The 72,089-nt window shown below is 35.3% G+C and overlaps 2 protein-coding genes and 1 long non-coding RNA gene across 3 annotated transcripts; 2 read left to right on the plus strand and 1 right to left on the minus strand.

Moving 5' to 3' along the window:
• The first annotated feature begins 30,660 nt into the window (after positions 1 to 30,660).
• Positions 30,661 to 32,857, plus strand: LOC114302630 (zinc finger (C2H2 type) family protein). The gene is made up of 4 exons (XM_028247684.2): positions 30,661 to 30,876; positions 31,015 to 31,123; positions 31,268 to 31,330; positions 32,569 to 32,857. The coding sequence occupies exons 1-4, from the start codon at positions 30,792 to 30,794 to the stop codon at positions 32,669 to 32,671; spliced, it is 360 nt and encodes a 119-aa protein (XP_028103485.1). The 5' UTR covers positions 30,661 to 30,791; the 3' UTR covers positions 32,672 to 32,857.
• A 653-nt stretch (positions 32,858 to 33,510) lies between these two features.
• On the plus strand, positions 33,511 to 35,809 carry LOC145801167 (uncharacterized). The gene is made up of 2 exons (XR_014342192.1): positions 33,511 to 35,289; positions 35,461 to 35,809. It is a non-coding gene; the product is annotated as an uncharacterized LOC145801167 (long non-coding RNA).
• Positions 35,810 to 41,699: 5,890 nt separating this feature from the next.
• LOC114302629 (ABC transporter B family member 1) lies at positions 41,700 to 49,017 on the minus strand. The gene is made up of 10 exons (XM_028247682.2): positions 47,998 to 49,017; positions 47,822 to 47,876; positions 47,539 to 47,714; positions 47,236 to 47,436; positions 46,860 to 47,119; positions 46,336 to 46,652; positions 46,004 to 46,227; positions 44,782 to 45,155; positions 43,704 to 44,418; positions 41,700 to 43,217 (listed from the first exon to the last, which is right to left on the minus strand). Exons 1-10 carry the CDS (start codon positions 48,469 to 48,471, stop codon positions 41,931 to 41,933), a joined length of 4,083 nt encoding a protein of 1,360 aa, XP_028103483.1. The 5' UTR covers positions 48,472 to 49,017; the 3' UTR covers positions 41,700 to 41,930.
• Between the last annotated feature and the right edge of the window lie 23,072 nt (positions 49,018 to 72,089).

Genomic DNA, 72,089 nt, shown 5'->3' on the forward strand with positions numbered 1-72,089 from the left:
ATACATCAGACGGCCTTGGGCCCAATTCATTCATGTCAAACTGGCCTTTGGCTTTTTCAAACGTTCATATCAGACTAGGCTTTTGGCCTTATCAAACTTTCGTATCAGACTGACCTTTCGGCCCTTCCAAACTTGTCATATCAAACTGGCATTTAAGCCTTTCAAACTTGTCATATCAAACTGGCATTTAAGCCTTTCAGACTTTCATTTCAAACTAGCATTTAAGCCTTTCAGACTTGTCATATCAAACTGGCATTTAAGCCTTTCAGACTTTCATTTCAAACTGGCATTTAAACCTTTCAGACTTGTCATATCAAACTGGCATTTAAGCCTTGTAGACTTTCATTTCAAACTGGCATTTAAGCCTTTCAGGCTTTCATTTCAAACTGGCATTTAAGCCTTTCAAACTTGTCATATCAAACTTTGCCCACCATTCAACATTAATGAACTTTACAGAACTTACGTAGAAGTAAGCAATTAGACAATAACATATTTCAGATATTACTCACAGTGATCGGCATGTGGATTTGCCCTGGAGCTTGACCCTACACATCACATAACACATATGGGTCACAATTAATTTAATCAGTTCTTTAATTCACATTTTTCTCTTTAGGCTTCATTCTTATCTCTTTAATTCAATTACAATGCTCAAAGTATGCCTAAAAGTGATTAGAAGTGAAAGAGGACAGAAAACGAAACACAGAACGCGTAAACAAAATTTCAGAAAACAGGGTCCCCGCTCGAGCGTGGACTTCCCCACTCGAGCGGACCCTTAAGGCCTGCAAAAGTACTGGTTGCATCAAAAATACGCTCGAGCGTTAATTAGGGCGCTCGAGAGGAAGGCCTGTCTACAAAAGCTCCCCGCTCGAGCGTGAAATATCTCGCTCGAGCGGACACCAAGTCTGTAAAAAGTACTGGGAGCACGTATTCCCCGCTCGAGCGGCACTTCCCCCGCTCGAGCGAACGTAAAAAATTCTGGGTTTTTCAGAACACTCTCTTGAGTTCAAACTTGACATTTCAACCACTTTTCTTGCACATTATGGCTCCAATTTCACATACACTTGTACTAACATGGTACCAATACTAAAATACATTAACATGGAGCTCAATTTCATGAATCAAACATATGCATGGCTCACTTTCCACCAAACTCATTATCAATATAACAATTTCATGCATTCAAAGCTTCTACTCCCATGGATTGTACATGCATGTGACACATAACCTTCATTCTCATCCCATATGATGGAAAGGTGGACAAATACATGGATTTCAACCAATTGCAACATGAGTCATGTAGTTCAAGCTCAAATATACAAATTCCAAACAATTACATACATGCAAGCATATATAGTCTTCCAATTCAACAAAACTAACTCAAAACATGCTCTTGACCATTAATTAACTTTGAACACGCAAGATTACACATTAAACTCATGAATTCAAGAATCAATGCTTACCTAGAGGTTCAATTCCTCCAATCTATGGTGAATTCTAGAGTTGGCCTCCAAAATCAAGCTTCAATGATCAAACTCTCAATTTCTTTCACTCTCTCTCTCTCTCTCTCTTAGCCGACCCTCTCTCCTTCTTTGGTCCAAAAATCAGCCAAAATGCACTAAAGGAAGGAATTTGAGGGTGTAATGCCCTTACAACATAACTCACTAATGTTAATATAATAATAATAAAGTAATTGGGCACTAATTCATCAATTTAATCGATTTAATCTGGTCCGGATCAATTTTTCAATTAAACTTCACCGTAGGCTCTAAAAATTATGCCAATCACAATGGCGTAATCGATTCCGGGTTCTGTGGCCAATAAGGCCTTTAATTTAATTTCCAAAGCAGATAATCAAACAGATATTCCTACGATGAACAGATAGAAATTCAAAATCACATATTTTCACATAATAGCACACAAAATCGTACTAAACACATAATCATACTCATATTAAGGACCAATTAGCATACTACAGAACATGGGTATCACAAGTACTCTGTTTTTCAATTCGCCCATCACACATATGCCTATGTGGCATAGACAATCCATTTTTGACCGCCCTTAAGACTTGGACGCTATAGATTGATCACCCAATGATAAATTTATACACTGTATAAATGCTTGATTTCCTAAGCAAGAAGCCTCAGTTTTGAGTCTTAGAAACTTACAAACCTTACACCACTTTTGGACCAAAACAGTAATTTTCCAAGCCTAACCACTCAGAGGCCTGCAGGCCAACTAGTGGCCGGCTGGCCAGAAATTACCGACCGGCTGTCCCCTTAGTGGCCGGCCGGCCAGTTGTTCTGGTAGAACAAATATCTTGCTACCAATTGTGCCAGCTGTTCCCACAGGTGCATGCTACACCAACTGTCTCTATACAAATATTTTTGAGATAACAACATATTTTTCTATATATACTTGACTACCCCTCTTGAAATTATGTTAGAAACATTTGTGAAGTGCAAAATTCTTGGAAATATTTCTCTCCCTACCTTGCAACCTATATACACTCTATCCATACTCCCTAAACCAAATTTTTAGGGCTTCTTGCTGAGGTTATTAAGCTTGAATTTCAGCACATGAGGGTGACAAATTGTTGGTTTGTGAATCAAAGTGTTACTCCTCTTCAACAGGTATAACTTCTAGCTTCTTTACACTACTTCTTTCCTATCTATTCTTGTTGTTTTTGGACTGTTTTTCCATTGTGTTTATGGGCTGAAACTTGAGGCTTGAAGCTATCAAAGGTAAAGGGGTTAATCACCCTTCTTTGAACCTTATTTTCCAAGTTTTTGCCCTTGTGCTTCCCATATTTTTTTCAACTTGTAACCACTAATTTTCAGATGTTTTTAGAGGCTGGAAATATTGTTTTGAGGTCCCAAAAAATGGAGGGGTTAGCCACCCCTCCTTATTCTTGTTTACTTGCTTTATTTCTTCATTATTTTAGCTAACTTTTTCTGGCTTTTCCATGTTAATTCCAGTACTATTTTTAGCTATTTTTAGGATTGTTTTAAGTTGTTTATTTGGTTTATGCTTTGTATAGTAGGCTTGTAGTGTAGTGATCCTCATAGGTTTGGTGGTTTAGGCCTTAGATGCCAACCTATTTGAGTTGATAGCATTTATTTTATACTTTTCATACCTATGTTCACACTGCATTCTCCCTCTTTTCTTGGTTTTTTATTTATTTGAGAGTTGTTTCAAGCAAGTGTTGTTTAAACTTGAGAGAGAGACCCTTCCATGCTTGATGGTTTAATCTCTTCAGAGGTTCATTATCAAGGCATTACATCTCTTTCATGCCAAAAACAACTTCTTGTTTGACACTTCTTTCCATTAGTGGACTTAATTCTTATTCTCGGACTAAAACGACTAAGAATGGAAAGGTAATTAAAAGAGACAATAAAATTGGATTAACAGAGGTAACAAGATAATAAAATTGAGTTTGGGTTTAATCGGACGTTAATTGAACCCCATTGAGTCTTGAACCATCACATACTCTTTGATGATGATAATGGTTCAAGATTCAAGGTCAACCACTTTCCTTGATCAATTCCATGATAGGGATGAGGTTTTGTAAGTCTTTTATTATCATTTATTAAAGTTTTTTCCCTTGATTCATAGATCATCACGTAATGAGTTTACATAGATTGATGGTTTATGGATCAAGACTACCCCTCCTTCGATCTGTTTGATGATAACAAGAGGCAAGGTGGACAAACATTCCTTGAAAATACTCTGTTTCTTTTCTGTTGCAGTAGGGGAGAACCCAAAAACTAGTGGCCGGCCAGCTACCTCACTATAAGGTCATCTACTTCTTCTGGCTGGCTGGCCACTTGATTTTAGACCAGCAGTGCTATTTTCATGGAGGTCCATTTATTTGGACCCTCTCACGTGAGGGCAATATTGTAATATGTGTTTATGTCTTCTAACCCCCATTTCTTTCTTCCTTTTATTTGCTTGCTTATGATGGATAGCATATAGCATCATGTTTTACTTCATATTTTCCATTATTGCATCCATTCGTCTTGCATGCATAAGGGTTTGGTTCATCATGCTAATCAATGTCAATTTCAAATTCCTACTTGAATACGTGCTTTGTCACATGCCTTGAATTAAATTGACTCACACGCCATGCTAGTAGCCGAGCCTATTAGTTGCATTTTATATGTGTTTCATATCTTGCATATTAGAGCATGCATTTTTCTAACTATTTTATTTGTTTTAGCTTACCTCGGTAGAGTACTAGGTGAGCACTTATTACTTTAGGATATTGCACGTGTTAGTGTTGCCATTGCAAGCATGATTACCATGAGGCTAAGTGCTTAATTGATACTCCTATTTGAATACTTGTGGATGAAGGTTAATTGCTTAAATTGGGATATTTTGATTAATGTATATATGAGTCCATTTTTCCAAGTGGCACATATTCAAGCAATTTTCAAACAAACATAAAATCAAAGTGTTCCCACTTTTGCAAATTAGTCTATACTTGTGTGCATCACCTAGTAAAGAGAGCCAAATAATCGGAACAAGAGCATATAAATATAAATAAAACTCACATCATGATCAGTAGAGGTCGATCTTTGATCGAGTGAGTGCGGTGGTCAATTCATGACCTTCTCATCTCATACCTAAGTTCCCGAGCCAAGACACTTTGGTGATGATGGAAAAGTGGCCTATGGCACGAGTCTCGGGTTTCCTAGATTTCCCAAAAATATTTAGGTGGCAACTTTGAAAATTGGCAAAGCAGTTCGTTTTTGACATTTTTGATTCAAAATTGATTTTTCAAAAGATTTTCTGGTTTTGGACTCATTTGTGTTTATCTATTTCACATTACACTTGTGAAATCATATTAAGAACCACAAGAGTCTGAACTGTAGGGCTAATCGTATCCCAAAGGAGCATGAAAAACAAGCTATAGTTTCTTGCGACTCTAGTGGGGAAATTAGAGAACTTGACTTGAATTTCATGATCTGAAATTTTATCTACACTTTTTTTTTGTCTTTTTTTTTTATTATTTGCATTGGCACTTTAAGTCACTGTGTTTTTTTCTGCTATTCCTAGATAGCTTGCAGGAGACTTGCCTAAAAAGCTTGCCAAAAGACTAGCCAGTCGTGGGCTCTGCCATGTTGGAAACACAACCCTTGGATCTGGACTATCGATGTACCACTTGATCCTCCTTTCATTTCTCAGTGTTAGGTAATCTTGTTGAGTTACCCCTTTTGACCATTTGGCCTAGCTGCATATAATAAAGCCATAGTGACTATTCCAAACTAAGACAGGATGCTCACTCATATGCAGGATTGCGTGAAACTACTTACTTGATGTAGTGAAACCCTAGTTCATAACAAAACTAGGACAGGGTAGCCTTCTCTCCCCTCATAGGGGTTTTTTGTCTCTCTTTTAATTAGTATGTTCTTTATAGCGAAACTGTATAGGAATGTTCATATCAGTGGCAAAGTTGGATCTTTTTCGAGGCAGAATTCAATGCGAAGTACAGTCCTACAACTTTGATCATGTCTGTGTTGATAATATCTTAGTTGAGGTGCTGTGCGGTTTCTAATTACTGTTCTCTTTCGTTATTTCTTTTGCTAGGTAGTTTAAACCATAGCTTCAGAGGTTCTGATATCCCTTAAATACTTTGGACCTGCAGGGTTGGAGATTTGGTTCGGGGATAGCCCGTGTTTGCCTCACTATCACTGGTTACAAGGCGAATAAGGATCAGACAAAGTTCACCAATGCCGTTCTTATAACAATCACCTCTCAACTCACCTATATTCAGTCTTGTTCAAGGACAGTCATCTACTTCCAGTCCGGCTCAAGAACAGTCACCTATTCCAATGGCACAGTATCCCCCAACAAATATGGAAGAATTAATACTTCATCTACAACAAACAGTTGAGACACTACAACATGATGCGACTCATCAGGTCGAGGTCATAACTAGACTACAGCAACAGCAACCGCAGCCGACCACGGCCTCTGCATCACATGTACCCACCGCGGCTATCCTTGTGCCTTTTCCCAGTCCCGGTAGAACCTGTCCCAGCACAAGCTTCTAGAGCCCCGATTTATCAAACCGAGGCACCGTTCGAATTCGGGGCTAATCCAACCATGCTCAAAGTCAATAAACTAGAGAAGTTGTTCAAAAAAGCACAAGGGGTCAGCTCCATTCCAGATATAGAGGATGGATACACTAAATCGGCGGTTGTATTACCAAAGCGGTTTAAGATGTCACACATTGATCGCTTTAATGGTTCTGGGGACCCGATAGTTCATTTATGGCTGTTTTTGATATCTTACGGCTGATGGGTTTGACTAGATTGAAAAACTTATCTCTCTTTGGTTGCACTATATCGGGTATAGTGGTCATTTGGTATGCCAAGTTAGAAGATTCTATAAAGCAGAACTGGAAGGAATTAGCCGAGTCCTTCATTGCTTAGTACTTTTACAACATGTAAATTAAGGTCACAACTCATGATCTTGAGACGACTCGTCAAGAGCCAAAGGAAGGTTTCACCAAATTTGTGACAAGATGGAGGGCCAAAGCATCCATGATGACTATTCAGCCTTCGAAGAAAGATTAGATCAGAATGGTTGTCCGGAACCTGTATGGCAAGCTGCTGTAGAAAATGATTGTTCTCCCCTTATTTACATTCAAAGAGCTTCATGAGATGGGGGTTCAAATTGAGGATGCCATGAAGTAAGGGATTATTACTAATGATAAAGAGCCGGCTAAGAGGCCATTTGTTCGCAGTTTCAATGCTGCCAGCGGTAGCACAGTTGCGAGGCCATTGAACGTAAGTGTTGTCGCCACAACTAAAATTGCTGACCCCTTCGCCAACATAGGCCCACAAACATCATCCAACCCTACCCGACCTCAGGGTAGAACTATTAACCAACTATACATGACCCTATCTAAAGCCATGCAAGTGCTGATCAAGAAAAGACACCTAAAACCCTTAGAACCTCGCCCACTTCATGACCTTCTTCTACCCAAGCATAACCCCACAAAATACTGTGCTTTTCACCAGCAACACAGTCATGAAACTAACCAGTACTTCCACTTGTGTCATGAGATTCAAGATCTCATTGACAAACAAGGTCATAGCTCCACCCCAGAAACCAAATGTAACCACCAACCCGCTCCCAGCTCATAATCAAGTCCCCTACCTCGAAACCTTCACCTTATCCATACACTGTCCATCTCTTATGACCCCAGCATATATATTACCCCCTCTCACCTACCAAAACCGATGTTGTTCATTCTTGAGGGCATAGACTTGTGCGTGATGGACACATCTAGCCTAGAAACTGAGCCTCACAGGTCAGTGGTGATAACACCTGCAATGGAAGGGATGTCGACCCCGGAGAGAGGTACTAGTCTGTCGTCGGAGTGTCCCGGGGACTTATTTGAAAGGGCATATGTCCCGAGTTGTTATATCGTGCCAACCATTCAAACCATTCCTGAAGTGATGTTACCAACCTCAGTAGGCATTAATGTGGTTAGGGAGGATCGCCTAAGCCAAGGGTTAGATGACCTTGCAAATCTTGAAGAAGATCTAGACAACCTGTAGTTCTTTAACGAACAGGATCTGTAACGATCCTGAATTTTTCCCTCCGCTCGAGTGGGGGAGTTGACGCTTGAGCGGACTTGAGAGGTTTCCAGCATTTTTGCAGACAGCTTGAAATTCTGAGAGTTGTGAATCTCCGCTCGAGCGTGGGAGTGGTCGCTTGAGAGGACGGCTTTGTTGGTTTATGTGCGCGACGCTCGAGCGTGGGAAGCGACGCTTGAGCATGGAAAGTGAGATTGCCCTTAACATTTCTATTAGTGTATTTGAAACCTCATTATTTTATTTTGGGGTATTGATTAAGGTGGTAACATGATGGTAAAGTAAGATTGGACCAGAAACTTTAATTCGAATAGTTTGCCTACGATCAGCCATCACTCTTTTATCCTTTTCTTTTTCCACACTTTGAATTTGGGTGTGAAGCTAGAACCATTGGAAAGCTTGTTTTTGGGGCTTCAATTTGGACACAAGAACGACCTAAAACGGAGTTCGAATGAGAGAGTTATACCTGTTTGAAGTTTTGGAATATGTGTTGGAAGCAGGTATGCTTGAGCGTGAAAAGCGACGCTCGAGCAGACAGCGCGAATTCAACAAGTTTAAAATCTCATTTCTAGATCATTCTTTGCATTTTCCATTTCCTTCCTCCTTCCTCCCACCTAAGGTCCGAAAACCCTAGGTTTTTATCCCAAATACTCTTCATTCTTCTAAGTTTTGGGCAAAATCCTTTACAAGAAAGTGAAGAGGCTTGAAGATCAACATTTTCTACCAATTGGAATTTCAGATTTGTGAAGGAATCTTATCAAAACTCCGCTCCTTTGATTGATTCTTGAGGTAGGGGTCCTAGTTCTTCTTCAATACTTTCATAAATAGATTAGATTTGTGATATTTTGATTATATAAATGCAAAATCTTCTTTTTTGAGCATATAGTGAACATCATGAGATTTAGGGGTTTAGGGTTTGAGGTGTTGGGGTTTCAATGGTTGGGTTAATATGGTGGATTATGAACCTTAGGTGTATAATCAAGAGGGAAATTGAAATTAAAAGTAGTGGTTTAAGAAGTTTGAATTTTTGTTGAAAATCTTAATTTTTCTTGAAAACCCTAGGTTGATTCATGATGATAATTAATGATTTTGCCCAAATTGAAAGTAGAATCATGGAATTGAGGTATTGAATTATATATATTCAAATTTAATTGGATTTCGGAAGTGTTTGAAAATTATGTTAAAAATTAGCGAATGAACCTTTGTTATGGGCATTGTAAATCATGCTATAATATGAAATGTTTTGGGGGAAGAAGATGTGTTAATGATATGGATGACATAAACATGGTTATGGAATGTTAAAATAGGATTCGAGAATTTATCTTGAACTATGTTGAATTGTAAATAGTATTGTTGAATTAAGTTGTGTTGACTTATGTTGAATTAAGTTGTGTTGAATCATGTTGAATTGAATTGTGTTGAACTATGATGGATTGTGTTTGAATCATGTTGAATTGTGTTGAGTTGAGTTGTGTTGGGTGTGTTGAGTTTGAGTTGAATTGTGTTGGGTTGTGTTGAGTTTGAGTCGAGTTGTGTTGGGTGGTGTTGAGTTGGTACCCGCGCGGGGAGTTGAAAAATGTTTTGGGTGCCCACATCCCGCCGTATAGTAGCCGGAAAATGTGGGAGATGGTTTTAAAAAATTGAAGAAAAAGGTTTTAGGGGGCCTACGTCCCACCGTATAGTAATCGGCAAATGTGGGGGTGGTTGAATTAAAGGTGCCCAATTGCCCTATCTAAGCTTATCGCTGGACGAATGTGGGAAAATGTTTTTGGGTGTCCACATAGTCCCGTCGTATAGTAGCCGGCGAAAGTGAAAAATGATTTTTGGGTGTCCGCACAGTCCTGTCGTATTGTAGCCGGTAAAAGTGGAAAAATGGATGGTTTTCGAAAATGTTTTGGATGTCCACATCCCGCCGTATAGTAGCCGACAAATGTGGGGGATGGTTTTAAAAAGTTGAAAAACGGTTTTTAGAAAAAAAGTATGGTTTTTGGAAGAAAATGGTTTGTTGAGAAAATGGTTTTTGGGAGTTCACTTCCTGCCATATAGTAGCCGGCGAAAGGTGGAAATTGTTATGAATTGGGTGCCCGCTATCCCGCCGTAGTTAGTCAGCAAAAGGTGGATTGTGTTGATATATGTGTTAAGTTGATGATGCTATTTGTGACTTGTGATGAATCTGTGAAATTGTAAATTGATGTGTATAGTGACACAAAGAGGAAATGTATATAGACATTATTTGTAATGTATGGAACCCAAAAATGAGTAAGCGGATTATGGATTGGTGATGGTGAATATAATGAATTAGTTGTGACAATAAAGGTAAATTGTGAGTGTTGTTCTGTAAATAAACAAGAGATTAAATTGAAAGGGGTTTATTAATCTTGTGTCATCTTGAAATGAAATTTTAGAGTGTAATTAACGGTGTAAATTGAGTATAGGAGAACCGTTAATAAATTAAAAAGGGAACCTGAACTTGAAGTGATGGAGTCTAATTAAATAAAATGAGAAGGAAAGAAGAATGAAAGAAAAAGAGGAATATTAAATATGGGAAATTAAATGAGAAATATTTTGGTATGAGTTAATAAATATAACAGAAATGTTTTGTAGCTCGAAACATATTCCCCATGAATGGCCCGAATTTCTAAAACGACGTTGTTTTCATTTTGATTTTATTTATTATTATTTTTTTCCTTTTTTCCTTTCCACTCGTGATCGTCGACGCCATGAGATGTCCGAGAGGAACAACCGCGATCTGAGCCGAGATCGAGGTGATAGAGAGAGGTTCTTTGCGGTACCAGAAGAATTGATTGAGGAATGAGAGGATGACGCAGGCTAGGGTTCTGAGAGTCCACATATAGAAGGTTACTACCGGCAAGGTCTGGTCGTCGGCGACCGGAACAGTCAGAGCTACCTACTCGATCGGAGAGTTCTCTTCCCCGTACGGTTCATGAGGTGATGTTTCAGAAGTGGAGGCATCAACTTGGTCTTCTTCTTCCTTATGAACTACACATTCAAGCAAAGAAGGTATGTACCGTTAGTTTACAAAACAACCATTGAGAAATTTCAGAGAATGAAGAAGTGAAGAAGATAAGTTCTTACTTAGTGGAGTTGAGATTTCCTAGGAAGATGTCATCTCTTCTTGATTCTCTCTCTCTCTGAGATTTCCCTTCCACTTCTTTCTCTTTTTCAAATTCGGGTGATTCGGGGGGCTTATTTTTGAGCTACGTAGCGGTTCTGTAAATATAAAATGATGTGGTTCCTCAAACATAAATGTTTTAAAAAGGACTTATGGTTTTCTAATGAAAAGGAATAGTTTTGATGGTTGAAGGTTTTCCTTAAATGTTCAAATAAATTTTGAGAAAAAGACACTCTATGTATGGTATTTTGAAATTATAAAATGTCACCCTACTATATGGTATCACATTGCATGCATGATCATTTCTATCTATGTGTTGGCTATTGATTTAGAACTATGAGATTCCTACTGGGCATTAGTGCTCACCCCGTGGTTGTTTTATCTTTTTATAGGAAGAAATTTTGGATTCATAAGTCGAAGAGTTACGAAGTTCATAAGTTTGTTTGTGTAATCTCATTGTGGATGTAAAGAAAGTAATTGTTGTATATAGATATTTGTGTTTATTTATTTGTAGCTTCTCAGTAGAAGATTGACCTGTATCATTGTTATTGTTGTACTCATTTGAGAGAAAAGGGAGCATGTATCATTGTATTTCTATTACTCAAAGGTAATGGATGTTTGTAATAAATTAAAAAAAAATGGACTTAATTTAAAGGCTTTGGTAATGTTTCCGAGTAATTAAAAATTGGGGCGTAACAGGATCAAGGCAATGTACAGATCAGGCGGTTTAACCTGAATGGATCAACTGATAATGCCGGATGGTTGAGTGATAAGTCAGACAAGGAGGAAGAAATTGGGATTAAACCAAAGGGAAAGGAAGTAGAGGTAGCTATAGTAGCCGGGAAGGCTGACGAAAAAGGAAAGCTGCTAGAGGGCACATGTGCGGGAAAACCAACCCAAGAAGTGGGTGTTGTGAAAACTACAGATACCGAATAAGAAGCTGCTGTAACATGCCCGAGGGGTACCCGTGCGCTTTAAACAGTTTGGACCCTCGATCACTTTGATATAGTCTCACAAGTGTAATATAAAACATAGACGAGAGTTCACATTTGGCAAATTTTAGAAAATCCATTTTATTGCAAAAAATATTTTTTCAGAAATGGACTGTGTCATCAGATCTCAGAGTCGTCACCTAATATTTTGGGAAATTAGGAAACCTATGACTCGTGCCAAGGCCACTGTTCGTCATAACCAAAGTTGTCTTGGTTCGGAACCTTAGGTATGAGAGGAGAATGCCATTAATTGAGCACCCCCACTCCCCCGATCAAAAGATCGGCCTTTACTAAACTATGATATGACTTTATTTACTTTATATGTTTATATTTTGATTATTTAATAAACCCTAAAAATTACTATGTGAAGCATACAAGTATAGACTATGTCATTTATTTTGGAATAATTTGATTTCATGTATTTTGAAAGAGTTTTGAAGATGTACAACTCAAAGAAATTGAGTCTACAGTCATGAAAACCAACATCATTCCAAATTAAGCGACACAACCTTCATCCACTAGCATTCACAGAGTTATATCACATAAGCAAATAACCTCATGGTAGAATGTTAAACATAGTAAGAAAAAAAACACACAAATGGGATACTAAAGCATAAAAACTTTCATGTTTGATGTCCCGCAAACAAGCTACAAAACAAAGTAAAACATGCATGATTTTATATACAAAATCCTAATACAATTCACTCATGAGATACAACTAAAGAGATACAACTAAAGATTCGGCTTCTAAAATATGACATGTGAATCATCTCAAGAACATGAGGTAACGCACATAATCACATATGAATTGATTAAATCCACAAATGCAAAATTAGCCGAATCAAGATACATGAAACATGGATGCAAAGGAAGGATATACTAAAAAAATAAAAATAAACATGATGCATATCCACAAATAAGGAAACCAAGTAAAAGAGCGGGACAGAAAGAAGTAGGGCGAGAAATTATTACAACACTTTGAATAAATTATTACAGACTAAATGAAAGAGTGAGGAGGAAATATTACAATAAAATAAAACAAAACCTCACAAAACACTCAAAATAAAAATAAACAAAATAAAAGCTTCATGTTCCTTGGAATCGTCGACGAAAATTGGTCAACATTGGGAGATTATGCCATCTTGTCCGAAAGAAGCTAACCGACCGGCCAAATAGACTGGCAAGCCAACCAGGCTGAGCAAAACCTGTCTTGTTGCGATACCAAGAAAAGGAACAAACAAGAAATATATAGGTGGCTTAACTAACCACTACCGGTTAATTTACAGCACAACTAATATGAAACACAAGCAAGCAAATAAGCAAAATAATAATTATAAGCTAAACAAACCACTTGGATTACAACAACACACTATGAAATATAAAGTATTGGATTATTACAAAACACTATGAAATAAGAAGTAAGAAAATAAATATGAGATAAACAAACCACTTGGATTATAACAAAACACTATGAAATATAAGAAGCAAGAAAATAAATACGAGATAGAAAATAAAAGAAAATGAAATACTATAAATTCACCTTCCAAAAAAAGATTGAACATCTTGATTTCCAAACTTCCTCTTGATCATCCTTAAGTTTAGGAAGTGTGTTCTCAATCCTCAATTCAAAACTAGAATGGAACTCTGGGTATGTATGGTGGAAAAATGACTACCTCTCTTATTTTTTTTTCTCACTTTCAACAACACTCACTCTTTCCTTTGATCAATCACTACTGAAATTCATTTGGAGGAGTTTTGGGGGTAGGAAATAAGGAATTTCTGTTTGTATGGAAGATATGGGGTGTATATGGAAGATATGAGTGTTTTTGGCTCAAAAACTAAATTTTTCTCTCTTTTCACCTTTTTCTCACTATTTTCTCTTCAATTTCGTGGTCCTCCCTCTCTTTTACAATATGATCATTCTATATAGGCAATGAGGGAGAGTGAAGGTGGAAGGTGGAAGAAAAGGTGGGAGACAAGAATATGATATAGGAAAACAAATTTTCAAGGTGGTTGCATAGGATACTCCTTTATAGATGCAAACAAAACCTCTTTTTGATAATGAGGAATGATTAGGTATGTATTTGATGATATATGGGTCGACCAACGGGGTAGGTGTAACAACCCTCACTTCAACTTAGTTATACTTGCATACATTTATGTATGATCTTGTTTTGTTATGTGCATTTGCAAATCCTGTCTTGTTTTGCTTGAGTGTTGCTGCATGCTTTGTTCTTGCCTGGTGTGTTACCGAGGTCATCTTAAGCCTAGACACCTTGGAACCTTTCCACACTTAGAACTATCTTGGAACTACTTCTGTTGACCTTCATCTTCACCCTGGCATATTGGCCGAGATGTCACCATCTAGGCCGAGGTGCGCGTCACCTAGGCCGAGATGTTATTATCTAGGCGTTCTAGATCCTTGATCCTTGCACTTAGTGATTTTGTTCCTGGAATGGTATGACCTAGACCGAGGTGTAGCACATCTAGGCCAAGGTGTGGCACAGCTTAGTCAAGTGTTGTCCTTCCTAGCCGAGGTCATTGTCACCTTAGTTGCCGAAGCTTTGTCCTTAGCCGATCTCATCACTTGCCGGAGTGCCTTGCCGGGTAGCTTGTTAGATGCGCTTTGTCTTACACATGTCTTGTCAATCTATCACCTTTTTTAGGAGAACCAACCAGCCGTTGCCACATGTCCGAGCTGAGTGTTAAGTCAGCCGGCAGAGGGAGAAACCTATCATTTGTTATATCCTTGTTTTTGAAGAGGAGAGAGAAGCTCTAGGAGAGGAAGAGGGGATTTCCAAGCTCGACCCCTAGAGATCGAACCGTTAGATCCATGTTCTAAGGTTAGATTCTTGATCTGCTCATGTTGTTTTTTATGTTCATGTTATTGCATTGCATGATTGAATATGATTTGTAAGCCATGCATTGCTTTGAAGTTTGGTTTTAGAAAGAGAAAATAGTATTCATGTATTCTTCAAGAAAAGTCACGATTTGATCCGAAAGTTTGTATCAAGATGCATGTTTTCCTGTTTGTTTTCATATGATCTTCAAGTATGGGTACCCAGGTCCATGTTTTCGAACTCATAACATGAAAATCCCAGATTTTGTAATAAAGAAGTTATGATTTTAGCATTCATGTTCTTCATGCTCTTCACGGGTGGAAACCCAGATCTCCAGACCTCACTTCCCTAAGTGTAGTCGCCGAGATCACTCTTACCAAGACCTCACACTTAGGCCAAGCATCGTACCTACCTTGGCCTACCTTGCATGATCACTTACACCTTTAGTTTGTCTTGTGCGCACCTCGGCATGCAGCCGCACGCCGAAGCCTAGGTAGCCACACCTCGGCCAGGAGGTGTGGAACCTCGGCAAAGACCTGGTTGGTACCCAGCATGTCTTCTTGACATGTAAAACAGTGTTTTGACTTCCAGCATGTTTTCCCGAGATCATTTGCATGCATGTAAGACTTGTTTTGAGAAGTATGTTCAGTATACTTTGCTATGTGTTTGTAGGACTTGGACCTTTGCCTTGATCCCGACGTCCGAAGAACTAAGTGAGTGGTATTTTTAATAAAGTTATGTTATAAAGATTTGATAAAGCTTTGTTTCATTTTGATAAAAGCATTTAATCAAGCATGAATGATTACCCTTATTTTTATGTATCAAGTAAGTTTTGTTTTGATGACATTCTCGGAAAGTCCTTAGTGCCAGGGGACTATAATGCAACTGCACATCTTGTTTTGAAAGTCCTTAGTGCCAGGGAACTATAATGCAACTGCACATCTTGTTTTGAAAATCCTTAGTGCCAGGGGACTATAATGCAACTGCACATCTTGTTTTGAAAGTCTTTAGTGTCAGGGGACTATAATGCAACTGCACCATTGTTTGAGATATCTCCCTTACTTTGTTTTGTTTTGCCACTAACGGTTTACCGCGTGGGTCTTGTAAGTTCAGAATATCATCCCTTGTATTATGTAGATGCTATTAACATCCAAAGTAAGTAAGTAAGTAAGTTTTGTAAGATCAAGTTGATGAACTAGATTCGTCCCACGTTTTGTACAAGCTATGATATGTATGTTTTGAAAAGACCTCGGTTATCATTCATTAAAACCTTTATTACTTATACCATTCACTGAGTATCCAAGCTCACCCTCCTTATGTATATATGTAGGTAACAAGTAAGAAGTCGGCTACGCCGAGATGTGTGTTTTGTATGTATGTTGTGTCGGCAGTGAGGATGCCGGCAATCTGGAAGATTATGTTTCTTGATTAGTAGTTCAAGTGTTTTTTTTTTGTATATGTCGGCTTGAGAAGCCTTTTATCAAGATGTAATATGTATTTTTGTACTTCATTTTATTTGTATTCAAGTTGTAAAGCTATGTAAAGCTGTATGCCACTCCATTTGACTTATGCACAGCTCTTATGGACTAACTAGATTTGTATATATTGCTTCCGCACTTGTGAGCCCCATATATTTATACTCTGATTGTGTGTAAATTTTGAAAGTTGGCCTTCGGTAATCTAGGATTACTGGCTATCACGGCACCATTCTACTAGGGGCGGTTTGGGGTCGTGACAGTAGGAGAGTGTCCCACACACAAGAAAAAAAATACAAAAAATACACCTTCTTTGCCTACTGGTTTGAAATGGTCAAATATTATTTGAGGGGAAATATAGCATAAGGCAAAACTTTGGTAGAGTGGTTAAGGTGTTGAGTGTGGAGTCTTAGGTTGGGGGTTCTCAAACCCCTTCACCATCATTCCTTAAATTCATTTTTTTAGGTAAAGACAAGTCAGCGCCACATCATCAGCAAAGACCAATCCAGTCATGCCATGTCAGCAAGGCCGCCACATCAGCGTCATAGTCAGCATTGATAGAATATTCTGCATATGGATGGAATATTCCTTGACTTAACAAAATATTTCCTCACATAACAGATTATTCCCTGAGTTTTGAAAATTACAATTTGGCCCAGAAGTTTCAAATAATTGTGTTGTAACTCAGATTTCAGGAGAATTTTTCAGTGAGGCTCCCGGAAGTGCAGCGAAGGTTGATCTCAACTAAACGAACCATTCTGGACACAACCGTGAGGTCAGAATATTCCCTTGGAAAGGTAATTTTTGGTTGTTTAGGGTTGAAAACAGGGCTCAAATTCTAAGTTTTCTTATTGAGGATTCTGTGAGAAACACCTTTTTATTTTGTCATCATAGGGTAATCAAAAAAAAGTGCCCAACTCTTAGGGCCGGTCAAAATGGGGTGTCTACAGCTGCGCTGAGGTAGTTTGAGAGATAAAGAATTGAAGGCTGCTAGAAAATCGCAACAGTGTGTCGCCTTGAGGGGGACACTTGTACTGTAAAGATGATTCGAGTGGAGCCAGACAACTGTTTGTCGGTAACTGATGGCGAGTGGTGGGACAATAACGATCTGCATCTGGCCCATACTGATGAAGACTGGGGAGACTGCATCCCAAATAATACATGGTATTTTGAGGAGATAGATCATCTCACTAGAAATGGGTGGGTATTTTAAGCCTCCACACTTGGATCAAGTAGAGCCATCAGGAAAAGACCGAGAGGTTGGGAAAGAAAATGAGAAGCGGTTAGAAGATGAGCTAGTTTTGAAGCAGCTCAAGAAAATCCAAGCCGATATCTCTATCTGGGGACTTCTTATGGCTTCACGGGTGCACCGACAGGCAGTATTGTCGGCAATGGACAAGGCTAAATTGTCCATTGATACTACGCCCGAGCAACTTGTGGGCTTGGTCTTTCCAAGTGGTGCCAAGCTAATGCTCACTTTCTTTGACAAGGAGCTGCCGCCAGAAGGGTCGGCTTACAACAAGCCATTATACATATCCATGGAATGCAGAGAGAAGTGGGTGTCAATGTTGTTAGTAGACACCGGTTCTGCCATTAATTTCTGTCATTCCCACACCGCCTGTGTGATAGGCCTTAAACCGGTAGACTTTATCCCTACGGCCCAGGTGATACGGGCATGAGACAACACGAGCAGAGAAGTCATGGGGACAGTGAAACTGAGAGTCCAAGTGGGCCAATCCAAGCAAGAGATCGAGTTCCACTTATTGGATGTGCCAGCTACCTTTAACCTGTTGTTAGAGAGGCTTTGGTTACATCACTTGAAAGTTGTCTCTTCCACCTTCCATCAGATATTGAAGTATCCTCATGAGGGAGGAGTAGCAACCGTTTTTAAGAACTCGTCTATACATCCCCTGCTAGAGGTAACTACACCATTGTTAGAGATCAATCATGGTGATAAGGATGTATTCCTCTTGGGATTCACTATGGCAAAAGCTTGAGTAATGCAGACAATATTAGCAGCAGATGAAGGCATGCACGTCAGTGCCCAGTCCATCTACTTCATGAACAAACTGTGGCATATTCCGAAAATGAGGCTCGGAAGAAACGGGTGGAAAGGTGTTACAGCACTAGCTGAGGTGCCACACAACCCGCATGCTTTTAGATTGGGCTAGGTGCCCACAAAAGAGGATTGGAGAAGAAAGGGGGAAGAAATAAGAGACAGAGCCAAAGCCAAGAGAGCTAGGAAGCACTATGAGCTTGTCCACAAGCCAATCCAGGAAACTCTGAATGGGCGTTTCGTTAAAGAGTAAGAGGATTTCCCCTTTTGTGGCTTTCCCAAGCCTTGGGCAAATTCTTCGAAGAAGCAAGTCCCTGGGTTTGAGATTTTATTTAATCATTAGCTGTAAGACAGTGATGAATAAAAGGGCTAAACCAAGCATCAATGCCAGCCGAAGCAAAGAAGATGATTCAGACAACAGCAAGGCTGAAGTAAGGGCAGCACTGGTCGATCTCCTGATAGATCCTGCGACCGACCTGGAGAACTTGGGGGATAACTTTACTATTTCTGTGATTAGGGAGGAACCGGGCGTGGACCCAACCAGTGGTAGTTTGGATGCATCGAGAGCACCGTGTCTTACTTGGCAACTGGAGGAAGGCTTTCTTTCCAGTTCAGAATTGAGTGATGAGCCAGAATCTGATTCCACTGAGTCTGTGGAGTCAGAATCAGATTCAAGTCAGTCCAAGGAGTCTGAGTCTGGCATTCCCGGGGGTGATAAGCCAGATGCCAAGGTCTTGTTGAGGTCCTCTTTTTCTTTCTCTTTTGAGTCTGTTGTAACCAAAGAACTAGAACTTATGAATGAAAACACTGCAGATTCTGTGTACTTCTCTGTGCCGCTGCTTTATTATATTGACCAATATTTTCAGAATTTTAATGAAAACGAAGAGGAAGAAATTCCTCTGGCTTTGAAAAACTTGATTAATCGAGAGGAGAAGAGGCATGCTAAACCCAGTATTGATGAAATCATTGCCATTAATGTGGGTACTGAGAAGGATCCACGCTTGGTCCAGATCGGGTCCACGTTATCTTTGGAAGAACGCCAGTGTTTAATCATTTTATTAAAAAATTTCAAAGATATTTTCACGTGGTCTTACGAAGGCATGTCTGGGATCGACCCTAAGATTGTACAGTATCGGATCCCTCTTGACCTTAAGGCTTAACTAGTCAAATAGAAATTGCGCAGAATTTGTCCAGATTGGACACTAAAAATCAAGAAAGAGGCCACCAAGCAGATTGATGCAAGATTCTTGTCAGTGTCTGAGTATTTGACCTAGTTGGCCAACATCCTCCTAGTTCCGAAGAAGAATGACAAAATCCAGGTTTGTGTTGACTTTAGGGACTTGAACTGAGCTAATCCGAAAGATGACTTTCCATTGCAGCACATTGATGAGTTGGTAGACTTCACCGCAGGCCATGCATTGCTATCGTTCATGGACGGGTTTTCCGGGTAGAATTAGATTTTGATGGCACTGGAGGACAGAGAAAAGACCGTATTCACCACGCCGTGGGGTACGTACTGCTATCGAGTCATGCCTTTTGGGTTGAAAAATGCTAGGGCTACATATTAGAGGGTTATGACCACTATTCTGCATGACATGATTCACAAAGAGGTTGAGGTGTATACGGACGACATGATTGTCAAGTCCAAAGAGTGAGAAGGTCACTACATCGCACTAGAAAAATTCTTTCAATGGATTAAGGAATACAGATTGAGGTTAAACCCACAAAAATGCACCTTTGGCGTGACAGCAGGGAAAATGCTGGGATTTCTGATCACACAGAGAGGAATTGAAGTAGATCCTTTCAAAATCAAGGCCATCTTAGAAATGCCACCACCGAGGACTGAAAAGGAGATGCGCGACTTTCTGGGCAAAGTGTAATTCATAAGACAGTTTATTCCCAAATTGATCTTGGCTTGTGAACCACTGTTTGGTCTCCTAAAAAAGGGAAAGAATTTCTAATGGGATGATCGATGTCAATTTACTTTCGAGCAGGTCAAGCAATACCTTCAGAATCCACACATGTTGTCGCCACCAGAACCAAGGAAGCCATTGATTTTGTATTTATCGGTAACAGACTTGACCATGGAGTGCATGTTACCTTAGGAATCTGAAGATAAAGTGGAGAAGGCCATCTATTTCTTGAGCAAGAAGATGCTGATGTAGCCCGCCTTTTTCACGCCCCCTTTCGGAAGCTCGAAAAGAAGCCCTACAGTTCGGACTCCTATGGTTCTGAATCTAATCTCACAAGTGCAATGTGAAACTGATAATCAGCAAAGAGTCCAAATCCGACAAATCATTTTGGAAAATTGATTTTAGGATCAAAAATACCAAAATTGGACTTCTTTGCCAAATACAGAGTCGCCACCTAAATATTTATTTTTGGAAAAATTTAGGAAACCCATGACTTGTGCCAAAGGCCACTTGTCCGTCATCACCAAAGTTGCCTCGGCTCGGGAACTTAGGTACGAGAGAGGAAGGTCATGAATTGAGCACCTGTAATAACCGTGTCCTGTACTATGTTAATTAATCATGATTATGGTTGTAATTATGTGTTTAATTTGAATTTGAGTGTTAATTACATGATTATATGTGATTTTGGCTTTGTATCTGTTCACCATGAAAAATCTATTACAATCTGTGCTTTGAACTGAAAATTAAAGGCCTTATCGGCCACAGAAACTGAAATTGATTACGCCATTGTAATCAGCATAATTTTTAGAGCCTACGGTGAAATTTAATTGAAAATTGATTCGGATCAAATAATTAGATTCAGAACGATTAATTAAGCTCTATTATTTAACTCTAATCAATTTGATTAAGAGAAAGACTATAAAAGGGACCAATATACACTTATATTCATTTGGTTGAACTCAAATTGAAGTCACACTCTAGAGAGAGAGGGAGAGGCCGGCTCTAGAGAGAGAAAGAGGGAGAATTGTGTATTTTGGCTCAAGGTTGTGAGATTGGAAAGCTAGGCTCAAGAATTAACTTCAATTGTGAGGATTGAAGCTCCTAGGTGAGTAATCAACTCTTAATTTATGAAGTTGAGTATGTAATTTTGTGAATTCAAGTGGTATGATAGCTCATGGCAAAGAATGAGTTGAATATGAAGTTAGAATGCACATGCATGCATGAAATTACTATGAATCACCATGAATTGCCATGAAATTGCATAAGCTAGCATGAATAATGTTGAACATGGAGAATTGGGCACCAATCTTCACATGCATGCATAATTTTCACGGGTTTCATAATAATAAGTGTCATTGGTAAGATGTGAAATAGAAATGAAGTCAAAAATTGACATGCATGTTTGATTATTGAAGATATGGAGCTTACATGAGGTGTGAATGCATGAGCCTTGATTATATAAAAGAAATATTGATTAATTTTGAAGATTGGACCATGATTTTGAATGATTGGCCTCATGTTGCTTACATCCATATGCTATATAATGTGTTTCCATGTTTTTGAGCCAAAATCATGCTCTTAAGGCCTTTGAATGTCAAGTTTGAAGTTCAAAATGGTTACTGGAAAAACCTAGAGCTCAGCATGTCCGCTCGAGTGGGGAAAGCGCTGCTAGAGCATGAAATGCAAGCTCCCAGCAGTTTTGCAGTCAGTAATGTCCGCTCGAGCGAGGAGCCATGTAGTTTGACTTGCAGCTCGAGTGTCCGAAGTCACGCTCGAGCGTAAAAATGAGGCAACTAGTACTTTTGCAAACCAAAGGGGTCCGCTCGAGCGGAGAAAGTTGCGCTCAAGCTGGGATCCCTGTTTCAGACATTTTGAAAAGTGGTTTTATGATATGTTTTTCGTTTTCTTTCATTTCTAAGTACTCTTAGGCATGCATTGAGCATTGTGAATGAGTTAAAATGATAAGAAAAAAGCCTAAGAGGAATGTATGAATTAAGAACAGATTGAATCGTTTGTGACCCATATGTATTATGTAATGTGTAGGGTCGAGTTCAAGGGAAAATCCACTGGTAGAACACTGTGAGTAATATTTTAGTAAAGATATTTTCAAGTATGTTGCTTTCCAAATGCTACTTCTGTATAAGTTTCATGGATTTGTTGATTTGAAATATGAATGAGTATTCTATATGCCTAATTTTATATAAGGCCGTTTAATACGTTTGATATATTTAAATTGGGCCTAAGGCCGTTTGCCGCTTTCTGTTTGTCGTTTGCCGTTTGCTGTTGATATGTTTGATATATCTGAATTGGGCCTAAGGCCGTCGGACATGAATGATTGGGCCAAAGGCCATCGGACATGAATGATTGGGCCAAAGGCCGTCGAACATAAATGATTGGGCCAAAGACCGTTGGACATGAGTGATTGGGCCAAAGGCTGTTGGACATGAGTGATTGGGCCAAAGGCCGTTGGATATGAACGATTGGGCCAAAGGCCGTCAGACATGAATGCAAAGATGGGCCAAAGGCCGTTTGAATATGTCATTTGATATGTTGGAATACCGTGATGGGCCAAAGGCCGTTTGAATGAAAAGGATCATGATCATGAATATGAAATACGCATGGATATGAATATAAAGAAAATAGGCCCGCGGCCGTTTGATACGCCTAATATGTTTGAATTGGAACCGAGGCCGTTCGATATGTTTGAGTTGGACCAAATGTCGTTTTGAATAGAGAGTTGGTTGGACCAAAGGTTGTTTCGTATAGATGGACCCGAGGTCGCATTGTTTTATATAAGAATTGGACCTGAGGTCGTTTTGCATATGGATATGATGTGTTGGACCCGAGGTCGTCTTGCTTGTTAAGATTGGTAAATCTGATGTGAATGAGAATAGTGGTTTAAATGTTTACATTACGAGTATGATTCATTTATGAACGAATCTCATTCATTAACCTCTTTATTTTGATATTATTCACTGGGCATTAGCTCACTCTCATTTACATGTGTGTAGGTGAACAAAGGGACGTTCAACCCCAGCATTAGTGGAATTTAAAGAGGAACCCAAGTTTTGTGAAGTCAGCCCAGGTGCCTTACGCAAGAGGCTTTGTTTATTATCTTTTGCTATTTCTATTGGTCATGATAGACCGTTTTTGTGTATAAGCTTTTGGTTTAGCTGACTATGTGTTTGAATGATCCTGGGTGTACAAGATGTTAACTACTGATGTGTGGTGTGAGTTATTATTAAGTACATGTGAAATGTTTTGATATGCCACGTAAGCATAGTTCATTGGACAAAATTTTAAGTTTGCTTCCGCATCTGGCCCCATATTATTAATTATTAATCGATATCAGGTTTGAGGTTGTAGGTAATCCTATGATTACTGGCCGGTTATGACCTTAATCTATAGGGACGGGTTCGGGTCATAACAACACCCCTGCTCGCCCGATCAAAGATCGGCCTCTACTAATCATGATATGATTTTCATAAGCATTATGTGCTCTTATTTCGGTTATTAAGCTAGCTTTACTGCGTGATACGCACAAGCAAGTATAGACTAGTTTGCTCAAGTTGGAAAAATTCAACTCATATTTGTTTGAGAAAATGGTTTGAATTTGCCACCCCAAGTGGGCTTAAAGTTTGCGGATTTGCCACTAAACATAGTGGGCTTAAAACAGTTTTGCCACTCAATAAAGTGGGCTTAAAACGCACATTCGTTGAATCGTTCCAATTCAAACAACAGGCTTTCATCCACAGGCAGTTTATCATTTAAGCACATAGCCTTATGGGAAGCATGCTAAACATGGCAACATTCACATTAGTACTCTAAGCCAAGAAAATATGAGTTAGAAAAATGTAATGACCCCAAAATCCAAATTGGAGATTACCTTTATGGCCTTATGGGTTAATGCATTTTAATTTAATGATATCTGTTCAAATTGAGGAATTATCTGTTGAGCCACGACTTTAAAATTGAAATTACCGACCTTTACGGGTTCAGAAATCACAATTAAGTACTTGGGTGTGTTAATGGGAATTTTTAGAACTATTTGAGAAAATTAATTGGAAATCCAATTTGTCTGATACGTTAATGCACGTTTGGGTGGTTAACTTGGTCCTGCAAATTGAAAGCCTTAGAGGCTTCAGAAACCAAAGCAGAGGACATATTTATGACCAGCACAATTTTTAGAGTCACCTGGGAACTTTAATTGAAATTTGATTTCCTGCGATTCATAAGGCCACATTTGGCTCTTCCTATTGTGTTAAGCCATGTGTGTGTTTATTTATATATATATATAGATGTGCCTTTGAGTGGTTGATCTCATCTTTTGGGAGCCCAAAATATCTAAAAAGAGAGAAAAGAGAACCGTGAGAGAAAAAGAGAGAGAGAGACCAAGATTCTTGAAGAAAAGCTCAACAATCATGGGAGTTTGAAGATGATTGAAGGGAATTGAAGAAAGAGAAGGAAGCTCACCCATGGAAACTTGGGGGAAATTGAAGAGAGCTAAGAGATAGACAAAGATTAAGCTAGGTATGATAATCTATCTTGAATCCTTATGTTTAAAGCATCAATTACATGAAATCAAGGATTGATATGGAAGATGTGAACTTTGAACCCCAACTATGGCTATTTTATGCCCTTGTGTTCTTGTGCTTGGGAATTGAGTAGTATTTTGAGGTTATGATGTTTGATGGAGATTAATAATGTAAAATTTATCATGTATTAAAGAGTTTTAGGCTTTGATTTGCATGAAATTGAGGTTTGATTTTGAAAATGAGAGGTTCCAAAATTTTCAGCCATTTTCGGACTGCAAACTGCCCAGGGCCGCACGTGCGGCTCTGTTTCCCGCACGTGCGGGAGACAGCTCTGTTCAGCCAACTTTGAATAAGCATATCTTTTGCCTCCGGACTCCGTTTTGAGTGATTCTTGAGCCTAAAATCAAGCCCCGGAAGTCTAGTTTTCAATGGTGGTGACGAATAAAGTTAACTCTTTAATCCACATTCTATCCCATTACCCATTATACAAGTGCAACCAAAACACTAAGTCCCCTAGTCAATTTACTAGTTGATAATACTTACCGAACAATTACCTTGGACCAAACCTCGACACATACACACGACACTTACAAGGCTTTCAAAACAAAAGAAGTTCTCAACATCCTCTACCCGAGTCATAGAACACTACATTCTGAACTACTCTCTTAACCAACCTAGAATTCTACGTAAGCTAAAACACTGCCCATCTTTGAAGACAATCACCTCCCCACCGTCATTCTAAACCTCAACGAATAAACACTAAACCACTGTAACCCTACACATAGGTCACACACCAACCATAGGTTACATACCCGACCAACCTTTCTGAAAACATCTCTTAACTTAACCAGAATTGAGGTACACATCTCTCGCATCCAGATATAATAAATAAATTCTAGAACTTAGGAAATGTCCGAAGTACCACTGCCCAAAATACAACACAAGGTGTTGAGAACACACCACCGACCAAACACTAATAACCAATACTATGATAAGGGACTAACATCCCTTCACAAGAACCAACCAACCAGATAATACCAAGATCCGCTAACATTACCTACCATCAAGGTACAAGTCTACACCTAACGAAACCATACGCTATTCTCAAAACATGACTAATACTAAGTCTCTCTATACCCAGAATAAAAGAATACTCCACCTTTGCATACATCCCTACACTACACTATACCAGTTTACTAGGTCAATCCTAGACCAGCCCACCACAATAACCCGTCGCCAAAACACCAACTCAAAACCAATCACACCATCTACGATCTCCTAACACATCTTATGCCTCACCAAATTTTCCACAACAACGATAATTCTACCTAGTATTCGACCAATTGCCTCACCTAACTACAGGAAACAAACACGCCTATTCCAACCAATCATACACCATCTACAATGAACAACTTATGGCCTAAATGGCCCAACTAACCTCACCAACCCCGAGAAAAGTCAAACCACTACACCACATCCAACCAACCACACCCCACAACACGGGTTTCTAGGTTATCAATGCCGAATCGGAACCATACACCACCACTACCATCATATACAACTTCAAATCTATCTCTTCGTGTTCCAGAAATTCTGACACCACCTACATCCTTTATACCTGACCAACCGAGGTCATGACTAACTCTAAAACCGTACTAGCCCAAAGATTACCAACCAACACCAAACACACACGATGCCACCCAAGTGAGCATCAGAACTTAACCCTCACATGCCATCACAAAGGACTCAAAAATAGTACCGTCTCTCAAAGACATACCAACCGCCACCAAGGTAACCAATGTTAACTCACAACCAACACTAATACATAATCAATATAGCATACACCGAGGTACCCACTTTGAGTTCACTACTTCTTTCCAAATGTCTCTATAAAAGAGTGAATACCCACAACCTAGGATACATAACACTAGTACCCTTTCCCGAAATACTGGCACAATCACATAACAATTATTCGAACAACCACACTAAGACTCCACTAAAATCACACATCACCTACCATATAACACATAACACATAATCGTGTTAAGTCTACAAAGATAGTTATTCCTTCCAGCGCTCGCTTAGATTTCCCATTAGAAACAACGTTTATCAAGCGCGTTTCCAACAAGACCTCCAAATTAGTCAACTAGACACCGAATAATATCTATGAATCTCAACGCCATACCCACATAAAATGCAACACATGTTATCACTTAGCACACAACATAAAAATGTCCTTACCGAACATGATAATTCCACTATGGCTAACCACTTCCCATGAGCCCAAGGTTTTCAAACCCGGTTAGCTCTGATACCAAGTTGTCATGCCCCGGATTTGCACGGCCTGACTCATGTGAATAAACCACCCAACGATGAATAATAAATAACAACTCTCATACAAATGAATATAATATAGTCACACAATATATGCATTTATCTGATATTATACATTCCTAGATACAACATCTAAGTCTAATGAATGTTCCGTAACTAAAAATATACATAAATGTTATAAATTAAATTGAATACTCTAAGGATTAGATCATACACAAAGGTGTAACCCTTACAAGAATGGCACACGACCAATAAATAACATAAATGACCCGTTGCACACAAATTACTGAACCACCCTACACGGTTCCGAACACAACTTCATGTCACAGTCCACATCCACACATGTACACTTGAAAAAAAAATTTAGCCATGTACGGTAAGCATAAAGCCTAGTAAAGAATATTTCAAAAACTAAACATGCTCCACCAGCATAAATGACCATGATGCAATACATATATATAATATGACCAAATGCATTTTCAAATCTATTTGATTTCTCAACAAGATCTTTTCTTTCAAATTACCAAAACCTTATGTTTAATCAAAACGTTTTCCAAGTTCAAATCATCTGTTTAATATAAAAACCCTTTCCAAAATATCTCAATACCAACCAGTAAATACATTGCTAAATCAAAAGTGAATACATCGCCACACAATAGCAAATACATTGCTAAAACCTTTTTCAAAAACATCATTTCAAGCCAAAACAATAAAAATAAAATGGGTAAATCTCCAAGGCTAGTGTTCATACGAGTAATTATACATATCACAAGGTCATTTTTATCGATGCTAACCGGAAGGCTTGACACCTACAACGCGGGTTTAGGTCTTTCACCATGGACACACAGGCTAACTTAATTCTGTTTTAACACCCCCTGATAGCTTTACCACTTTATTTACATTTTTCCAATAGCACAACACAGGTGGTTCAAAATATTGTTTTCCCAAAACATTGCAAATGTTCCAAAACAAAATACAAGAATTTCCAAAACCTCTTTCCAAACATACGATTTCAAATTTGAAAAATCTATTACATGCTCCATGATATGAATGATTTCAAATTGTCTAATCCACATGCAATAATTAATAGATAACAATACAAATATATTTTTCCAAAAGAGTAACAACACCCATTTTCAAAATCCCATAACAATTTCCTTTCCATCTCTTTCCAAACAAACCATTTACAAAAATATCAATCTAACTCCCAAAACAATATCATTTAGGGTTTTTTTTTACAAATTGGGGCTTTTCCCCATTTAGAAATCCATATGCAATTTGTATACCGAAAATAATCACAATAGCATAACTATAGCCCAAAAAACCCTAAATTTCACAACAACCCTCAAGCCCAAAATAACATTTCAAAGTCAACCAAATGACTACCAAATATAAATAACAAAATACACTACCGAACTCATATTGAGTTTAGGAAATAGACACTACCTCTTAAAGCGAAGAGAAGAACTCAGAAAAACTCAAAATCGATGAAACCATGAAACTCTTGGATCAAAAGAAAGCCCTTGATGAGATCTACAATATTCTTAAAGGACCAAGGTGAAAAAATGTCTCTAACCTAGTAGATCTAGAGATCTATGTAAGAAAGTTGAGTTTCTAAGAGAGAAAGAGAGAGATTCATGGTTTAAAGAGAGAAGAGAGAGAGAAAGTGAATGAGAAAAGTATGTTTGGGGTCTATTTATAGTGATAGAATAATAGCCCTAAAGTCAAAGAAAAGAATAAGTCAAATCCCAAAAAGTAGAGCCCAAAATCGAACTAAAAAATTTAGAAATAACTTACAGGGGTCGACGCTCAAGACAATGGCGTTGACCCTCAAGAAGAAAATGCTAAGACACTAATGTGTTCAGTAGATAAAAGTTGACCCTAGGAACCCGTGGTGTCAACTCTATATTTCAGTAGACAACCAGAAGAAAACAACAAGGGAAGGGTTGACTTTAGGAGCTCAGGGTGTCGACCCCAAAAACCAGTAGGGACACCAGAACAAATTTTCCAAGGAGGTGTCAACCCCCAAGAAGACTAGTGTCGACACCAGAACAAATTTTCCAAGTTCCCAAAGAACTTTTCAACAAAAACAAGCACGAATGAACAATCTCAATAAGTCTAAATCGAATTGTACTCCTCCAAAACCAAAATACAACAACTCCAAAAACTCCCAAAATGAAAATAAAGGAATTAAATACACTTTCCAATAGTTTAAAGGAGACAAGTGCTATATGTACACTACTCTTATTCCATGATGGGTTGGACACATTCTTTTGTTGTCGAGAGAAGAAATGCCACAAGTTAAAAGAAGTTTATTATGTGATTGACTTGTATGGTGATGATATATAATATATATTGGAGGATTATAGGGAAGGTGACAAAAGTTGCAAAAAAAATAGTTGTATTTGTCAAAAGTTAGAAAACTTTGAAATTTTAGGTGGTTATGAAATTAAAGCACTTGATAAAATGAATGTTATGGAAATTTTAGAAAGATACATATTAGGCTGATGGAAATTAATTAGATGCAAAAGGTGGTGAAATAAGAGGGAAAATGTTAAAGTAAATGAGAATGACCCTGAGTTAGTGATATCAGCATGTTATAGGATCTTTCTCCTATAATGGTAAAATTAGTGTTAGGAAATCGTCTCTTTCTAACTAGGATCGGTGAGAAGCGAAATAATAAATAAGAAAGATAAAATGAATCAAACAAATCACACATATACACAAGAACACAATGATTTACGTGGTTCATCCCAGAATATGGTTACATTCTATAATCAGAAAACAATCAACTTGTTTGGTTCGGATTTTTAGGATTCACTTTTCAGAAAATTAAATTTTTTTGTTTTCTGTATTTTTTTTTTCATTGGATTTTTTTAATATTCTAAGCAATTTCTTTTTTTTAATTTTTAGATACAACTAACATAAATACACTTAAAAAGTATAATATTTGTGAAAAAAAAAATCTTTAGAAAATTCACTAAATGCCAAAAATACAAAATAAATAAATACAAGAATTCAGTACATTTTTTTAATATTCTTGTGTATTTAATACAACTTTCTTAATCTAAAAGATGTGTCCCCTTCATCTATTTATAAATATAGAATCAGGGCAACGCAGAAGTAATAGAGAAATTACTAAAGTACCCAAATCCCTTATTGGAAATTATTAAGGTGCCCAAACTCCTTATTGGACTTAGGGTTGATTGGACAGTACTTATATGTTCCACAAACCCAATAGTTAGCAACTCAATCATCTATATATAAATCTGTCTATCAATTGGTTAATGAAGAGATAAGGAATTGTGTATAAAAGTGAACAAGATGGAATACCTATTAGCCACAATTGATGAATAATGGTTATAAAAATATTTTATTATATATAATTCACATTTATAATATAAACTCAAATTCTAATATAATAATATATTTTTTTATTATAACATGACATGTTTTGAACAGAAGTTAACCTTAGAAATAAATTGAGAAAAACTTAAAATATGAGCCTTATTGTGGAGAAAAAAAAAAAGAAAATCAAGGGCCTTAACGAGAAAATGACCAAATATACATATACATACGATAAAAGTGTAACTTACTAGTCTCTTACATTTTCTTCAAATATCGGGAGCTCAGTGTAATTTACACAAAATAAAATCATAAAGAGGCCTAGTAGGCTTTCCATGGAGAAACAATCCACATTGGGCCGAATTCCGCTTACTTGATTGGGCTCTGGCCGAATCGAAACCCGAACTGATCTAGGATCACTGGAATTTTCCTTGAAAACCCTAACCCTAATCTTAACCCAGGGTTTTCAAGAGAGCACGTAAAACCCTAATTTAACACATTGTAGTTGCTGATCAAGGAGGACAAAGCTCTCGAATCGCTCGAAAAACCCAAAAAAAAATGGGTGGAAAGTGCCCACACAGGAAGGTTAAGAAGAGAAGATACTCTCACAAAACATCTCGGCGCACCAAATTCGAGCTCAAAGATATCCTTTTTCACTTTCTCGCTCCTTTTCTCTTCAAATTCTTCTCGATTTTCCTGTTAATTTTCGTTGTTTCTGGAATTTCATGGAAAAATTTCGTGCTTTATGGTTAATTTTCTTGACTACGAGTGTGTGGATCACGCGACGATGCTGTTTATGAGGAGCTTCGGAAGCCAGATGACGAGAAGAAGCCCTTGCCTGTGGATGAAGATCTTCCCGGGATGGGCCAGTATTACTGCATACACTGCGAGTAAATTTTATATTTTTCCCCTCTATTATATGCGTTTGTTTTTGTAATTGTATATTTATGCATATATTTGTTTTGTTTTTTAATTCGTGTGATTTGGATTTTGATTAAATTTGTCTACTTTTCCCTCTCTCTCTCTCTCTCCAGTCGATACTTTGCAAGTGTGGCGGTAAGGGATGAACATTTCAAGACGAAACGACACAGAAAACGGTACAGACTTCTGTGTTTATATATATACATATATATTGTGTTTTTGAATGTTTATGTTTTCTTGTTGATGAGCTTGTAAGTTTTTAAGGATTACATTGTGAATTTCTTTTTTTTCTTTTTTTTTGGGGATTATAATTGAGGCAATTGAGTCATAAACATGCTCGAGTTAACTTAGAGAATTATATCAAATTCAACCTTATCCAATTCAAGGACTGGAAGGTATGTAAACAGGCAAGGATTAAATTGTGATTTGTTTTGGTTTTGTGCAATAATTGAGGTGAAATTCGTATTTTAAGCGAATCTCGGGGGGTTTATTTGTAATTTACCCATTATTTTATAATTAGATCTTAAGTTACTTTGTTCAAACTTGTGATGTGTTCTATGTGTTTAAGCAATAGACATGTGTGTCCAAAAGTGTGTTTGAGTCTAAATTTTATTTTAAAAGAATAATAGGACTTGTTTAAACATGTGTCCAACATGTGTCAAAAAATCCAACATTGGACACGGACACGAACACGAACACGGACACGCCACCGTCTTAGAAGTTAGAAGGGTCCGTGCTTCTTAGGTTACTACTATTGCAATTCCAAAATGGGTGGCTACTAGTAGTGGTGTGGTGGTGGTGGCTGTTGGAGGATCCTAATATTTGTTTCAATGGTTAAAGGCCTTTCTAGTTCCAGGGCCAATAAAGCTCAAAAGTGCTTGGATTTTGCTCTTGCTACCTTGACATGATGTGGACCGGCTGAAGTGGTTAAAAGATGGAAGCAATAAATATCTCCTTGACCAATTGGGCCTCTGGAAGGACTGGATAGATTTTCTATTTATACAACTTGTATCTAGCAGGGATCAAGAAGTGTATTCCAATGTTAATGCCTAGATTTGTCTTTAATGACTAATAGTGTACACCATTGCCTTTTTACCTTCTAAATTTTGAACACCTCTTTATAATTTCCTTTGTTTGTTCAACCGAATGCTTTCCTCTTTCTTTAGTGACTTTAGTGTAGTATACAATTCCCTTTTTGTTTTCTAAATTTTAAGCCATCTCTTTAAGTTGTCGTTTCTTTGTTCTGCTGATTGTCAAGGAAGAAATTTGGGTTGTCTTCTTCCTTTGTTCAGGCTTTTAACTCTCCACATCTTCACCATGAAACCTTGACAGTTACAAATAATGATTGCTTACTATATTTGTTTTGGAAAATTAGCAGAGAAGGTTTAAGATTACAAGACTTCTGTTAATGCAGTGTGAAGCAAATGATGGGGCCTGCACCACATACGCAACTTGATGCTGACCTAGCTGCTGGGATGGGCATGCCAGATAATGGTCCAAAGCTAATGTCAATGTGAGCTCCCAGTTTTTGGTTTGTCCGTGGATATTTTTTTAAAGTTAATGTTCAATGGGCTGCAAACTGCACTCTTTATGTTTAAATTGGCAATGTTAAGATCCTCATTACAGTTAAGAATGATCTATCTTGTCACTTTTATGTTTATGTAGCAAATAATTTTAAATCAATGTTCTGGTTTGCGATCTCATTTGTTGTGTTGTTATATGCTTTTCAGAGCAGTTCCTTTGCTTCATATTATTTCAGTTTCTTTTTAATCATATTTGAAATTACTAGGCCTCTATGCCACATTTGTTTGCGGGGCAGGAAAAGGAGAGGATAAGAGGTAAGGGAACATCTAGGCCCTACTTAATTTTTAATGCTGGGTTTGATTGTTGGATAAGAAGGTTGGGATTATAGGTGAGGAACATCTAGGCCCCACATGTTTTTTTTTTTATAATCTGAAGCTTGTTTAGCACGATATAAAAACTCCAAATAACTATAATATTGGTATAGGGGATTAAATGAGAAAAAAAAAAATTGGGATTAAGTAATACTATAGGAATCGTAGTTTTGGGGGGATTAGGCCTCTTCGGATTTTTTCCCTCCATCTAACGTCCACAAATAATTATATCTATTTATCCCATACTAAGCAAACATAATCTGTCACTCCATCTATACTTTATCCCATGGTATAACTTTTCCTTCATAATACTATCCACAATCCTATCATATATTCAATCCTTCATACCATCTAATCCCGTGGTTTAGCTTCTCTCTCACAATCCTATCAATAATTCCGTTCATATCCAATCCCATAAAATCTAATTTGGCGATCCAATGTGCACCTATGGAATAGGCCCGTTTATCAAAATACTAACTCATTTTTTAATAAGCAAATGATAAATTGATCTCTAGACCATTAATAGTGCAATCTAACTACTCAATCAAATCAACAATTTATCAATTAAGAAATTAATCCATCAATACTATCAATCTAACAAATAGAAAACAATCAACCATAAGACTCAAGAGTTAACATTGGAAAACCTATAGAAAAACTCTCTGGCGGGATGAAAATCATTGTCCTAACAGTGAATAACAATCCATTATTAAATCAAACTCCATTATTAAATCAAACTGTTAAAAGGCATAATTGAAGGAATTACAACTACTTACCCAAGTTTATCTACAATTGAGCCCACCACAAGCTTCAAAAAGCTAAATCTTGGCTTCGAAGTGACATTGACATGTCAATCTCCATAGATTTAATACCCAACATGAAGCTCCAATCCCCATCTTTGATAGCTCATTGCTCATATGGTCATGGTGTTGTAGGGATATGAAAAGTAGTGTGAAGGTTTTGGTGTTCACAAACTCAATCTAGAAGAATTAAATGAATCTAACTGATAATTTGAGTCTCTACTCTATAGATTGAGAAACACATGAGATTCATCAATGAAGTCTTGATGAACAAATTATGAAGCAATTGTAGAGAGAAAATAGATCTTAGGCTTCAATAACCATCATTCTTCATCTGAAATAAAGAAATGCGATATTAAAACTGTTTCAGGGGCAAAATGGTCATAAAATGGATCTGAGGTGCATCAACAATACTCAAGCCCAAATCCCGTGCCTGTCGAGTGCTGCTCCTAGGACTTTGACTGCTCGAGCCCATGTCAAGCACCTGTTGAGTGCTACTCACAGGACTTTGACGGCTCAGTTTCATATCCGGCACCAGTTGAGCGCAGATCAAGAGGATTTCAGGCCCTTGAGCTCTTGTCAAGTACATATCAAGCGCTACTTGCAAGATCTCAGGCACTTAAGCTCCTATTGGCGCATATCAAGCCCCAAGAGCTTGAGCCCCTGTCAAGTGCATAACAAGAAGGGGCCAATCATCTTTAGTAAGAAGTGGCTTGAATTACACGAGGGGAAAGTCCTATAAAATGGGTTAGTGCCTAGATGAATGTGAGATACAAAATGGTGAAGTGGAAGTGTTCGGACAAGTCATTTACCTATTAGCAATGGTATTGATGGCTGCATTACTTCTTGAGGAATACCATTCAAGCGGAGAGCACAATCTCATTCACTCAGTAAGTAGAGCATCCAACCCAAAAATCCCAAAATATAGACACTGAAGATATTGTTTATTGAAAATAGCCAACCTAGTTAAAACTATTCTAACAATTTTAATGCGGATAAAAATCGCATGATCTTCTGGTGATGATGGATTGGCATGATCCTCTAGTATTTTAGTGCTTAGCATTCTTGAATTAGTTGCACTTCATCAGAAAAATATTCTTTTACTCTTGTGAAGCAATATTAATATTATTTGCCATCGCAACCCTCATTGCTGTTGAAAAATGCAAACTTACAAAAGTTGTATTATACTTGAATGCCATTTTTGGTACTAGTCAGGTTTTTGAAAGATATTCGCTCCTCATATTTTCAATTTCTGTTTGTCAATTTGCGGGGAAGTGGAAAAGTGGAAACTCAGAAAATGTTATACACCTTTTGGCTAAGACCATATCTTATGGAAGTTAGTTCAATTACTGTGCAGAATGAAACTGATATTAGTTGTTATCTTCTAGATCTTTGTAACAAAGTGGCATCTCTTATTCAGGGGCAGGGTTAGGTTCTAAGGTACAATATCTGTGTGACAAATTAAAGAAGCAATTCATTGTCATGTGTATTTTTTCTTTTCAGTGGGTTTAGGGTGACTTAGCCATTGATTTCTTTCCTTGTTTTTGGTTTTTGGTTTTTTGTTTTTGTTTTGTTTTTTTTTTGTTTTTTTTTTTTTTTTGGTTCGAACAGGTCAATACTTCAAAAAATTGTACAAGTCTTAGAAACCTGATCTATATCCAAGTCAAAGGTCTGCATTTTTATCAAGTGCTTGACTTGAAACCAAAAGTTCATTTTACCTATGCTTGAAGGATGTTCTAAGACAAGTCCTATATCAGTCTTGGTCTTGGCTGAGTTGCTTAGAATGGTTTTAAATAGAATTAGACTTTGGCCTATTCATAAGGAGCTTTTGTGTAAATTCTTATTTTTTGGTGGATTTCAATTGGTGGCGAGTTTTGCTGTTTATCGTTTTGGTGTATTCCAAACTTTTTGCATGTGTGTATTTTATGTGCTGATTTGTTAAAGTTAAATTTTTCAATCACAACCTGCTTAGAATTGGTGTCTAAATTTTGTGACCCGGTTGTTAGGATCATATTTTCCGGGTGAAGGTATAGACTCCATGCTGTTCATCTGATTACATGAATCTCTCTCTCTCTCTCTCTCTCTCTCTCTCATATTCATGATTCAAGCATTTAAATTTGGAAATATTAGTGAAGAGTAATTCTATTTACACACCACTCTTTTTCTCAGTACCTACCATTTCTCAATTTTTTTTTATTATTACAATTGTGTCCTTTAGTTTAATTACTTTTTAGACAAAATCCTTAACCCTAATTTCTCAATACGCACATATACACCAATAGGAGCCACCGCTGCAACCCACGCAACTCCAACTTTTGATCAGTGCCGTCACCCGTGCCCCTCCTTCTCTAACCTCTGTCTTGCGACTCCATCTCTTTCCTCCTCATTCTTTTTCTTTCTTCTTCGTCTTCGCTGCTAGTTGAAATCCCAGATCCGTCTCTTTGTTTCACGATTGATCTCCCTCCCTTGTGCCAACGAATCTCTCTCTTTGTGGGAGTCGTGATGGACGAGGGTTGTGGTGGTGGTGCGTCAAAATAGGGAGAGAGGGGAGCGGTGAGGGTAAAAGAGGATGAGGGTTGTAAGCCACTGGAAAGGTGTAGCAATAGAGTGGGGAGTTGAGGAGGAGTTAGGGGGTAAAAGATGGGGACGGAGATGACGTCGGCGGGAGAGGGGCACTGGCAAAAGGGGGTTCAAAGGGACGACGCCGGTGGTTGTAGCTTAGCAACGATGGCAGTGGTGAAGAGATGTTAAGGTTAGAGTTCAAGTTGGGGTTGGTGAAGATGAGGATATTTTGGGAATATTTAAAAATTGATGGTATGCATTGAGTAAAAATCAAATAGTTAAAATTGTGTTGTGTGTACTAAGTAAATGGTGTGCATTGAGATACTTTGTGGTGGGTAATTATAGTTCATGATGTGTAAATATTATCCATTATTGAATGCCTTTTGAGTGTTGCCACACCAATCACCTATTGTCGGTACCTATATTATTTCTCAAAGAACACCAAAGTGATAGCACTCACTATGTTTCCATAAACTAATCACATTCTAATTGGGAATTTTGACACCTAACAACACCTAGTTACTAGTAAATTTCGGGTTTGTGTGTCCCTCTTTTTTTCCATGTGAGTTGTTTGTATCATGAGCAATGGTAGAGGGCTACAAAAAACGTGGCTCAAATGGCTCAAAATTGTCAAAACGACATCGTTTTGAGTGTAAAACGACACAAAACAACGTCGTTTTGGCAGTTTTGAGCCATTTGAGCCACGCTTTTTGTGGCCCTCAAACATTTTTCTTGTATCATATAGTAAATTAGTTGTACAAGGTTTTTAGACTTCTGAATTTAATCTTGATAGAAAATTAAGTAAGGAAATGATTGGATTATATTTGATTGGTCTGAATGTCATTGTGATTGTTAATGTTTGTAAATATTAAATTTTTTATTTGAAAATCGGGTGTTCGGACCAATTTATACGCAGCTCGACTAATTTCGAGACTCATGCAAAGCTTCTTCTCTACATGGAATGGACAAATCTCGTGTAGAGTTTACAGGCGTGGCCCCAAAAAGTTGAACCTAAAACCTACAGGGAATACACCGTCAGGCCCCAAGTTACACCAATCAAACTAAATGTAAAAAATTAAAAAATTTTAAAAAAAAAACCTCAAGCATTTTGAAGAACTTTCAAAGCGTTTAGAACATGGTTATTGGGGTTCTAAAACCCTACCAATTAACCTTCCATCTCAAGAGCCCTTTTGATTGCGAAGGATGAAGTTTTTCATTCCTCTGTGTCCAACATGTAAATGACAAAATACTGAGTGCTTGAGAAGTGGTAAGGATAGAGAATCACTGAGGCCTTATTTGTTTTTAGAATTAGGTTGGATGGAGTTATGAATATGGTGAGATTGAGTGAGTCAATTATTAGTGTAGTAGTATTAGGTTAAAAATATAAAAAATATTATTTAATTGATAACCACTGGACTAACAATACATGGATGAGATTAATTATATGAAATTTTACAAGTACCCATGTTGCATGGCTTTCTCATTGTAATATCAACAGATTGATTCTAATGCTGTGTTTTGTTGGAAAATTTGAAAAGAGATTTGAAAAACAAAATGAAAAAGGTAGGTAAAATATAAATAAAATATACCTACATTTTATTTAGTTTCACATACCTTATCCATTTTTCTTTTTAAATCCCTCTCCAAATCGCCCAATAACGTAAATACCAAAGCCTCAAAGACATTGCTAATCCACTAGAGTGAGGCCTGGTGCTCCCTTTAGCTAACTAACATAATATTAGTGATCTTTACTTCACTACTAATCCAATCCCAACAACCCTTATATCTCAAAACAAACAGGCCCAAAGGCTATTATAAGATGCGTGGCCTAGATCTACTAGGGAGTATTGTTTGCTATATTTTATAACCCAATAGTCGGCCTTATAAATTAGATTTTTCCTCTTCCTGCTCCAAAGGGTGCCTCCAAGATAGTTTCCACATCCGATGTGGAATTACTATAGTGTAAAAAAAAAAAAAAATTAAAAAAAAAAAATTACCAAATGTTATACTAGCATTCATTTTGGTAGAGTGTGGATAGGGTTACAAACTAATTGAGCTGTTTATGAATAGTTTGAGCTTGACTTATTTAAAACTCGTTTAAACTCGACTCGTTTATTAAATGAACGAGCTCGAGTTGGATTTTTAAGCTCGTTTATTAATCAAGTTGAGCTTGAGCAGTTCAAAGCTCGGCTCGATGAGGCTCATGAATGTAAAGAAAATAATTAATATTTACTTTTAATGACATATCAAATAAATTTTTAATAATTTATTTTATTTTTTTATTTGTGTTTGGTGTTTGTGTAAAAATACATAATTGATTGATGCAGTTTATTATTAATATAAGTATTATTGTATATTTTGTTCACAATTTTTTTATTTTTTTATCGTAATAAGTAAATTAATTTAATTTTAGTTTTTTTCAAGCTCAAGCTCAAGTTCAAACTCGGCTCGTTCATGTAATTGAATCGAACTCGAGTTTATCAAGTATTTAACGAGCCGAGTTCGAACTCGATTATTTAAGCTCAACTATTTCTTAATAAACAAGTTTGAACACTCAAAAGATTGACTCAACTTGATTCGTTTGCCATCCTAAATGTGGGTTTTATTCACAATGAATGCAATATTGCAGGACATTGTGTGCAATTTTTCGAAAAAAGTTTGTGTTTCTAATGGTGCAATCTATAAAGAATTGTTGTGGCCTTAGGAGTTGGTTTTGTGAGTTTGATCGTCTTGAATAAGGCAAATCAATGAGTTCGTACATGTTCTTGTTTGTCAACATAAAACCATAGTTACCCATTAGAAGTGCAGAGTTTCTATTTCTACACAATTTTTTTCTCAGTTTATAGCAAAAAAAATTTCTTCTTTAGAAGTGAATTTTCAGACAAAATTATATGGTTTGAAAATTAACTTTTGAAGGAAAATTAATGGTTTAAAAATCAAACTTCTGAATCAACTTTGGAACTAATATATAGTTGAATCATAAAGTTTTTATTCAGAATTAATAACTGAATAAAAGAAAAGTGTGAATTGAGATAATGTGATATATGAAAACAGAAACTCATGGATGTAAAATCATTATGTCTGGAAACTGGCACCCACATCCTCTCTTTCCTTCCAGCAAAAGAGGAGAAAGAAAAGAAGGGTAAAAATAATGATTTTGTCTGGCACTGCCTGGAGAGGAGAGGAGAGGAGAGGAGAGCAATGTATTTGTGTTGTGGATGAGTCTGATATTTGCTTTTGCAGATTGTAGGGTAAATAAATACATACCATTGGATGCTGTGGGCTTTGGTGGTACCAACCAGGCCTTCCACTTTTTACACTGCTGCTACTCCTTCTATGTTAATTTGAAATTTGCAGTATATCCCCACATCTACAAACCCCATTATTGGCATTTATTTTTATTTTTCTTTTTCTTTTTCTTTTTCTTTTTTTTAAAAAAAAGATATGTTAAAACAGCCTTTTCGAGTTGATGTTAGTGTTGAAAAAATGTCTGAAATTATTTTGAAATATGTAAAGAGTATATTGAGATTATAAATATTTTTTTTATTGACAACTTTTAGGATTGTCATTAGTAAGATCGTTCAAAAAATGGCAATACAGTAATGTAACAGTTATTTACTTACAAAATCAGTTTTACCATTAAACCCATTTAGGCCTGTTCGGTATAGTTCTAAGTCTGCTAGGGATCCTCAACAAAATAGGCATGTTTGGTATCGTTTTCATTTTATTTTTATTATCGGTGTAAAATAGGCATTTTCTTTCCCAATTTTTTATACTCTTTAGGAAACACAATTTTTTTAAAAAATTTTCAAATTGTAAATGATGGATGTTTTTAAAGTTTTTAATTATTTTGTTCCTAACAATACAACTAACAACAGGGCATGGTTTTGGCTGTTGATGGAGAAGCCAACCATCTCCTCAACCTCAAGCAGTGAGGATTAAACTGGTATCTCCCTGTCAATCTTCAAAGTTCAAACCACAGCTGTCATTTTTCAAAACCAAGTTAAAAAAAAAATAAAATAAAATAAAATATAATAATAATAATAATAATAATCAGCTGTACTGCAAAAAGCACAGGAAAAACAGAGCACACCACAAAACACCAATCCATTCATGGCCACTCACATCCTTGTAACGTGTTTAGAAACAAAGAGATCAGGCCAAGCCAGGGGCCCCCTCAGAACAAAAAACAGAAACAGAAACACAATTCCATCGTAAAAAAACAGAGCATCATATCTCTGTCATTTTCAAATCCTGTGTGCGTTTTTTCAGTCTCTCAATTATTAAGTAATCCAGAGTATCATGTAACATAACGATGAAAAATCTCAAAACACACTAAGTAAATGATTCATTGTCTCTCAATTACCTAACAAAAATGAGTTGGGATTATCTCAACTGTAAAGTTTGCCGCAACGTCAATAATGTCATATAATACTCTAAAAACGAATTAATAATTACCTTTTGTTTTCTCATGGACCTCCCACTACCAGCATACTGGTAGATGGTAATCTATTATGTGTCTCTCTTTTTCCCTTTGTCCCGTTTCTCTCCTTCACTGAGCTTTCTCCTCTTGTTGCTGTCTGTCTTTTTCAAGTTTCATTCTCATGTTTCAACCACCACGTGAACCCAAGGCAATAATGCCTTCCCCACCACCACTAACCCCCCCTACATCTACAATCACTGTTAATCTTAAATTTAAAAGACACCCCGACATGATCAAGATCAGACGGTTTAAATTCTGTCACGATTCAATCGATTGTCCTGTCAGGAGCCCACCATATCTTTTCCTGGCTCGGACAGCTATTCAACCTCTCAACTTCACTCCCCATCAGTGAGAAAGCGATTAAATTCTCTTTTTCTTTTTCTTTTTCTTTATTTTTTTTTAAATGACAACGAACCTCCCTAATTGCTTAAGCTCAAAAACACTAACAAGAGTCGAACTCAAAATGTTCAAGTTCACAGTTTGATCCAGAGTTCTAGACTACCCATGTTGGGTTGATATTGATAGAATTTTTTGACATGTTTGATCACTGCTTCATTCAAATTACTAACTGTACATTGAGTTAGATTGTGCAGAAAGTAGGGCCGATTTGGATAACGAATATCAAGCTGTAGATGGTGATGTTAGTCCTACCGCGACCCCATTCTTTTTCAATAATGTCAAATAGGAGGTAGGTAGCTTCCCATCCACATTAGTCTTTTCCACAAAAAATAATGGACAAGAAAAATATGCAAGAGAGAAACTTCTCGTGAAATTTAATAGGCATGATAGATTTACATATATCTAATTTTTAATCTCAAGAACATATTTCTCATTGGCAAAAAAAGAGTGATCAATCAACATAGGAACATATATTATGGTAATTTTAGATGAAATACGCATACTATGCTATACCAAAATCAAAAGACAAGAACATGACATCCAAAAACAAAAACAAAAACAAAAACAAAAAACAAAAAAAATCATTTAAGGGTATAAGAGACGTACTCCTTTCTACTGGTATTTTTTTTTCACTTCCCTAGCCTTCTCTCTCATCATCTTCTTTTGGGCGAGTCGAAGAACTAGAGCCTGACGTCATGTTTACGGCCTGCCCATGTGTAAATCTCTGCAATTGTATCATCCGAGCGTAGATCCCATCAGGGTAGTTTTTCAGTAGGTGTGAGTGTGAGCCCTGCTCGGCCACTTTCCCATCGTCTATCACAGCAATGACATGGGCATTCCTTATTGTTGATAGTCGGTGTGCAACAACAATTGTTGTCTTCCCCGAGCAAGCACGCTCCAAGGCCTCTTGCACGCACCTTTCTGACTCAGCATCGAGCGCGCTTGTGGCTTCATCTAGTAGCATTAGCTCAGCCTTCCTTAGAAAAGCCCGAGCAACTGCGATTCTTTGCTTTTGTCCACCGGACAATTGAATCCCTCTCTCCCCAACAAATGTTTTATAACCTTCTGGTAACGATGATATGAACTTATGGGCATTTGCGAGAGTTGCTGCTTCGATTATCTCAGCTTCGGTTGCTGATTCACGCCCATAAGCAATGTTTTCATAAATGGTTGTCGCAAAGAGGCATGGCTCTTGTGGCACCAAAGCAATGTGTTGTCGCAATGACTTTAGATTGTACTTTCGAATGTCCTTCCCATCGATCATGACCCGTCCAGAAGATGGCTCATAGAAACGCTCTATAAGAGCGATCACTGAGCTCTTACCGCACCCACTGGGACCCACAAGAGCGAGTGTCTTTCCAGCTCGTGCACGAAGGCTGAGGTCTCGGAAAACTGGCATATCAGGGCGGGAAGGGTAAGAAAAGTCCACGTGCTTGAATTCCACTTCCCCACGTAGCCGATCGGGAACTGGGATCGAATCGGGATCATCAGGATCAATTTCAGATTTGTGGTCAAGGAGCTCAAACACTGACCTCATGGCTCGGCCACCCTTAATGAAGTCAGGGGCTAGGGTCAATGTCTCTGCTGCACCATTGGCGGAGACCATGAGAACCATGAAAACTCGGATTGTCTTAGAAAAATCAGAGATCCCATGCTTCACAAGCCACGAGGCATACCAAAGACCGAGGGCATAGGAAGCGTAAAGTAAAAATTGGGCTATTCCGTACCCACTTCCAGCAATCTGTCCCTTCCAGAAGCATCGCCTGAGCGGAGTTTGGAGGCTGATGGTGAAAAGACTGACAATTTTCGATTCTGAATTGAAGGCAGCCACAGTTCTTACATTGGCCACTGCCTCTCCTGCTAGTTGTGTGGCTTTGGCATGTGCAGCTTCTAGGTCTCCTGAGAAACCTTGCATGAACATTTTCTGTTTTGAAGAAACAACAAAAGCAATAAACATACGGACTATCTGATCTGCTCAATTATATATATGCACCTAATGACTTTTCAAGAAGTGTTGTTAACCAGCCCTTTTACAAAAAAAAAAAAAAATTATTGTTGGGTTGTGTAGATTTTGATAAATACTATATACTAAACACTTCATCGCAACATTTGTGATCTATTGCCCTAATTTCTATGTAGTCGAAGGGAGATGGCCATCTCTCGTAATCTTTCTAATCATAGTGAAAATCACAATAGCCGTGGACATAGTCCTAATTTTGGGTGAACAACGTAAACTTCTTCTTTTTTTTTGTGTGTGTGCACGTGTGATTTATCTTTCTTGTGCATTTGTTTGTTTTTATATTTCATGTTTCACCGATTTTGGTTAGATGTTACGGATTCCAAACATTTATCATTGTGAATTCTCCACCGGCTTCAAAATGATCCTAAAACCTAGTAGTCAAGAACAAACCTGCAGGACGGTGGCTGCGACGACAACGGGGAATACGGCTATGAGGACAAGGGCTAGGCGCCACTGCAAAACGAACCCTGCAGTGCACGCAACAACCATGAGTGCCGAATTCTGCATAATCACTGAAATGCGGTCTCCAATAGCCGACCTAACGTTGTTGGCATCGAGAGCCAGCCTGGCTGCAATTCTAGAACTCTCATTCTCTTCCTGATCAAACCACGCAATATCATTTTTCATCACTGCCGCCAACATTTTCTCCCTCACCCGTTTGGTAAGGTTTTCTCCAACAACATCCCAAAAGAAATGCTGTAACGTGTTGAAGATCAGCGCAGCTGACGAAACCCCAATCAATAGATAGCAGTATTTTCCGATTTCTCTGATCATATAAGCGTGGTTTGGATTGTAGTAAACGCTCAGGACAGCGCTCAGAACGTATGCGAAGAAGGCACTGAGGGAGCCACAAACAATCGACCCTATAGAACCAAATAGAGCATAAGCCCACTCGGGAGAGTTCATTTTGGCGAGTCGCCAGAAGGAACTAGCTTGCTCCTTGAACGCGAGCTTTTCAAGCCTGTAATTGGGGTGTGAGGCATCAAGGGACAGGCTAAAGTCAGATGTTGAGAAGTCAGATAGGCGGCGTGAGTATGGTGATCGGCCATAGGAGGAGTTTCGGGCAATTATTGGTGAGCTTACAGAGTTCCTGGCACTAGAAGGCCTGCAAAGAAAGATCCATTTTAGGCAACAAATCGTCAGCTTACTCCATGTCATTACATCAGCATTTAGGCTTTGTACAGAAGGAATATGTTATTCTACCAAAATTTTTATACAAAATTTTGCACCAGAATGATGTAACAGTGACTGTCATTTGTGCAATTAAAGGCACCTCAATGAGCTCTTTGTTCTACAGTGATTGGCTCAAAATCCATGTCTTATGTATAATTTCTGTATGAATTTTCTATTTGTATATCACTACTTTGTCCCAAATACCAATAATACGAATTTTTTTGACATTTCTGCCATTATTAAGAATGGTTTCATGATGACTGCCAAGAAAAGACCAGAAGTTAGTAAAGCTAACCGTGCACTGCTCTTTCTGGCATTATTGAGTGCGGTTTCATGAGCTGTTTCCTGCATTCTGATAAGCTTCGCGTAGACACCATGTTCTCCTTTGGCCATGAGTTCGTCGTGGGTTCCAATTTCTGACACACTACCTTGTTGCAGTACAGCCACAAGGTCAGCCTTCCTGATAGTGGACAGACGGTGTGCAATGACAAGAGTTGTTCTCCCAATCATGAAACGATCAAGAGCCTCTTGCACTAGCTTTTCTGACTCTGAATCTAATGCACTTGTTGCCTCATCTAAAAGCAAGATTGCTGGGTTTTTCAGCATTGCTCTTGCTATGGCTATTCTCTGCTTTTGCCCGCCTGACAGTTGAAGCCCTCTCTCCCCTACCTGCCATTTTCAATTGGTTTCACATTATATATGTTCTTTCCCCCAAAAAGTTATGATGAATGGTAAAAGAAATCGGAACTTGGATTCTCAAACCTTTTTTTTTTTTTTTTTATAATAATTTTACAGAAATCAAATGACAGATTTTCTCTATCCATATTGTTGTCATTGTGTCAATATTGTAGATCCATGGTATTTTAAGTCCTCTATATTGATATTCTTAGTATTTTTACTTGATAATTTTTTTTTCTGTTGTCTTTTTCGTAATTGTTTCTGCAACACTCTGACTCCTACTTGAGATCTTCAAGCTATATTATTTTCTATTTTGTCCTCATTGTCAATATCACAGAATCTCTTTCACCATCCAGTGAGTCCTATAAAATCTCGAAATAGGTTTTTAATTTCTTGACATTATTCTTATTATTATAAGCTGTAATGAACCCAACATGCTCTTCATTTCTATTGTTTTTTTTAGCATGTATCTGTCTTCTTGTTTCCTCTCCCCATCCTCTTCAGTTTTGAGGTCTTAGTTTCTGAATAAATAATTAAAACCCTATTTATATCGGCACATGCATTGTTGACTAAAATCATTTAAATTTGTTTTTTAAATATATGTATGACCAAACACCCCCCTTATTGACTTTAAACATGTTTGTTTGTTTGTTTGTTCACTAGCAATTAAAAATCTAACCAAACAAACCCCATCTGTGTTCAAGATCTATGATTAACTTTCACAGTCCAAATTTGCTCTACAATAACTACTAGAACAATATATAGAAAAAAACTTAAGCCTATTCCGATCAGCTTATTTTTTCTGTCTTTAGTGAATTTTCTTTTAACCATATGGTAACCTGAGTGTCGAAGCCATCGGGAAGCTTGATAATGAACGAATGAGCGTTGGCGACTCTGGCAGCTTCTTCGATCTCAACTAGAGATGCGTCGGGCCTACCCAACAGTATGTTCTCTTTAATGGAAGTAGCAAAGAGAGCAGGTTCTTGGCTCACAAGCCCAATTTGCTGCCTCAACCATCTCAGCTTCAATGTCTTTATGTCATGCCCATCTAACACAACTTGACCTAACATAATTATCCACAAAACATACCCATACATTAAATTTGTCTACTTCAATATATACAAAACATAGAAATTATAGAAATGAAATATATTGCTTGATAGTATTTTACCCGAGGTGGGATCGTAGAATCGCTCGATGAGAGAGACCACAGTGCTCTTGCCGGAGCCGCTGCTTCCGACCAAAGCTATGGTTTTTCCAGCAGGAACAGTTAGAGAGAAATTGCGAAGGATTGGAACTTCTGCCCTTGAAGGGTATGAGAATTCGACATTTTTCAGGTCTACCTGACCCGTCACAGAGTCTAATTCCAAACCCGATTCGCTATTCCTCTCAACGCTGGGTTTATGATCGATTATGCGAAATATTCTTGCTGCTGCAACTCTGGCCTTGGCAAATGCAGTCATGCTCGGTGCTGACTGTCCTAATGCTCTGTCAAAGCCAAAAATTACTGTTGAGCCAAGACGAATTTAAGTAGAGATATAGTAGTAGCATGGTCTCAAATAACGGTATACGATCATATATAGGCCAATATCGAACAGGATAAGAGTTATCTGCTGATAGATTGATGAATTATGGTATCAGAAGTCTAAAATCCCGAAACGTAATGGCAGATATTTAATGTAGCCTTGTACTTACAGGCCACCTAACATAACAGCAAACATTGTGGCTATGGCAAGTCCTCCATTGGTGAAGTGGTGCCTAACTAGATAACCACCATACCAGAGCAGAAGTGCATAGCAGCAAAAGACAGTGAAGTATGTTGCTCCCAATCCCATTCCTTTCGCGAATCCGCTCTTGTAACCGAGCTTCTGAGAGATTTTCAATGCCGATGAGTATGCTTGCAATGCTCTTGATTCGCCAACGAATGCCAAAACCGTTCGAATTTGAACTATTGTCTGCAACTTGGGTTGAATCAGCAATACCCAGATGGAAAAACAGAGAGAACTTATAATGAACTAAAAGGAAATGAAAGAAAATGCACAAATATGAGAAAAATTTCAATTTCTGTGACCTGTTCTACAATGTTCCCTGCTTGGGAAAGAGCTTCTTGGCTTTTGGAAGAGAGCTTGGCTAATGTGATGGTGTGGATGGCTCCAATTACAGCAATGAGAGGAACAACAGCTATTGTGACTAGAGCTAATTGCCAAACAGCAGTGAAACCCACCACAAATCCAGATACAAATGTTCCCATATAGTGCAAGAAATTACCCAACTGTCAAAAAAAACCAAAAAGACCAATTCAGAGCCCAATTAGGAAAACAAGTAATCAACTAAATTGGGTTTTTTTTTTTCTCTTTCTTTTATTTTCCTTCACCTTCTCGCTAATGGCATCTTGGACCAGTACAGCATCAGTGTTAATGGCGAAAACGACATCGGACGTTCGGACCTCTGTATCAAAATATGGAATGTCTTGATTCAGAGCTGCTTCCAAGTATTTGATCCTCATTTTGGTCGATTGTCTCTCTCCAGTCCACATCCAACATGATATCTCTGCAACCCAGTTTTTGATTCATTCCAATTTCAGTGGAGAAGAGCTCACTGAATCAAAATCAAAGCTTAAAAAAAAAAACCCAAATGACAACAACAATAGAACTCACCTGCCCATGAAGATGCCCATATTGCAGCCCCAACAACAAGAAAGTAAAGCGCATACTGCCAAAAAAATAATAATAATAATAATCCATAGATAAAAGAAAATCATTCAAGTTCACGAATCAAGTTTCATGAAAATATGATTGTGAATTCATGTTTTTTTTTTTTTTTTTTTTTTTACCTTGATGACTTCTTGGGTCATCTTGTCCATGTTGTTGGCATTAGACCCAAAAGAATTGACAAGATCGGCGAAGAATCGGAGAAAGAGAGGCAAGGAAGAGCCATGAACAATGGCACCAACAGTCCCAATTGCCATTAAAACATAGTCTAACCCATCTGCAAATCTGAAAAGCTCCCCGAACCCGGATGAGGGAGGAGAAGAACCAGGCTTCTCTGCTGATGCAGAGTCTTTCTTGGGCTCAATGACCTCCATTTCTCTTCTCTCTCTACCCAATTCTCTCTCTTCAAATCCGTTTACTTCTTCAGTGTCTTTTGCTGTTGTTGTTGTTGGTGGTGGTGGTTGTGAAGGTGTAGTGGGTGATGGGTTGGATGATTTAAAGGGAGAGTCTGATTGAGCTGACACGAGTTCGAGACCTTGCATTTCAGACCATTTCCATTGCTCAATCGTCTTTATCTCTAGAGCATCTTGTGACATTGCTTTTACACAATTACAGACAAACGCACCTCAACTCTTCCTCTCTTTTAGTTCACTCTCTCTCTCTCTCTCTCTCTCTCTCTCTCCTTGCTACCACTTTTTTATGTTTCTCTCTCTTGATTTTAAGTCTCATTTATTCAACATTTTTTAAATTTTTTTTTTTTTTGTTTTTTTGTTTTTTAACAGTTTGGGGTGGTTTCTTCAGTTGCTTATTCTTCACTGTAAAACACACGCTTATTAGTTAGTTGCATAGAAAAAATGACAGATGATGAGGTTAGCCTAGAGAGAGAAGGAAGTGGAGGATGAGGAGGAGAGAGAAAGCTTTGGCCCGACAAAGAATACTGTGTGAAAACTTGAGATTGGGTTTTTGACTAAAAAACAGATTCGAAAACACATATGTATAATTTTTTAATTTTTTGATAAATGTTTGGAGAAGTGTATTAATTGTGGAGGTTTGTTGTGTTGGCTTCTTCAAGAAGTGAGAGAAAGAAGTGCGAGAGACACTGAGAGAGAGAGAGAGAGAGAATTATAAGAAGAAAGTTTCATGGCTTACTCCTCTGTCTGTCTCCTTTAAATCCGGCTAATTTTTCTGGTATGTACGATTTTGATATGGTATATACAGTGTATATGTGTGTATAAGTTTGAATGTTGACTGTTTGGTTTCATTTTTTCAAAAATATTTTTTAAAAAATTTTATTTTCTTATTTTTTTTGTATTTTTTTTATTTTTACTGAATATTTTTAATATTTTAAATAATTTTTTTTTTACTTTTAAACATACCAAATATAAATATACTTAAAATATAAAAAATTATAAAAAAAACCTTTTAAAAATTCACTAAAAACCAAAAATATTAAAATTCAATATATTTTTTGTATTTTTATGTATTTATTAATCTTTTAAAATATTTTTTCATAAATTTTTTTACTTTTTATATATATCTAAGTAAGGTGTATTTAAAAAAGTAAAAAAAATATTTAAAATTTTAAAAATTTAAAAATATTCACTAAAAACAAAAAAAAAATGAAAACCAAAACACTCAATTTTTAAAAAATTTAATTCAAAAAACTCAAACAAAACACACTGATTAGTCCTCTTTTGGTAAATATTTTGGGGTTAAAAAAACATAAAAAAAGATAAAGTGGTATTTTGAAAAGTTGGTAAAAAACTTATTTTTTTGGTTTTTTTTGTTTTTTTTTTTTTTTTTTTGAGACTTTGAGACTTTTTTGGATTAAAAAAGCTGACTTTTTTGTGTAAAAAAATTTAAAAATTAAAAAGCTAACTTTTTAGTTTCTTCCCAAATTACCCAAAATAGGCTATATAAGCCAATAAAACAAAATGTTACATTTAAACCATAATCATTATATATTTTCTCTCATAAAAGTCAAAAAAACCCCAAAACAAAATCAAACGAGGCTAAAAAAGTCAGTTAAACAAAGTCCCAATACAAAAAAGTTAGCCAATGCCAAACGAAGCTTTAGAGCCACTTTTTTTTTCTGTCTCAGATCGAATCAGAGTTTATTATTAAGTTCATGGAGGCCTATTACAGGTCCTTTTTTGATGATTTAAATTATTCAATATGTAAAACTTATAACATCTCCAATGCACTAGGCATATAATACTTGTTAGTTAAAATGCCTAGTGTGAGTCACTTTTTTCAATTCCAATGCACTAGGCATATGATTAGGCATTTTGCCTCAATTCATATTCACTAGCTACATGTAGCTAGCCTTCAATGCTAGGCAAAATGTATTCAATCATTAGGATCATTTCCCTCCATCCTTGTTATTGACGTGGCATTCTATAAAATTAATAATATTTGGATAAATAGCTAAAATAAAGAGCATGGTTGGAGTAAAAACATAAAACAGTCAATAGGCAAAATAAAATATATACTTTATAGTAATATTTAGATAGGTAAAATGCCTACTACCGTTGGAGATACTCTAAGTATTTTATCTTTATAAAAAATTACGTCAATCGAATATCTATAGTTATTCGATCAAATTATATCCGTCAACAATAAATATAATTTTCAAAATAAATTGTTGACAGAAATCTAATCTGATCAAGTAGCGATCGATATTCGATCAACGTAAGTTTTTGTAAGAATGAAATACTCGACGAATTTTACATATGGAACAATTCGAATTCTCGAAATAAAACTCATAATGTGCCTCATATGCCCAAACAATACGATTAAGTCCATCATGTAGACTGAAAAGAATCCGAGTCTAGTGATGTAGAAACCAAAAAATTAAAAATTAAAAAATTCATATACATGAAAAAATTTAAAATTTAAAATTTTAATTATCAATATGTAAATTTTTTTTATTAATTTATAATTATTATTTTTTTAAAACCCCACTAATGTGATATTTTTTCCTTTATTTTTCGGGAAAATATCAAATCAGTGGATATTAAAATTAATATGGGTTCGTTTGGAATGTGTTTTGGCTTTTCGGTGTTTTGATTATTTTAGTTTTGGGTTAAAAAATCTTTTTTAGAAGAAATTTTTTTGAGTTTTTTTACTTTTATGAGAGAAAAAAATAATATGATTATAGGTTGGATATGATGTTTTGCCTTATTGAATTAAAAATTTATTTTGTCCTTTTGTGATTATTTTAGCCAAAAAGCCTTTGCCTTTTTTATGCCAAACAGGCTCTATTTGCATTTTCATAATGGTAATTTGAGGAACTAACTAAAAACTAAGTTAACTTTTAATCTATTTTGAGTCATACTATTTGTTCACTTTTTTATACATAAAAAGATAAGAAAAAATTAAAAAAAAAATTTAACTTTTAAGCAACTACCTAAATCATGACATAAATATTTTATGTGCATAATATAAGTCTTCACCGCATGTCAGAGTTATATCACAAAAACTTCCATCTCTCGTCAATAATTTCTCCACTACCTGATTGATTTTATTTTTTTCCTTATTTTTTTGTTTTTATTTTCGATTGTTTATATAAAAAGAGAGGCAGTGCAAGATGTAAATGAGTAAAATTGTATGGAAAATGATACACCATTGTGACAATTTTAAAACACAATTTGTTTTTATAGAGGCTCTTTGGTGTAATTCATTAAGTTGTATAATTTATTTTGATTTGAAAGTATGTGTTATATTGGTATAGTTTATTGTGAATTGAAAGTTAATAATATATTAGCATTTTTATATTTTTTATTTTTTTATTTTTTTTGAATCACATCATCTCTCTATTTTTTTACACATATTTTTGTGAAAGTCAAAGTATTTAGATCATTCCAAATATCCTCTAAGTATTTAGAAATCAAATTTTTTTTTAAACTTATTTAAGATATTTCTGATTAAGAAGTTGTACAAACTCTTAGAAATAAGCTGCACCAAACAACTTTGTTATTTGGCACAGTTTCCGTTCATAGTTTATGTAGAAATAACTTAAAGAAACTGAAAAAAAAAAAAAAAAAAATTAAAAGGTGGGATATAGATAAGTTGCAATTTATAATAAGTTGTTAAAAGGTGGGATATAGATTAGTAGCTCGAATTGAGTTGCTCGAATGGCTCGAATTTGTGCTTGCAGATCAATTGTCCGAATGACCGGCCGTACACTTACCCGGACGACCGGTAAAACACTTGATAACTACTGTTGTCACCTTGTCGACCGCAACTATCAATCTTCTTTCCAAACGATTAATCAGACGACTAGCCGAATGATCAATTGATCGACCGACAAATCAAAATTCAAACCATTGGGAACAAGATGAAATTCAAGCTACTAACTATGATTCTAAGTTGCACTGAGCAAGCCTATAGTACTGGCATAGTTGTAAATCATAACAATAATCCTCACAACTATTCAACCCAAGACGTTAGCAATTACTTTAGTAAGGTTACAATAGTTATTTTGCCAATTATCATAATTTTGTTTTCGTTAACGTATATGTTAATGATGGATCTTGGACAATTGTCTAAATGATTATTTAGAGGGCACTTATATGTCATTGTATTGTAATCTAACTATTAATATAAAAATTGTTATCTTGTGAGAGGAAAAAAAAAAAAACAATAACAACAACAACAACAACAACGTGTATTGATTAAACATGTATTATGAAATTTAAACAAGGTATATAATCTTAAAAAAATAAGTGTAATAAAGAATTACCAAATATTGTATTTATAGGAATAAGAGGAAAAAGAAAACGATAATATTTTACCGTTTGAAAAATAAGGATGTTTGTTAAACCTTTTCAAATTTTCAGGTTAATTACTTTTAAACCAGAAAAACTCAATTTTAAACTGATTTTGAAATATTTTTTTCAACCAACATATAATTTTTGTGATACAACCTCGAAATCAAACACAGCTGCAACTAAAATGACTAGCGTTTTTGTCATTAAGCATATGTTTTAAAGTAAAAAGCATCCAACATTGTGGTAATAGTGGTAATTATTATGTCTGAAGAAAATAACTTTCCATCTAACTAAAAATCACCAACAAGTTTGTCCAAAAGTGTTTAATTTTTGGCCAACATATTCGTACCAATTACGCCACATTTATCTGAAAGAAATTCTAACCCCTCCACTAATTTTGTCACAAATAGTAGAATTATTCTTTTTCAACTGACAGGAAATTCATACATCAATTATATTTTTACATCTTCATAGAAAAAAGGAACAGATTCCAACAAAAAAAAAAAAAAAAACGATAAAAACTCTCTCAAGATTTGAGTATTGTTACAAAATAATTTGTTTTCAATTTGAATTATTCGTCTATTTTTATTATATAATTTCGATATAAAAAATAATTTAGTCATTCAACTTATTATATACATAAAATGTTTAAAATACTCTTTTTTTGATTAAGTTTAATGACTAAAATATTCTAAATAAAATAGATAAATAGTTTAGATTGAAAACAAATAAAAAATTTAAGGGTTAAATTAACAAAATTAAAAACTCGGGGTTTAATTTGTTATAAGGGTCAAACCTTCATTTTTTATTTATTTAATTATTTATTTTGATAATTTCAACTAGAAAAAATTATAGTAAAATGGAATGTAAAATTCATTTTCAATTCAATGGACTATTTTTTCAAATGTCAAGATAATTAAAATATGGGCAAATTACAAATAGATGGGAGAATTACAAAATAATTGCACTGCAGAAGAATTTGTGTGTGTGTGTGCACGGTTCTGACATATAAGAAAGACTTGTAGCAAGCATAGAATACACTTGTGGAAGCTTCTATTCTCACACACCACTTTCTCAATTCACACCATACAAATTTTGAATTATTTGATATTTTCTCAATTCGCACCAACAACTTTTCCAAAAAATCCAAAATACCCTCATCTTTTTAACTTTCCAACCATAACCTAATCCTAACCCTAACCCTAACAAACACCACTAGCGACTGTTACCCCTCTCATCGTTTCCCCTTCCCTAGCATCTTTCTTCTTCTTTTTCTTCGGCGACCTTCACCGCCTCTTCCTTACCCAACAATTAATACCAAACCCTCATCTTTTTCAACCATAAACCCTAGCCACCACTTACTGCAATTGCCGCCACCATCTCTATCATCCCTAGTAGTTGTATCCGTTGCTTTTGCCTCATCGTTGTTACCATTACCTCTCTCCGCCACCTACTCATCCACTATCTCTCTCTCTCTCTTATATTCGCAATCATGATATGCTCTCTTTCATCATCGGCTGTAGCGGTGATGCAAAGGGGTGAAGACGGATTATGGAATTATGGAGGGCACTGGGGAAGGTTGTGGGAAGCACTCTGCCAGAGTAGAAAAGGCCGATGCTGAAGGTAGAGAGGGCTTGGGATGACACCAGAAATGAAAGCAATAATTATAGTGGTTTGTGATAGTGTGGAGTGACTGGATTGAAAAGGGTTGGCGGCAATGTGATGGGGGTGGTGGCTTCAATGGTAGCAATGGAGAAGAGGGTTGTGGTGGATGACAACCAAAGTTGGGAGCAACCGGCGAAGGGTGGTGGTTGGTATAGAGGGTATGTACATAAAATAATGTCCAAAATGGTAATTTGTCAAGGGACATAATTGTAATAAAAAAATTAAAAAGATGGTATGATGGAGTCTGACGTGCAAATAGATGTTCCCCAGACTTGCACCACACATAAAAGACTTGTATCACCATAAAAATGAAATTATTTTTCAACTAAAATGCAATTTTCTCTTAAAATTTCAATACATTATTAATGCATTTTTTCTTATATATTGTTTTACGGATTTTGTTACCCCACACATGTTCAGAATTTAAAATTTGTACATTATAGTGCTAATTAGCATTTTCATAATAGGAAAACTCTGAAAACAACTCTTAAAATTCTCGTTAGTATTGAAAAATGTGTAAAAATATATAAAAGTGATTGGAGATGTGTGAAAAGTGTTTCAAAATTATAAATATTTTGATATTTTGTGATTTTTAAAATAATAATATTAGGTATTATGAAATAAATATCTTAAAAAACTTTCATAAAGAATTTTCATACTTGGATTAGTTTGTAGTGTTTTATTATATATTATACAATCACCCTTAAATTAATTTTATGAAACCTTTCATGATATTTATTTTATGATGCATTAAAAGCAACATTTAGGACTATTTTAGCAAGCCCCTTCGCAACATCTGCGGGGTTTGGGATCCCATTACATTTTTTCTTTTAAATTTTTTCACTTATTGTGATTGTTTTTTAATTTTTAATTTGTGTCCAAATTTTTAATTTTTAGGAACATCTAATGTAGAATGATCTAAAAAGTAATTTTTTTTGAAAATAAAAAAAATTACTAAATTTTTTGGCTTTTGTTTTTTTTCTGTTTTTTCAGATGATTTTTTTTTTCTTTCCCAAATCATATATTTAATTAATTTTTACTTTAAAGTAAATTTTTTGAAAAATAAAAAAATTACTAATATTTTTGGCCTTTTTTTTTTTTGGTGTGTTTTTTGAGATGACTTTTTTTTCTTTCCAAAATCATATATTTACATTTTACTTTTTTTGTCCATATAGTCGAATAGATATAAAACCTTTCAAACAATAAAAAGTAAAGATCACTAAAATAAAAAAATATTAACAAAAAAAGGTCACTAAGGTGTCATTTGACAAGTAACAATTTTAGTCGAAAAGTTATTACAAATTATCACATTATTTTTTACTTTTTTTATATATCTTTTTGTAATAAACTAAAAAGTTACTGATCTCTTTTGGAATGAACTAAAAAAGCTAGCTTAGTGATTAATTTGGATCATATCATCTCTCTAATTTTTTACATATTTTTTCATAATAAATAAAAAAAAGTCCATTTATAAGCTATACTGTACAAAAAAATAATTAATTCTCAAACAAGTCTAAAAAAATCGATGTCAGATAGAAGTTAAGATTAGCTATTTTGATTTACAAGAGAAACATGAGTTGTTTTGTGAATTAATTATTTTAATTAATTTTTTATGAAAATATATATAAAAAAATAGAGAGAAAAAGTTAATTATTTAATAGTCATTTTTTAATTTTTGGTGACAATTTTAACATGTTGCTAAAATTGGCCAGAGTAGTGTAGTGTGAGGTGGTCACAAAATTGATTAAGAGCTTGTTTGGGAAGAGTTAAATCTAAATAAGTATAAAAAGACTAAATATAAATTAATTTAATTAATAAGATAAAATGTTATATTTAAATTATAATTATTTTATTTTTTTTCTCATAATCATTATATCTAAATAAAAAAAATTAAAAATTCTTTTTAAACGAGACTAATAAACAAGAGTAAATTAATTAGAAAGCAAAAAAAAACTAAGCTAATTAGCTCTTCCCAAAAGTAATTGGGTGGGCTAATATTGAGTGATCTGAGGTGGGTTAAGAGACTTTTAAACACCCTGTCGCAGTTTTTATAGGAAAAGAAAAAGAAAAACTCATCAGTCAGTACGGTGAGTTAGCTCTTTTCTTGGCCAAAATAAATATTTATTAAAAATTTAGTTAAAGTAACTCAGATTTCTGAATCAGTGACTTGGCCTGCAAATTCTTTAAGCTTCCCAGGGTTTTTCTGTCATACTCTATTAAAATATTATATATATAGACAAATATTTTTATGTGTGCTTATATTTGCCTTTTATTTTATTTTATTAAAAATACATTATTATGCAACTTTTTTATTATTTTCTAAATATGTTGAATCTTTAAACACAATATATTTAACAAATATTTATATTTATCATTCTCTTTCCTATTTATGTTTATTTTTTTCATTTTTATTTATTTATTTATTTTCTTGATTTTTAATTATTCCTGTTGCATTCACTTTGAAATTTAAACACTATGAAATTTACAAATGAATGTATGTGAACTTTTTGAATGAAGCCCTCTCTTATCATGGTTGATATCTAGGTCTACCAATGGGAGTTGGTCCAAGTGGAAATGGATTTAAGTCGCTTAAGCAAAGGTCTCGAGTTCGAGCTTTTGTGGATGCAGCAAACCCCCTTGGGAGAGTACCCCGCATATGCACCCGGCAGCTTCCTCGGCGGATTAGTCCTAGGTCCAAAAAACCTGGGGATACCGTGGGAGACCTAAAAAAAATATCCAAGTCTAAATTTTATTGTTTCCCTTTTCATATTTCTTTCCTACCAATTATAAATAATAAAAAGAGTGAATCAATTAAATTATTCAAATAAGTAATTCATAACAAGTAGCTTGGCCTAACAGTAATTTTTAAGCCAAGATCAAATGGTTGTTAGGATTCAGTTGTTGTCATTCATTATTTAATTAAAACCTTCTGCCTAACTTGTCTGTAAGTGTGGAAATATTGTCAATCACAAAATTATTCATGAATTGTGAATTAATTGGCTTCTTGTTAAATAAAAAGTATTGTTACTGAAAATTGGAGAAATTGAACCAATGGTTGAACCAAACTTATGCAACACAGATGAGATTGCGAGTTCAAATCTTACCACTCTTATTTTTTATATATTTATTCGATATTTATCTTTAACTTTGAATTTAGAATAAATTATACTAATCTCCATTGACATTTGAAAAAATACATTGAATTTTACAATTTTGACATAATGACACTATGCTTTCTTAAGTTTTAATTCTCTTATGCTTTGTCCCTTTTCATAAATTATTCATAAGTTGTTTGTACCTTTGATTATTCATGTTTCTAGGCGTCATCTGCATTAGTTCTAATTATTTTAGCTTCTTTGGAAAGTCAGTATAATTATGTCAAAGGTGAAATTGCTATTTTTTAGGTTAACCGAACGACTAGCAGGCTTCAAAATTTTGTAGCTTAGTACTTTTTGCAACTTCCACCAATTAGTTGACCACCCGGTCATCCACCCAGTCGACCATAGGCCTCCCAAAATTGTTGCGCTGGTTTTAACTATAGATAAAACTAGTGCCAAATTTAACGGAAGATATAACAAATGTATAATTAAGCAGTTCTAATAGCTCACCGTTGGAGATGAAAAAAATGAACTCCAAGCTATTTTATAGCAATAGCAGCTCCAATGCCTTGAAGTTGGTCTTACACTTTTAATTTTGTTGCAATTTAGTTTGTTTTGAATTCCACTTGGCCTTTCTAATTTTACACTTGATCTTTTTCAGTTTTAGATTTTAACAGTAAGTAATTGAGAGATTACATTGCAATAAAATTAAAAGTGTAGAGAGTAAATTATTTAAATTAAAATTACGAGAACTAAAATGACACTTCGATTAAACTACAAAAACTGAAAATGTAATTTACCCTCACATTTTTTTATTTCAAAACTCAAGGTGATCAATATAGTTTTCCCTTGAATTTACCCTTGAATTTATTATTACTATTTTTATAATAATGACATTTTGTATTTGATCTTCAATGTTGGATTTTATGTACAAAATATCGTCACAAACACCACTGAGGAAACCCTTTATAATGTTAAAGAAATCTAAAAATGCAATGGCTTAATCTTCAAAAGAAAAATGAGAATTGACAGAGCACCATTGAAGAGCCCCCCTTTAGGTAGATGTACCTTTGTTTAGTGCAGTGAGATAATCAAAATGAAGAAACAAATGACCCCACTCTGATGTAATAAAAGAGAAGAGACTGATCCCTACAACAACTCTCCTTAACATTGCAGACTCTTGAAACAACTATATTGGAAACTGTTAAAACTTCATGTAGAAAGTTATTTTTGACCCAACACCCTTTTGGTTCTTTCACTTGATGGAAGAGTAATTTGTAAGACCATCTTCTCTATCAAAATGATGGTTAATTATTCAGTAATTCTGAATTACTGTGCAATGTTATTGATATGGTATTGTCAATTAGTGATGTAGCAAAAAATTTTACTGGTAGAATAAAATTGAAGCATTTGGAAATAAGAAAAAACCGATCTACTGTATTTTGAAATTTCTCATTTATTAGAAATATCACGTAAATAATGTCATATGGTAGTGTGTGACTACTTAGTCATTGTTTGGGAAGTGGGTTTGGGTGGGTTTGGAGCTAAAATAGTCACAAAAAACAAAATAGACTTTTTAGTCCCAATAAGACAAAACATCACATTCAATTCAAAATCATTACATTATTTCTCTCATAAAAAGTCAAAAAAGCCAAAAGCCCTTCCCAAACTAAGCTTTTTAGCTCCAGGCTAAAATAGTCAAAAAAAAGTTAAAAAGCCAAAAAGTCAATTCACTTCCCAAACCAAGTCATAATAATTTTTCAAAAATGACAATGTTACAGTTAAATTTTGACATGTAACAATGTCAAAATGTCATAATTATGCAATTTTGCTCCAATTGTGCATTGTCATGTTAGAAATGGGCGCCCATGTGACATGACCATTTCAATACTTTGAATTTATAACTGTAACTCCTGCATTAATAGGGTTTGTAACTCCTGCATTAATGGGGTTTGTAACTCCTGCCTTTATTGCAGAGGTTAATGGTGCATTAATGACCAGCCATAAAGGCTGGAGGCTTTTCCTTTCTCTCCTATACATGTATAAATTGAGACCCTCCTGTCAAGTCTAAAACACACAGAAATTTCCCATATTCTGACTCTCTCCCAAAAACAACGATCAAAGCCATTTGCACTGTGATCTGTGTGGGTGATATTCACTGTTGTAATATTACCCCACTGCTGGGTTGACTGATCAGATTCAGGAAGCACGTGATTTACCCACGAGATCTTTTCTATTCAGACTCTGCAGGAAAGATATGACCATCATTTTTATTCCGCTGCGTTATACTGTTGATTTACATTGCAAGATCGAAAATTTGCTATGCCCGTAATCATCTCTTGCGCCTCTAGTGATAATTATCATTATTTAATTTAGATTCTTTTTTGCTGCAAAATAATTTTTTTTGTGTTGTTATCATTAATATCCCCTGAGCATTTGTTTACTCTATATGTAGAAATGGCTGCTAAGACAGTGGTGGCAGACTTAACTAAGGGAGAGAAATTGGATAGCGACAATTATGACATATGGCGCCGTAAGATCCAATACCTCCTCAATGAGCAAGAAGTGTTGACCACACTTAAACAAGTGATGGTTGAGCCAGAGCAGGGCAATACAGCTCAACATCGTCGTGATCTTGAAGCCTTTTAGACTTGGCGTAACAAAGATCGGTGTGCGCGCTTTACTATGTTGAGCAGCATGCACAACGACTTGATTAGTGAGTTTGAGCATTGCCCGACTGTATTTGAGATGTGGGAAGCTCTCAAGCAAAAATTTGGTATTACCTCTTTGGCAAAACTACGTGGGGACTATGAAGTTTGACCCATATCAGAAAAAGGCGCATCACTCGATGAAGCAGCATTTGAGGGTCATGTCAGCCATGATACGTGAGCTTGCGGCTACTGGGCACAATTTGGCAAAGAGCGAATGACAGCTTGTACTTGCTGCTCTGGAGTCAAATTGTGCCCAGCAACCGCAAGCTCATGTATCATGGCTGACATGACCCTCAAATGCTACTTCATCGAGTGATGCGCCTTTTTCTGATATGAGTCAAACTTCATAGTCAGTCCACGTAGCTTTGCCAAAGAGGTAATACCAAACTTTTGCTTGAGAGCTTCTCACATCTCAAATGCAGTCGGGCAATACTCAAACTCACTAATCAAGTCGTTGTGCATGCTGCTCAACATAGTAAAGCGCGCACACCGATCTTTGTGGCTTTGATCGTTGTTTTTGGGAGAGAGTCAGAATATGAGAAATTTCTGTGTATTTTAGACTTGACAGGAGGGTCTCAATTTATACATGTATAGAGGAGAGAGGAAAAGCCTCCAGCCTTTATGGCTGGTCATTAATGCACTATTAACTTTGACAATGAAGGCAGGAGTTACAAACCCTATTAATGCAGGAGTTACAGTTATAAATTCAAAGTATTGAAATGGTCATGCCTAACAGTCATTTCTTTTTATTTTTCTTCACAAAAAATCCAATATAATGAGAGAGAGAGAGAGAGAGAGAGAGAGAGAGAGAGAGAGAGAGAGAGAGAGAGAGAGAGAGAGAGAGAGAGAGAGAGAGAGAGAGAGAGAGAGAGAGAGAGAGAGAGAGAGAGAGAGAGAGAGAGAGAGAGAGAAGCTCTAACTAAATTTTGACGTAATTTGACAAACATACCACTGGAGTTGAACTTGAAAGAATTTTTGCAAAAATTGTAGCTTTGCCATGGATGCTAACACACCATTTTATGTTGTTGTAAATATGACCTGAATCCCTCTAAAAAAATTATATATATACGACTTGAATCTATTCATTCATTTTTTTTATTTGCTATTTTAGATTGGACACCTATTCATTCAATAAGTGTCAAAATATCATAATTCGACAATTTTGCAATTATTTTCTCATATATTTTTCACAAAATATTTCATTATTATTTATGGGCCATCATGAGAGAAATAAAAGGAAAAGCTCTAATCAAATTTTGACATAATTTCACATGAAAGACAACACACTATTAAAGTCGAATTTTAAATAAAATGAATAGTGATATACAAATAAAAAAAGTTAGACATAATTATGTGGTTGCATTAGAAATTATTTTTTAAAAACAAAGTATCTATTTCAATTACATTTAATTATTGAAATGCTACTGCTACATCATTGATCATTCTGGTGACAAATTTTATATAAAAATTCTATATGAATAGAAATTAAAAAAAAAAAAAAGGCTATAAAATGGAAGATAATACACATTAGTGCTCCAAATGGCCTATATCTATCATTTCATTTTTTTTTTTTTTTTTTAATCATTTCAACCAACATTATTACATACTTAGACAAATTATCTATGAACAACAATCAAACTGGATGATCCACCTTCGATAAACTTTAATTCTACAATGTACACCTTACTTTTAGCTTAAATTTCAGGACAACATGCCATGATTCATTGCATTTCTGATGAGCAAAATTACACAAACCATCTTTGATGTATCACCTCATGTGCCACCACTATTTTGAAAATAAACATGAGTTATGAGACCTATTACATCAATAATGTGTTGACATATAAAATGATATACTAAAAGTGATATTAAAATATAATTAGTGTAGCATTTGTGCCGCAACTCCCAATTACGTCGGTCAAATGAAGCTAAATCCATTTCTCAATTGCCTTGTTCAATGTGATCCTAAAGTTGTGCTATAAAGTCTCTTTTTTGTTTGTTTACTTTGTTGTTATGGCTTGAGCTGCTCTATGAACATGCCAATCAATTATCGAATGCAGAGCTTTTAAGCCATGGCTTGTTTAAGTTAAGAGTCACCATATGTTAATCTATCTATTAGAGTCAATGCAATTGTGAATGGTTGAATATGAATACGAAAACCAAAAATAGTACAAATTCAAAAAAAAAAAAATGTTTATTATTGCCAATAACAATACATTCATTTTCGATGAGGTTCACTCTCCTTCAAAACGAAGGCAATATTTTTAGACTCTTTTCTGTGAAATTTTTAAGAGTTTGTATACAAAAATGCTACAAACATAAAAGATATGTGGACTTTGATATTAAGGAAACAAATGAATTTGACAGCATTATCTACATCTGTGGGGGCTATTATGAGTTTCACAATGTAAATCATTTCTAAACAAAATTGATTAATACCTAATTCACCAAGTTTATATATATATATATATATATGTATGGACTTGGGATTGTGTTGGGGCCACTATAAATGGAGTCATGATTCCTCAGGACTAAGACTAGGAGATAAGACATCCTAACAAAGTAGAAAATGAAATGAAAAAAGAAAAGAAAAGATAACTAAACAATGACATGACACAAAAGAGGAAGAAAAGTGAGTTGAAAGATATTATGGTCACAAATCTCTTGGTAATATTATGACAGTTGTTTTAAATAAAGAGCCAAAAAAAGGGGCTCTATAACAGAGGCATGGCATTAAATCAATTAATTTTATTTGTTAATCATACGGTTAAATATTCAACACCCAATAAAAGATTGTTTGAAAAAAATAAATAAAACAATACAGAAAAACATCCAATAAGGTCACTAAGATTAGATGTAATGGGTGGGAGAGTGGCCCAACTTGGATAAAGAAGTTGAATCACGTTACACTTAATTTGTATTTTATTACTTAATCAACCAAATTTAGGGGAGGAGAGAGAGAGTGAGAGGACTTTGAAGAAGTCAAAAAGGTTACCCTTCTTTCTCTCTCTCTCATTGAGAGGCTATCATGGTTGTTATTAAAAGGGATGTCCATTATTTCTTTTAGAAAAAACAATATCGATCTTAAATAATTTATTAAATTTTTTATCAAATATTTTATATGAATATGAGATTCACACAAATTGATATGTGTATAAGTCTCATACTCATATAAAAAGTTTAATAGAAAATTTAAGAAATTATTTGGGCTCTCTAATATCATTCTTCGTTTAATTCTTACTTCCAATGCAGATGGGAATTAAACTAATAGGAAAAAAAAAAAAGAAGGAAAAAATCAACACTCATATACCCACTCAAATGCTTCTCAAAAGCAATGCATGTGAGGATCATTATGTCATTCCATTGTCTTTCTTGTGGTTAAGTGTGGTTTTAGTATTTTATATGCTTAGAATAATTAAGACTGTGTGATCTAAATTAAAAAAATTATAATATTTCTTTTGCGTTCCACGATATGGTTGTGATGTGGTAATCTAGCACATGTACAAGTGTCAAATAAAATTTCAAGCTTTATCATGTGTTTCTTAATTTGGATTATTAATTAGTTACGTTTACTAATGCAATTAAAAATAGGTTTGGCAAATGCTTGTGTTGTTGTTGCTTTTTTTTTTTTTTTGGTATAATATGTTTTTTTGGGGTGAAATGATGTGGTTAAAAAAAAGTTAAGGTTTTTGGCAACTAAAAAAAAAAAACTATTTTAATGATTTTTAACACAGAAAAACAAACTTGGTTTTATGCTTTCATACACTTTGAAAGCATTTGCCAAATATTCACACAAAAAAGAAAAAAAAAACATTTTGGCCTAAAACATTGGAAAAAAACTACCCAAGACCGCATTGTTAAATAGGGCTGAAGTACTGAAAACTATATACATTTATGTTGTGTTTGGTTGGGGGATTTGATGAGAGATTCGGAAAGGAAAATAAAAAAGGAAGGTGAAATGTGAATAAAACTTATCTATATTTTACTTAGTTTTACACATTTTTTTCCTTTCCCTTTCCAAATCCCTCAACCAAACACAGCGTTAATGGTTTAAAAATTTAGTGCTTTTGATATTGTATAATCACCTATCACATAAATCTAAAAATTGACTGAAAATGAATTTTAATTTAAAATCAAGAGACTTGACTTATCACTGAATGCTTAGTGAAAAGTAATTTTTAATTTCATTCTCATATAATATATTCATTTTAAATTTTCAAATTTAAAAGTTAAGTACTAATCTTTTATTTTGTTAATTTTCCCTAAGTGAATGTTTCATCGTGGCTTTGAATTAATTTGTAATTATTGTGTATTTTAACTATTTTTCTCATTTCTCATGTCTCATTTTTTATTTTATCATTCTTGAGAGGTTTTACCCTCCAAAACTAAGGGACAATTCCGTCATTCTCAGCATATCAATTCTGAGTCCTGGTTCATTCTACAACACTCTCATTTTTAGTTAATGTTTTAAAGTTATATTGGTCAAAAGACTAAAATGGTGGCTAAAATGCATGACCATTAGCTGTCTTAATTTTGAAAGAAATTTATGTTTTCTTGAAAAAAGAAAGAAAAATACAAAAACAATTAGATCATAGTTGCAAATTAAAGTTTCTGTTAGAAGTTGGTTTGAGATACAAAATTGGTTTAAAAATAAATTTCAAGTAAGAAATTGACTAAAAATTGAGTTATTTTGTATCTTGATGAGTGTATTTTTACATGACTAGACAACCTTTTTGGGCTAAACTTAATGAACCTTCACAAAAAAATTATCCGTAATTGTTTGGTGAATTATGTGTAATCTTCACGCTTTGCAATAAGTTTGTGAGACCAAAGGTTGATCTAATAATAGACGGGGTTTTCTTTTTAATAGATATGATATTCACTATAACATATAAGAGTTTTAGAAATTAAGTTTTTTGGCCTTTAAAAGTGAAAATTTTATTACAAAAGACATTTAGAGACTAATTTTTACCGTCGTGAGAATAGTCGCTAAAATATCTTTCCAAAAAGTAAAAAATAAGACTTTTAGCAACAAAAATTTGAAAATGTCACTAATAAATACACTTTTAGGGACAAAATAATTTGATTTCAAAATAATTTATTTTTTGAGACAAAAAAAATTGGTCTTAAAAAAATAATAATTCATTACTAATGTCCAATTTTCGTTGCTAAAAATATAATGACGACACTTTTCGCAACAAAAATATTTGGTCCCTCAAAAATAACTTTCTCCCTAAATTTTAGTCTCTAGAACCTTAATTTTTGGTAGTAATTTAAATTTAAGTTTCACTGTTATAAGAAACAACTTTTTTTTTTTGAATAAATTAAAAATACACCCTCTAATATTTGATTAAAATACAAATCGCTCCCTTTGGTTTTAAAAATTATATTCCAATCTCTGAAGTTTCTAATTTCATAACAAATCACTCATTTTATTAATAAATCATCAAGTCAATTAACAGATTTTAATGATGTTAGAAACTTATTTTAATTAATAATTTAATTTATTTTATTATTGTATATTAGAGCAATTATGAATTTTAATTTTTTTTTGTTAATTTTGTTAAATAATTTTTTTTTGACAATAAGCTATTTGTAAATTTTTAAATCAAAAGGAATAATCTGTACTTTAAGCAAATCTTAGAGGATGTATTTATAATTTATTTATTTATTTATTTATTTATTTTTGGGTATTCTCCTCCTACCAATTGAAAAAAAAAATACTAAATATTTTGCAAATATGAAGTTTGGTAGCGTCATGAATCATGATCACACAAGAATGAATCCTTATTGTTGGGATTATTGGGTAAAAAACATTGTGATTTGGTGGTGTGTGTTCATGTGGATGATCACATATTTTTCTTGGTTAGTATATTTCTATTGTCTGCCGATTAGCACAAATCCAATTAACAATTTTGCACAAATCACAGGGCTAATGTCCCTAATGCTGTAGGTTTCCCCTAGGGTGGCTTACTAAGATAGCCTCTGTTTGGCAACTTAGGTTTTGGGCTTTTTTGGCTATTTTAGCCACAAAAGACAAAATAGGCTATTTTAGCCACAAAAAACAAAACATCACATCCAACACATAATCATTACACTCTTCTCTCACAAAAAAAATCAAAAAAGCCAAAAAACCAAAAAGCCCTTCCCAAACCAGACTTTTTAGCCCAGGCTAAAATAACCAAAAAAGCCAAAAAGCCAAAAAGCCAACCCACTTCCCAAACCAACCCTTATTAAAGCAATGGTTCCTAGTTTCCACGCATGATATGCATTGCCTAGAAAACTAGATTGTGAATCCCTTTGTTTGGTCAGAAAAAAAAGAAAAAAAAAGTACTATAATATCACAAATTCATAAATTTTATTGAATGTTATTTAAAAACATCAACTTATAATTTAAATTTATTTATATTTGGATCTCACTTTATATCAATTTAATTTTCACCATATAAACACCTTACTTAGAAAAATATGAGACAGCTTTTATGGGATAATATAATTTTTGAAAAATATATTGTCAAGAAAATGACATGTGGGGTAATTTGCACTATAGTTAAATTTTTGTTTTTATTTGGTGTGGGTCACATTTAAAATAAATTTAATCAACATACAACATGTTTTGTATACCAACCATGCTACATCTAAAGTTGGGGTGCCTGTTGTGCACCCAGTACAGCAGGCATTGCTTTGCAGCTCTATGGGCTTATTTTGGGATCCGTTTTGATAATCTGAACCGTTCACATTTTAGAGTACATCGAGTAGAACATACTTATAAAAAAAATAAGTTAATCGGATATCGTTAATCCTTTCATCCACTCACATTTGTAATCATTTTAATACTTTAAATCACAATGTTATTTATTTTTGAAGATACCAATGTGTGTAGATGAAAGGGTTAACGATATCCAATTAACTAAATATTTCATATGTATATTGTATTTGATGTACTCTAAAATGTCAACGGTTCAGATTATCAAAATGAATATCGAAATAAGCCCATAGGGCCGCACAGCAGTGCCTGCTGTTTTTGGTGCACATCAGGCATCCCAAATACGCTACATCCGACTGATATAGAACCCTAATATATTCCTAATGAGGTGGAAGTGAGAGAATAGATAGAGATAGAGAGAGGAGTGTGGATCCACCTTTTCACATGGTTCATTTCATGTCATTAGGGGTAAATTGGTGGTGCCAAATTAGTACTCCCAAGCATTTTCTTTTTGCATACTAAAGTTACAGTCCTAGAAAAATAACTAAGAAATTTCCCAAGATTTAGAAGTGTAGAGATTGAATAGATGTTTTATAAAGTCAATACATAGAATAAATATAGATCACACATTATTATTTCTGAATAAAATTATATATATATATATATATGTATATATATTCTAAATGGGTAATGCTATGAAGGACTATTTGTTTTTTGTAAGTTTTTGTAAGTATGTAGCAATGTTGTCAGTTCGGTTGGTTAGTTAATTTATACAATTTTCTAATAATTAGTAGGCAACTTTTTAATTTTAATGATTTAATATTTATCTTATCTTAATAAAATCAAATACAAGGCACTCAATAATGCAAAATAATAATATGATCACCACTTGAAAGTGGCAAATCATTCAAGAAGATATGATTTGAAGGCAAATATTTACCAACAAAACATTGACAACCCTAGAGGATAGGTAAGCATCAATGTTACATGAAGTGAGGAAATGATAGGGGGGAAAATGAAAGAAGGGAAGAAGATCAAACTTTAATTTGAAATCCTCATTATGTTGAGTGCATAAACATCAACTTTGGAGAATAGTTGAAATTGATGGTTCACCTAATAGAAACTTTTGTTAGGGAGCTTATTAATTATATGTTCCTTCACAAAAATGGGATCTCTATTTATTTGCAAATATAGTTAACTTTATCTTATGTCCAACGATAATATGTTAGCTACTATGGATTAGATGTTACAATTTGAATCCCATGAACTATGTAAAAAATTGTAAACAAGTTAAATGTATTTAGCCGGTGCAAAAGAAAACACAACACCAATACCCTTTGCTTTCTTTTTCATTCTTGATTCTTTGTTTCTTTTTAAAGGGAAATTTAAATTCAATATACATTTTTAAATCATTTTTTTTTTTTTTTGTTTTTTGTTTTTTTGAGGCTGGAAATAAATGCTATCAAATAGATTAGTTAAGGGTTAGTTAGAATCCGTTCTTCTTTGAAGTTGCTTTTTAGCATATGATTGATTCCAAATGGAACACATATATCCTAAGGTTTTTGGCAGCTCATATTTGAGCTGCCTCCATGAATCTCTACCAGCTCCTACCTAAAAATGGATTATAAGATCTTATTTTATTTTATTATATATATGTAAATTTGATGTTAATTCTAACCCCACTCATATTCAATAATGCTCATGGTGGCCAAAAGTTTAGCAATTAGATAAACATAATTACCAACTGATTACAAACAATTTGTCACGATTTGCAAATTGATTGCATCAACTTACGAATCATTAATTTGATCAATTTTTTGTTTAATGAATTGTACAAAATATGACATATACATAGTGAAAATTACAAATCAGTGCATATGATTAAAAATAATTATAAACACATGGGGATGCAATTATTTTTGTGTAAAAAAAAAATAAATAAATAAATAAATACAACAAAAATTGTACTCCAAGAAGATTCTCACCCTTTGGTAAAAATTGTCACACTTCCCACTTATTGTAATTTTCAGTGTACATATGGTCCAATCCAAGTCAATTAATAAAGATATATTATGATTCATATCCAGTTTTTATAAATGATTCGTGAATATTGTATACTCATTTCTAATTTACAATAATTCTAGAGACCCATAACAAATTACAAAATTGACTACAAAAAATAATGACTAAATTGCTATTACATTCATATTGCTTTGTTTTTTTTTAAATATTTTCTGTAGTGTGCCTGCAAAATTATTGTTTAATTTTGATTTGATTTGATGTAGCTACTAACTCAAAACATATTTTCATAATCAATTCCTCAATAGTTGGTATAGTGGGAATCCTATTGGGGAAGAATCAGAAAAAAGTTTTTCTTTATTTTTATTTTTAATTTTTCAGGTAACCTCAAGGGTAGCAAACCTACACCAAATGGAATCTCATTCTTTTAATAAGAAAAGAATTGTACTCTCTACTTAGGTGGATTCTGCAATATCTTCCTTATAATGCTTTGCCAAGTTGGAAATTAAAACATCAATTAACTTTGGAGCCACATGCTTTAGGCATCTTCTTGAACAAACTTGTTTAGTCTTAATTAAATGAATGGATATATGTGGATTTGATTCTAATTATTTTGATTTTTTTAATGTCTTTTGTAATTATTCTGTTAAGAATTTTTTTTCCTGTCATTGTAATGCAACAAAGGTAAATTTGCTTTGGCAAGCAAGACAAATAGGATTGAAGCATAAAAGTTGCTTTTAGAGTTTGTTTATTTACCAAAGTGGCCATTCCAAAAGTATGAAGTACTTGATTTTTGTTCAAAATAAATGTAATGAAATTTCTCTTAGTTGTTTTTTTTTTTTTTTTTTGATAAGCAAAAAGAACTTTATTGATGAAGAAAGCAAAACAAGCATAAAACTTACATCAATAAAGAGAGAAGTGCAAAAAGCATCACCGCTAACCTAAACAATCCCAACTAGGTTGGCACCGCTAAGAAAGCAATCATCTGCTAGCACTTGACCCCAAGATTGGCGAGAAACCAATCCAAAGAAAGCAAGAGATAGAAAAGAAAAACCTCTAAACAGCAGCAATGCTACATTCACCTTCCCAGATTCACATCTCACAAACAGCCACCTAAACATAAACTTTGCTGCCATGAACTCCCTACAAAACTTCACCTAAATTCACTCCATGCCTCACAGCATCAGCAAAACAGATCACAGCAGCCATCGGCTAGGAGCCTGATCCATTAGACCTGATCCAATCCTCACAATAGCAGCTACCATTCAGACTTGAGCTTGATCCTTCAACCTCCAAAACTAATATAAACTACACAGCAGCCAGAAAAGTATGAATAACCCTCAAACCATTCCAACTTTCTCCAATCCAGCAGCAGACCTCCAATACAGCACACCAAAGCATCATTCCAACAATTGCAAAAAGGCCAAAATGCAGCAGCAGACTTAAGCCTATTCCTTGATCCCATATAGCAGCAGCAGAGCACATATATAGCAGAGCAGAGCAAATTATAACCTATTCCTGAAACAACATCGGATCCTAAACTAAGAAATCAGCAAACACACCTAGATCCCAGACAATAAAACTGATACACAATAACACCATCTGGACAATAACAAAACCAATACCAACTACTGCAGCTTCACCCCACACCATAACAGCATCCACAATTCCATCTCACCATCTACTACTATGACACCAGTAACAGCCCAACAACTGGACCCAGTTGCACTTTTAACCCAAACACTGTCTAACCTGATGTAAGTTAATCACTATATCTTGAACATAGTACTGCATCCTTACAATATTGCTATAAGCCCAGAAAGCTATCCTGGACTTCACAAGATCTACTAGCTCAACAAAATTAGGAGGTCTTCCAGAGAACACCTTCTCATTCCTTAGCTTCCACACTGACCACAACATTACAATAGGGACCAAGTTCCATATTTTCCTCTCATTCTTCTTGAGTTTCACCCCAACCCACCATTGTAACAGATCTTCAACTGTACATGGAACCACCCAACACATACCCCACCAGTTTACTAAATCAGACCACACCCTCCAAACCAAGTAAAACATGACTAATTGATTCAATTACATTACTACAAAGAGGACACAAGACACTAACCTGATCATCCAACACCCCAATCTTATGTAAAAACTCAGAAGTCTTTACTCTTCCCCTCCAGGCTAACCACCCAAAGAACTGCATTTTTGGCGGAGCCACAGTTTTCCACAGCCTTTTACCAATACATAAATCTGGTCCCCTATAAGCTTGAAGCCACTTCCACACAGATGCCACTGTGAACTGGCCTGAAGAATTTACACCCCAATGTAAACAATCTACCAGATTCCCATTCTTGACATAGCCATCATTCAACCAATCCCTCAACCTTCTTACCTCTTCTTCTTCCCAAGCTCTTAACTGTCTTCGAAACCTTAAACTCCACTACCCTGACCCTTCTCCTTCCTGCCTATACTGCATGACTGAACCCTCCTTATCCAAGATAACTCAAACAATCTTGGGAATTCCTCCCTTAGCACTCTATTGTTGAACCACTTATCAATCCAGAATTTAATCCTTTCCCCATTCCCATTCTTTACTTTTGCGTTTTCCAAATAGAATTCTATTTCTATTGGAAATTTCTCTTAGTTATTGAACATAATGTTGATATTGAAAGTTGTATAATGATCAATTAGTGTTGTGTTTAGATTATAGATTTGTTAAGTGATTTGTCAAGAGAAAATAAAAATAAAATAAAGAATCACTTTTTCCTTCCTTTTTCGTTGTTCTTTTTGCTTTTTCCTTCGAAATCGAAGTTACCAATATTTTAGTTTTGTGTAGAGAAAAAAGAAAAAGAAAAAAAGTGGATGAAACAAAATTTTGTATTTTTATCTTTTTTATAATTATCTTCCATTTTTTTTCCTCCACAAATTCAAAAATAAGTTTTAAAATTAATGATTACATGCCTTGCAGCTTCCAAACTAAATCTTACAAATGAAATCCATGGTTACATTAACCCTAAGGAGTTGGTCAAGTAATAAATATTTGAGAATAAGATATAAGGTTTTGAGTTCGAATCATTCCAAGGGGTTACAGAATATTTGTCAATCGTTAACTTCTAGAATTAGTTAAGGTGTATGTAGATTGACCTAGGGACACCTAGTTATTAAAAAAAAAAAATCATGGCTACATGAGTAAAAACAAGACTTTTTACGTGAAATTTGTAGCAAGAAACCATGATG

The sequence above is a fragment of the Camellia sinensis genome, chromosome 10 (genome assembly GCF_055761805.1).
Source record: "Camellia sinensis isolate YWXY chromosome 10, ASM5576180v1, whole genome shotgun sequence".
Classification (NCBI taxonomy): Eukaryota; Viridiplantae; Streptophyta; class Magnoliopsida; order Ericales; family Theaceae; genus Camellia; species Camellia sinensis.

Excerpts from the sequence above, each read along its gene's own strand:
- LOC114302630 (XM_028247684.2), top strand. The coding sequence starts at position 30,792 with ATGGGTGGAAAGTGCCCACACAGGAAGGTTAAGAAGAGAAGATACTCT. Across the intron at positions 31,124-31,267 it reads TATTACTGCATACACTGCGA|TCGATACTTTGCAAGTGTGG; the intron begins GTAAATTTTATA and ends CTCTCTCTCCAG. Across the intron at positions 31,331-32,568 it reads ACGAAACGACACAGAAAACG|TGTGAAGCAAATGATGGGGC; the intron begins GTACAGACTTCT and ends CTGTTAATGCAG.
- LOC114302629 (XM_028247682.2), bottom strand. The coding sequence starts at position 48,471 with ATGTCACAAGATGCTCTAGAGATAAAGACGATTGAGCAATGGAAATGG. Across the intron at positions 47,120-47,235 it reads CAGGGAACATTGTAGAACAG|ACAATAGTTCAAATTCGAAC; the intron begins GTCACAGAAATT and ends CCCAAGTTGCAG. Across the intron at positions 46,228-46,335 it reads ATTCTACGATCCCACCTCGG|GTCAAGTTGTGTTAGATGGG; the intron begins GTAAAATACTAT and ends TAATTATGTTAG.